Source organism: Castanea sativa, chromosome 10, assembly GCF_040712315.1.
Source record: "Castanea sativa cultivar Marrone di Chiusa Pesio chromosome 10, ASM4071231v1".
Taxonomy (NCBI): domain Eukaryota; kingdom Viridiplantae; phylum Streptophyta; class Magnoliopsida; order Fagales; family Fagaceae; genus Castanea; species Castanea sativa.
This window is the reverse complement of record NC_134022.1, coordinates 20,268,180-20,339,539: the sequence shown is the minus strand read 5'-3', so window position 1 is coordinate 20,339,539 and position 71,360 is coordinate 20,268,180. Positions and strand designations below refer to the sequence as shown.

Below are 71,360 nucleotides of genomic sequence, written 5' to 3'. Positions count from 1 at the left end.
TAGAGTGTTTTACACTGAAATAGAAGAACATATAGTAAAAGAAGTGCAAAAACTGTTATTGGCTGGCTTTATCAAACCCATCCAACACCCGTGATGGTTGTCCAACATTGTACAAGTGAAGAAGAAAAATGGGCAGGCCGCTCAACATAGTGTAGTGGTGGTGGCTGTGCAGCCGGCAGATTAGTGGGCAGTCTTGGAAGGACACCCATAACAAGCCAAAAGTGCTTAAGGGGTAAAAATGGTAAATTTTATCATGACAGACAGTATAAAAGGCCATATATGTGCACAGTGGAGGGGGAGAACGACAAACAGAAAAATAGAAAGATAGAAAGAAAGAAAAGAAAATAGAGCAAATAAAGAAGGAAAGAAAGAAAGAACACAGAAAATCAAAAGAAATGGAAAAACATGAGTGATAGGAGTAAAAAACATGCATCAATAGGCTACCCATTTCTCTCACTCTCAATAGTCCACTCCCTAATGAATTAGGAATTTGAGATTAAGCCATCTAGATCATTTTTTTCAAAGTGTGTAACTTCTACGGCAAGAGCCCCCTTTGAGGTTACCCATATTAGAGATTGGTTCTCTTTTTGGACTTGTATTTGCTAAAGAGCTAAGCCCATTCCTTTGGCAAACGAATCTTCTTTTCTCTTATTTTGGTTGATCAATGACTAACTTGTTATTTTATTGTTAATTTTTTCTTTGTCGTGACCTTGTCACTCGTAATCATATTGTTATATCTTTCTTCGTGGAGTTATTGTTATTAGTAGAAAATGTTTTAGTTATCCTGCTACATCGTGTTCCCTGCTATAACATCTGCAATAGCCTTTCTTTCCGTGAGCATGTGGTACATTCAAGGTTCCTGCCAGGACGCGTTTGCACAAGGATGGCCCAACTTGTGCACAAGCTGGCCTAAGGTGTGTTTCAATTAGGCAAGTCCTGACTTTTCTACCCTAGAATCACTGGCCGTGGTACAGCATAAGCAATCCAGCCCAAAACACAAAAAAGACCCACCACAAAGAGGTTGCATGCACGCACACGCACACACATCAACTTGTTGTAGTCTAAAGTTACAACTTTCTTTAAAAAAATTAACATTGCTACATATTTTGAAAATGCAACAATTGATTGCATGTTCTTTACGCTTTTAACACAGACATCAAATTTTGTAACACTCGAGTATTACTATTTGTATGATTTAAACTTATTTTTTATGTATAATTTAAGACAACAAAACCTTATAATTTAAACAATTGATTGATGATATAGCTATTGATCTTGATTCTTTTAGAAATTTTGCAAGCATGAGGGATATAAGAAAAAAATGTAATCCAATGATCGATTTGTCAAAATTCACATCTAATAAAAAAAGGATATTGAGTGAAGTTGTAGCCTTAAACTACTAAGTTTGTTTTTAAACTTATATATATATATATATATATATATATATATATATATATATATATATATATATATATATATATATTTAAGTGGTAATTTTCTGACATGTACAATTATTTTATTAATATTTATTGGAAGAGAGAGAAATTCTCATGCTATTTTTGTTTGGTCTTCTTCGGTTCTTCTTCTTTCTCTACTCTCTTCTTCCTCTCTAAAAGAAATTCATTCTTCCTCCTCTTTAAATAAAAAAAAAAGCCCACAATCGGTTGCTAAAAAAAAAACTTAGGAACCCGCTCTCCTAAAAAACTAACAAATCCTTTACCAAAAAAAAAAAAAAAAAAAAAAAAAAAGAAGAGGAAGAGAGAGAGAGAGAGAGAGAGAGAGAGAGATGAAGAAATCTTGGTTTGTATTTTTTCTATTGGTGATTTTGGATTTTCTTTGATCTACTTTGGTTTCTCTAGCTAATCATACTATGATTTGGAGAGAGAGAAAGTTGATTAATCATTTCATTTTTTCCTAACTTTATCACCAATGACTTGGGTGGTATGCTATATCTGGATTTATTGAATTTAGGATTTTTTTTACTACAGTATTAACATTAGTTTTAAACTTTAAGGGGTTGATTAAGTGGTTCTTAAGATTTCATGATATCTAGGAAATATTGGGTTTAAAATCTCATGTCAATATCTTTGAGTCACTTTCAAGGAATTTTTTTTCTTACAATAACCTAGTATGTGTTAGACGGACGAGATAATTATATACACTCAAGATAATAGTTAAATACCTGAGTAGGTTAAAATATGTTTGTAAAAAATAAACAATTAAGGTCAACTCTTGCACATGAAATAATGATTCTTAATGGTTAAAATATTGAGAGTTGAAAAAAATTACTTTGAATTTTAACCATTTGAATATAAAAAAGTTAAAAAAAATGATTAAAATATTTAGTGATTGGAGCACTGACCCAAATCTTTAAAGAAGACCCAAGACACAAAAGGCCAGGATCAAAACTAACAGTAGATGAATTGCACTAATTACGCTTAATGAAAAAGTGACTTCTCGCGAGAAATGCCTTAATTTGATGTGATTAGCTTTTTTAACCCCAGCAGAAACCAAACCAGTGCATGTATTACATGGGAAATGACATAAATTACCCTTGACTCACTCTACTTCCCATGAAAAACTCAACCATTTCCTCGTAATAAGCGCTACTACAGTTCTATACCATACCATAGTGGCAGCTCAAACTAGGGCTTTAATACAAGGTTGAAAAGCTCAGTCTCAGAGGAGGAAAAAAAATTCTCTAATTGTTACTCATAGACAATGGGTAGGAAGCCTAAGACTAAAAACAATGAAGAAAAAGCTCCCATGGTAATTTTATTTTATATGTGCGCACCCTTTGTATATATGTTTATGTGTTGCTTTAGAAAGCTAATCTGCACTGGTTTTATCTTTTGTTTGTTGGGTGTCATATGGGTTTGTATGTCTTTCTTTGATCGCTTTATTATTCAGCATTAAGAAAGTTGCTTTCTTTATATTTTTTATCATGCTGTAATGCAAATTGTTTAGTGGAAATTATCGGGTTCGATCATAATCATATTTTTTATATACGGGTTAGGCCTAGCTAATTCGGACTATGGTGCAGTACATATATGTTGGATCAACGGGGCCACGGTTTAGTTCTTTTTTCTATGTTATTTTTGTTTTTTTTTTTTAACTTTTTATGGTTCTTATTTTGCATTTTTGCTCTCTGTATATTTTGAGTGTTTTATATTTTTATGATCATGTTGTAATCCCAATGGTTTATGTATATGTTGGATTTTATTTTTGTTCTACTGTGATGAAATTAGAATTCTATGTTAGAGCTAGAGAAGGGGTTTTGACTTTTGAGAACTACAGAACAGAGGAGGGAAGATTTTCGAGTTGTCTCTGCGGTAGGATATTTTTTTTAGGGTGAACCATGTTTTTTCCCTTCTATTTTTTTGGATTTTTGTTTTAATTGGGAGTTCAGACTTTATTATTAATTATTGGAGGGAGCATTCTAAAATACTAAAATGTTTTTAAAAGTTTTGGTTTCGAGTCTTATCTGCTACACTTTCCTAGTGATCTTCCACCACCAATGTTGCTACCTCTCATGTAATTTGCTAGTGTTAATTTGAAGTTCAGGAACATGGATTATAGAATTTTACTTCATTTGCTAATTAGTTTTTATGTTACCAACTCAAAGCCTGAAAGCACTAATCAATCCATGGAGAGAGTGATATTGCAGCCTGGGAACACAAATCCTTCTCTAGGGGCAGTGGAATCACAGCCTGAAAGTTTGAATCCTTCCTTGGGCAATGTGGAATTGCAGCTTGAAAGTGGAAGTCCTGCTGAACAACAAGCAAATTCTGCGAAACCATCAAATCCAAAGAAGAGGATGACGCGCCACACCAGTATTGTTAGGCGATCTAAACGTGTTCAACATGCAATAACCTCTGCTCTAAACCCGGACATTGTGCCTGTAGTTGAAGAGATAAGTCTAACAGAAACTGACGAAGAACATGACCCACCTCCTCAGAAAGAGCAAAATATGCCTGAGTCGACTGAGCCAACATCATTGGGTGAAAAGAACTTTGAAAAACAAATTGACAACATTGTTCAACGATTAGAAATACAAGCAAAGACCATAGAAGAATTGAAATCTGAGGTTCTCTAATAATACAACTTTGAAGATTGTAAATTGTCATTATGCTTATCTTTGCGATTATATGACTTTGTAAATGAAATTATCAATTATTTTAAACCAGGTGTCCAAGAAGTCTGTCTCGAGTGGAAGCCCATCTGGGGCATATGTCAGATATAAAAGCTTGTATATAGATTCCCAAAAGAAGGTTTGTTTATTTGTGACTGTTGAAAGCATCTATTCTTTGTATTTATGCCCTTATATGTATTTGATTTCATGCCTTTCGTTTTTGTTTTTCCCGTATGCAGATTGAAGTACTGACAGGAGAAAATAAACAACTTTCTATGAAGCTAGAAACTGCACTTGGCAAGCTTGAAGCAGTATGTCTCAATGATCCTCTTAATATCATTTTTATTGTTTCATGACTTATACAACTTGTCTTGTGGCTTATTGTTTAAATATATATTTTTTGTACTTGAACTTTTTATTTATTGTTGTTCTGATGATGAGTACTAGTGGAGTGGTCCTGCATAATGAGCTGCTAATGCAGACTTGCTTGTAGACATCTGTGGAGATATAAGCGATAGTAGTTTTTTGTTCATGTCATTGTATTTTTGCTCATTCTATTATGGTCTATTAGCAATTGGATTTTAATGCCCAATGGCCTTGAAATATAATGACACAAAGAATAAAAGAAATAAGTTCCTTTTCTTTTGTTCCTACCTTAGACTTCTGCTTATCAATTCTTTTGTATTGAAGCTGAAGCAACTACTTTCAAAGTAACAGAAAGCGAAGAAACGAGTGGAGAGGTATGTGGATTTAGCACATAGAAAACAGAGGAACTATTGGCTTAGAATCTCCACCTGTATGTGCTTTCATTTCTTCTATTAGGTACCAATGAACAATAATCTAATTACTCTTTACTCTAGTGGTTGCACAGTTGTAGCTGTGTAATCATTGCGAATCAATAAGACTTCTATTCTATTGTCATATGTTGACAATACATATGACTTGAATGTTTGTATGCTTTCATTATCTTTCTTGTTTTTTAAATGTCTTTATTTAAAAGAGAACAATAGTTCATTGACATTGTGAATGGTATTTATAACAGGGATGATACGTTATGAATACTAATGCTATGACCCTTTTTTCCTGTAGTATGAGAATGGGAATCATGTTTTCTCTGAAATGTTGGGGAAATTGAAGGATGTGATCTTGATCTCAAATCTGACAAAAGCTACTGAAACAGCAGTTAACATGTCATCTCAAGCATTGCACATGTCTCCAGGTGATGATGGTCGTAGATCCAGAAGTCCTGCAGCTAACAGAAAGAGACTCACCACAAAAAGAAAGTGAAAAAGAAATGAAAACTAACACCAACATTCATGGTGCTCTGCTAATTTTATGAGATAAAAATACTTTGTTTGAATCTAGGGCTGTCCTGTTATGCTCTCTTTTGTTTTAAGTACATATTTAAATATTGTCTATCTTTAGGCTCAATGCTTTGAATCTATTAGTGCCGATGACGTTTAAGGGGCCGTTTGGATTTGCTATTTTCATTACTCATAACTCAAAAATGGTGGGACCCATAACTCAAAGGCTATTTGGATTTTGTTTCCAGTTTTTGTTTCCATCACTCAATTCTTTGATTTTTGATTGATGAATTATGAAAATTGAAAACACATTTGAGGTGTTTTTAGTTTCCATATCTCTGTTTTATAATGGCATTTTCGTAAATAAAACATACACCAAGGGACTCACTAGCCGTAACTTTTGACCAAGTCTCTTTTTTTTATTTTTTATTTTCCTTTTTTCTTTCTTCTTCACTTTTCTTTCGTTCTGTCTTTCTTTCTTTCTTTTTTCTTCCTTTTTGCCATTCTCATCTTAGTTTTTTTTTTTTTTTTTTTTTTTTTTGCCTTTCTCATCTCATACCCATAAAAAAAAAAAAAATAAAATAAAAATAAAAAAACAGGGCTGAAGGGATGGGTTGCTTGAATTGGTTTGAGTTTGGTGTTGAAGGACGGTTTGAATTTCGGTCTTGAATCGATGGGTTGCTTGCCGGTTTGGGTGTGGGTCTTTTCTGGGTTTCTTTTTTCTGGGTTGCTTGCTGGTTTCTTGAATCTGTGGGTTTCTTTTTTTTTTTTTTTTTTTTTTATTCAGTGTGGGTTGCTTGCTGGTTTAGGTGTGGGTTTTTTCTAGGTTGCTTGCAGGTTTCTTGAATCGGTCTGAGTTCTGGGTTTTTTTTTTTTGTGTTTGAATTTCGGTTTCTTGGGTTCTCCATTGCTGTGAATTGTAGGTGGGTTCTCCATCGCCACGATCGGGTTGTGGAATTTCTTTGTATTTTTGAGTTTGTATTCTGTAATTATTGAGATGTTGTGGATGAGTGAATATGAGAATGTATGCACTATGAGCTTTGTCACTGTGTTAACATGGATGAAGAAAAAAGTAGAGAAAAACAAAGGCAGGTGAAAAAGAAAAAGAAAAAAAAAAAAGGAGAGATAAAAAGGCCATTGAAATTGGGTCAGTCTGTGGGGCCCACAAATAGTTGAATAATATTGGGGTATTTTAAGTGATAAGTGATGAGTGATGAAAATTGAGTGAGGAGTGATGAGTGTTAAAAAAAAAAAAAAAAAAAAAATCCAAAAAGGCCCTAAATAATTTGAAATTTTGTTTTTGTTACTTCCAAGATTTTATAGAGATTAGTGAAGGTCCATATTAACATGGGATTTCAAGTGATAAGTTGGTAACGAGTAATGACATCCTTTGGTGTCATTTTTTGTTATCGAACCCTACAGCACCTAAACAGGTAACATTACAGATTCATTTCAAATTTGCAACCTTACTGGAATTGTTCAAATTGGAATTAAGGTTCTCTCTCAAGTGGGTCTGTGATGCTTCAGGTTTACAAGACTGAATTACGGATTTCAAAAGATAAAGACTGGATTTAATCAAAAAACTAAATATTTATTCTTTACTTTTAATACGATGTTGCCAGAAGCCTTAAGAAATTTGCAATTAAAGACACTCGTCATCTGCCTACTACTACTGCCTTTAGTGATCGCACTCGTCGAGAGTGGTGGAGAAGCTGAAAAAATCGGCTTGAGGTGTTTGAGGAACTTTGTCATCAGCATCTCTTTTGGGTGGCGGTGGAGATGAGAAGTCTAAGCACATTCCCTGTATGAATTGTTCATATGATGCAGAGAGATCTTGGGAGGTATGTTGATGGTACTCTACAAGTTGGTGAAGGCACTGGTTTTCCCTAACTAGATTTGCATTTTCATAAGCTAATCTGGATTTTTCCGCAAGCAATGCCTCCAATTGAAGCCTCACCTGCCAAGGCCACAATTTCACAAGATTAATGAGCTTATATGGCTTTAAAAGAAGTGTAAAACTTAGGTGTATTCCTCTAATTGTTATATCTTAGAATCTCCAACTAAATTCAATCATAGACTTATTCGCCAATGCCACATAACCCTGTGGCTTATTAGCTATTGGTCAATGCACTTTCTTGTATTTATTCAATTGTCAAGACTACAAGTAGTTCATTTAATTGGGGACTTAAGAAAGTTTTGTCCTTACAAAAGATGAGTAAGAGGAACCAAGTATACACCTACCAGATCGTCTTCCTCAGGTCTTATTCCTTTAGCAAATCCATCACGGAGCCTCCTATTCTCTTCCTCAAGCAATTCACATCTCTCTTGCATAAAACACAAATCCGACTTAATTGACTTCAATTCTCTTGCAAACGAAGCCGCTTTCGTTGCCATGGAAATTGCAATCTGTTAAAGACAAACAAATGAGCAATTCAAACAATATTAATATAAGCTTCCTACTACTTTCTAAAAAGTGTCATGAAAATGAAGAGGTATGTGAGCCCTACGTTTTTGGCTTTCTTCAGCTTCCCATCTTTGAGGCTTTCCTCATTTGCTTTCTGTGAATCATCTTCTTCTTTGTCCTCTGAGCAATGACTATGGTCATACTTTCTTTTCAATCCACTCTTCATCTCTGCTTCATTTTGATGCTTTTCTGAATCCTCCTCTTTACTATCTGAGTTCTTCAGATTGCTTTGGAATATTTCAGTCAATGTGGGTGGTTTAGCTAGATCTCTAGCTCCCTGCAAGCATAAAGGGTATTTTGTTTTAATTTTAATGTAGTTTAGACAAATCAAAACTCATTCCACTAAAAGCAAATTTGATAGTTAAGCCTACTACAACCAGTGAGCGTGTTTGGATGCACTTCACTAATGGCTCATTTCATGAATGTACGGTAAAATATGAGTTTTTTTTTTTTTTTTTTGACATGGGGTCCATCAAAATTCGAAAAAGTCAAACTTTTTTGTGCTTGACAAAAGCATTATTGTCTTTAGTTTGAATCTCATAATTGAATCTGTTTCTAAACTTTGTAGTTTGGTCATTGTTTTTTAAGTAATTCCATAGAATCCAATCAAAAATTTCGAAGTCCTAAGAAAATTGAAGAGCTTGATGTACCTGGAGAGCATTGTCCAGATTGTTGGAGAGCTGTGAAAGTGTGTGGGAAACTGAGTCAAAGCCTCTCATCAGAAGCAATGAGTCTTCCTTCAATCGCTTAGCTCGGTCCGATTTTCCACCATTCTATTCAAAATCCCACAAACCCATCAATCCAATTCTCACATAGCATAAAACTAGCTGCATAGAATTCAATCATATAGCTGAACATAAATAAAAGCACTCACCAATTGAGGATGACTCTCAAGAAGCGTGTCGATCCGGCTGCGTAATGTGCTCCACAAGCGCTTATCTGAGGAGGGACTGTACATAGGAGACGAACCCATGAAGCTTTTGCCCTCCTATAATCAAATTCAGCAAGTTTCATCAATTAGTACAACAGAGACAACAAAATAAAAAATTCACAAAAAATCCAAAATCCAAAATCCAAAAGAAAAATCCATCACAGAAAGATGAAGAAACATAGAGAAAAGAAGGAGAAGGAGAAGAAAGAGACCTGGTTGAGGTGGCCAGGTGATGGTGTGTCCACTGAGGCTGCCATGAGAGAGAGAGAGAGAGAGAGAGAGAGAGAGAGTTGTGTGTAACGGCTAGTTTTAAAGGAGCTTTGCTTTAGGGGATGAGGGAATTTAAATAGATGAGTGGGACTGGCTAACGTTATAAAAATCTAATCTTTGAAATATTGTCACTGTTAGAATCAATGAGAAACTGGGACTTGTGGCTGGGATCCACTACATTTATGATTATAAAAAAAAAAAAAGAAGGTGCTTTCAACGCGCCCAGTGGGTACAAAATTTAGATCCAATGGCTGTAATTTTTTATGAATTTATTAGCAGGTTAGTGATTACTGCTCAGATTTTTTTTTTTTTTGAGAAAGATGCTCAGGTTAAACTAGTTAAACTGGTTTAATTGTAGTCTAATCAGTAATGTATTTGTCACCCATATTTGATATTTGTGACACTTTGGGTAAAAGGGCTAATGGCTTTGTGAATTGTCTATTAATGAGTAATTATTCAGCATTGTTTTTCTTCTCTCATGTAGTAATGTATTAATGTGTTTTGCTAATTAAATTGATGATGAAACTAATTATTTATGTGAGTGAAATGAACATTAATTCATTTAAAAAAAGTAATGAGCATTAATTTGAAATGAACATTAATTTTTAGTAATGAATAATTTTCACTAATAATAGAGATCCAGATATAGCTTTTCTAGCTTTAATTTTGGGCAGACATGACTCACATAGTCACATGCCATGTTAAATAAGCTTTGGTTGTCTTTAATTTTCAACCTAGAAATTTGAATATTAATCTCCAATAAGAGCTCAAGATATAATATTTTTGACTTCGATTTTTTGGCAAACGTGCTTTATTGATGAAGGTTTGTTTGTCTCTGAATTTTTACCTAGCGATTTTCCATGATGAAAAATTATTGTGTACTTTCGGAGTACTATATATACATACTCTCTCGTCTCATATGAATAGTGAGTTCCACTAATTAAATTCATAGTCGAACCTACCATTCATGTGAGAGCAAGAAGTACGCATTTATAATACTCCGGGAGTACGCATTTATGGTACTCTGAAAGTACCTAATAATTTTTCATAATTAGAGGATATATATCATGCACCAGGTGCAAAAGTCTCCATCATAACATGAAATTAAATCCCATACTTGTGGGGTCCATGTATCTCATACATGACGTATTTTATTCGATGCTTCAGGGTGAAATATTATTAATACAATCCAACATAGTCTCAACTCTCAAACTTTTGTGAGGCTTGGGAATTCGGATAGTCCAAAGTTTACAACTTTCGATTTGAAACTGAGTTTAACCACTCAGTTTCTTTAATTCTGAAAACCATTAGTCCATGACCATTAGGAGCTAAGGTCAAAGGATTCTGCCATTATGGTACACTTTGTTGTAATATTCAAACACCTCGAGACATGAATGAACTTGAAATTTGAAAGTCACAATAGCCACATGGGTAAATTTTTATATATTTTGTCTAATTGAGGTTAAAATGGCCAAATACCACAATTTTGCAAAATTTGTAGCAATTTAGCACTGTTTCGGAACTAATTAACAATGTACCACTTTTTAGGTACTCGAGTTCACTAAACTTGAGTTCTAAATGGTACTCGAGTTTATTAAACTCAAGTTCCTAGTTTTTATTCCACCGTGGCACTGATTGAGCTGGCATTTGGCATTAAAAAAATGCCATGTGATACTTGAGTTTAATAAGCTCAAATATTGTGTTAGTCTGTACCCGAGTTTCTATAACTCGAGTATGGCACGGGTATAACAAATGAAATGAGTGAAATCATCCAGATTCATACTCGAGTTTCATGGACTCGAGTACTGTGTTAACAGTACCCGAGTCCACTAAACTCAAGTATGGCTTGTCTATATGTTGTTGAAAATGGAACCATCAAAATATATTGTAGGTTCCGGCTTGGAGAGCTTGCCAATGTTCTCAGAGTGAACACCTTGGGATCACTGTTGTGTTGAACCTCTTGGTATTCTAAGAGAAGGTTCAGAGCTGCTTCAACTACTTTCACAAGCAGTATTTCAATTAAGTTCTACCTCTCCTTTCTCAAAAAAAAAAAAAAAGTTGTAGCTTTTCCAGGTCTGGACCTTTTGATCAGACATAATGGACATTTTTAGCTCCAGGTTCCCCAATCACATAGATAGGAATACATTTGAAGGAAGAGGCTTTGTTAGAGCCATTACTGTTATCCACTTCAATTTCATTTTCCCTGGGGAGGAGAGCCATTATTGAACACAAATTTTTCAAAGAAAAGGAAAACAACTATGATTATGAAAATAATATCAATAAATTACGACATGGAAGAGCTTTGATTCATTGGCAACTGGGAAATTACACTACCTTTATCAAGAGGAATTGCAAGAGACAAAGAAGAATATTGCAGTGAAAGTAGCTCCTCTTTGTTATACTTCAACCTTTAATCTATTTCAAAAAAGTTGAAAATGAATCGTGATGGAGATGGACTGGTTGAGCCATTTAGGTTTGATGGCAAGATATGTACAAGTTCATGCCTTACTTCAATTTGAGTATACTTTTTACAAAATGAAAAAATAGCATCCTCAGTCAAGAGCCAACAACCGTATAGATCCATCTTTTTTTAGAGTTGCTAAGAGATTGAATAAACTGAGCCCACTGTTTGACAGCACAACATCATGAAAGCTAAGGTTTGTCAGCTTTGGGAAAGATGACAGGTAGTGCAGGGAGACATTTGTAAGGGAAGTACTTCTAAGAGACAAGTCTCTCAACTCTTGGAAGCTTGATAAAGGTTTAAGAGTTGCATCCCTGACATGAGTCTGCTCCAAATTCAACAAATGATTGAGACTTTCAAGTGCTTTCAGTGAGAGAAACAAGTCTGGCTTAGCACCTTCCTGGTGAATGAAACCTGAAAATCCATAAAGAAGTTTCACAGTATAACAAACAAAAACAAATATCAATTCAGGTATACAAAGTACAAGTGAAAGAACTTGATGTTACATCATCAGGAAAAGAGTAGAAAGTACAAATTTATTGTATGTTAAATTCCGCATAATCAACATATATTTAGAGTTTAATTGGTAACACCTATTAGTCAGACAAGCTATTGTTGTTCAGCCTCCTAGTCTCATAACAGGACAAAAATAAACAATATTAACTAAGATCATATAATTGATAACATAAAAAATCCCAAAACATAAACTATACACAGTATATATATGGTAGGGTACTGTTGATGACTCTTTTTTCGCCCCACGTGGCACTACTTCATTAGCAACCCATGCCATATCAAAATATTATTGATTTTTTGGGTAGATCTCTATAAAGCCCAAAATAAGCTTATATCTCATGGATTGGGCTCACATGGCCCACAAGATCCTTACTTCAAGAGGCGAATTCATGGTCCACATTTCCTTTTCATTAATTGGGATCATAACCCCACGACATCATCAACATCAACATATAGATCGGGTTTAAGCAATGAATCAAAGCTCACCATATTACCTCTCTTACACTCATGGCAAGCGGCTTCTTCAACAAGAGCCCATACTTACACAAAATGACAACAAAATCTAAGGTATGTCATCTCATCTTCGGCTTATGATCCAAGCTCATAAGTTTTTTTGGGGAAACTTTGGGAGTTGTGGTTTGGAGGGCCAAGAGGTATGTTCAGTAAAGCTCCAACAGTTTAAAGTTGATAAAAGAAGCATGTTGCTTGGCGTGTCTTCTCCAACTCTCTAAACTCTGACGATTCTGTGTGTAGCGGGTAACATATGGTAAGCATCCCTTATCACATAGCACTTTAGATGATAAATTCCCCATTGCTCTTTTCCTAAAACTCAATATTCATTATGTGACAGATATTCAATATCCCCAGCCATCTAACTGGTGGGAAAATAACTGTTCATTCAATCCCCAGCTGTTGCTATACAAATTTGGAACTTCATTTTATTATTCTACATAAACTACAGCTAAAATCTAACTCAAACACATGGCCTAATCTGATTGGCTATCTTTAATCTCTAACTATATGCAAAATTTTCATGATATATTTCATACCCAGCTGCTGTTTGCCACAATCAGACCATATATTTCTCTACCAGCTGCCAGAGCAGAACATCAAGTACTCTTCTTGCTCACTAAGATTATGTCACAGTACAATGAGACCTTGACTAAATCTCTAAAATTTCGTTAACTTTCAACCAATCCTTCTATTACTTACTAGAAATTTGTTGTAATGGAATCTTGCACCAAAAACATAAACATCCAAAAAATGAAACATTTCCAGCAGAACCCCAGCAGTGTATTCAGCACTTGACACCTAGTTAGAAGTGATATCATCAGCTATTTAATGCTGAAATCCCAGCTGCCAGCTACTATACCCAAAATAGCAAGATACCCTTAAAAGAGATTTTACCATTTTCAGCCAAATCCATATAATAAATGCTGAATGTCCTCTCCAGCAATCTGAAACCACCTAGCTGACCTTATTTGCTTTTGCCCAGAGTAACAGTTGTCTTATGACAGTTGTGATATCTGTCTCATGATATCTGTCACAGCTTTTCTTGACAGCTGGGACAACCTTTTCAGAACAGTTGTGACAGCTGACCCAGCAGCCTGAGCATTATTGATTTTTTCTCATTTGGCTAAAACCAAAACCAACCAAAACCAAAATATCTCCCTAAGCTCTTAATGAAGTTCTGAGATTTTAGTTTCCAAATCAAGAACAAAACTCTTCAGCCCTTAGCTCATAAATGCCTTCATAAGCCCTCATCCATCTTCCCAGCAATAAACCCAAGCAGCAAATCCCAGCAACTTTGCTAAACACACTACAACCCTATTACCTCTCTTATACTTATTCTCTCATTCTCCATATTCAGAAAATACGTTTATCTTACTGATCCTATCCCCAAATACTTAAACACATCTCCATACTCTTCTCTTACAAAATCTTTCCTCTTGAAAAGCAATCTCTACAACTTCAATGGTTATAATCTCATTTTTTTTTTATTATCTTTAACTACCATATCTTTCATACTTTTATATATCATACATATTACAAATACTACATCCCACAAAACATCTCTTTCTCCACTTCTCTTACACAATCTCATATACATTTGCTACACCATTGCATATGACTCACTACACTCTTCTAAACTCCATTCTCATACTCTCTCACTCTGAAGTTCTACTGTTTTGCTGCTCATAAACACATATCAATACTTTGCTCTACCTCTCATACTAAAAGCCTTCTCATGGAAGGCACAAATACTTCATACAAAAGCCCTTCTTGTAGAAGGCAACACTATTCATAACTTAACAACAACTAAAAGAGCATTGTCAAAGGGAAAACTCATTTAAATGCATAATAAGAGGGGCAAGCTTAACCAGCCCCTACACATAGCTGGGCATACTCTTTCTCCCTCTAGTTACACTCATTTTCCCCCTTTGATCTTGAAGTTATCATAGCAAATTGCCTCTCTACCACTGGGGCCACTCTGCTAGGATATCATCAACTCACAGAAGCTGTACAGCTGGGCTACAAACCATACAAAGATAAGTGACTTTGCTTCCTTATCTTTAAATTTACATTATTGAGTACATGATTACTTCACATTTAAATACATATTACTTTATTCCAACTACTATTACAACTATTAACCAAGGCTTAAACTCATTTAAATGCATGATAAGAGGGGCAAGCTTAACTAGCCTCTATCACTAGCATTCTGCTGGAATCCTATCCGCTCACTGATGCTACACAACTGGGCTACAAACCATACGAAGATAAGTGACTTTGCCTCCATATCTTTAAATTTACATCATTGAGTACATGATTACTTTACTTCTAAATAAATACTACTTTATTTCAACTACTGTTACAACTACTAATTAAACCTATTATATCAAACACATATTACATATTTATTTAACCATTATCGTGATTCTTAGACTTTGGCTTTGATGGTTTTGTAGGCTTAAAAGTATACTAGTAGCCGTTGGACCACGTGGCCCAATGTTGAGTTCCGAGACGTAACTCCCCAAAAAGAACCCGGGCCTAGCAAAGTCACCCCTCCAAAGGACCACACGTAGCCGAGCAACCGAAAAAGGCACCCGAACAGGTACTTGAAGATGATCATGTTAACGGAGGCCAAGTCAAAGTTGACACTCTTAATGGTAGGGTACTGGAAGATGATCATGCTAAGGAGAGTGCCTTCACAATTGTAAAATATGCAATTAGAGAAAACTTCTAAGATCCAATAGGTTAAAAGTGGAAAAGTGAAATCATGGCCAACCCACAAATGACCTAACACCCTTCAGAGAAAAGAAAAGAAAAAAACATTACATTACACATAGGGCAGTTACACATTACATTAACCAATTAGTATGCAATTTTTGTGACAAACCAAACTGCAATGCTAATGAATTTTTGTATGCATCCTGTAGGAAAAGTAGCTTATAGTATAAATGTCATATTTGTTCCTTAAAATTTTATCCAATTTTTCTTAAGTTATAAAAATAAATAATTGAATGGCATATAGCATGCATTTTGATCTAATGGAATATAGCATGCATTTGTTTCAAGTTGCATTTAGAAGGATGCCACGGTTCAAACTTAGCATACCTAGTCCGCGAGACCACCACTTGTTGGTACCTCGTTCTGCTTAGGGCATGTTCTTCGGTTATGCCCCTCTTGGTCACACAATCCACATTGCACCTTCCTTCCCCCCTCCTTCCATGGTGTGGTTCTCGGCCGTTTCTTGCCCTCATCCATCTCATTCCTGATTCATGTTGAGACAGGGCAACCTTTCTTTTGGATCAATTGGAGGTTAGGGATGAACCTTTGAGTTTCTTTAGGATTTGGCCATGATAATCTATCTTTCAACATAGGGAAAACGGGAGCATAGCTCCAGAACAATGCGTTCACGCTATAGTATGGGTCAATGTACTACTCTGCATCATGTCGATTCCTAATACAAACTGCAATGACATGTGAACATGGTATCTTGTATAGTTTCCATTTCTGACATGTGCAAGTTCTTTGCAATAGATTAACTCCATGTGTGTGATCCCCATGTCCAGCAGTCCTTGGATTATGCGGTGTATCTACTTGATATGATTGTTGTTGCGCGCTCAATCTCGTCACCTTGTGATGCTCAACCTTCGCCTTATTTCTCATGAAGATATCCAAAGCATATTTACATTGTTTTTTCCCTGAATTCAACTGCACTATGCTCTTATTGTGACAATCATCGAAGTAAGCATTCAGTTTGAACCATGTATATTTCACTATTGCCATAATGGGCAGGCTGCGAGCACCCTTTAGAATACCATTGAAGCACTCAGAGACGTTTGTAGTCATCGCCCCATAACGGTAAACCTTGCCAAAAGTTAGAGCCCATTCGTCTTTGGGCACATCCTTCAGATATTGGTGCACATCCCAGTTGACATTCTCAACTAATTCAAATGTGGCATTGAACTTTCGCTCCTGGGTAGCATTTCCTGCCCTCCATACTAGATTCTTTAAAGTTTCATTGTTCCATCTAGTGTTGATGTTACTGCATAGATAACAAAGGCAATAACGATGCTTTGTCATGGCAGGCTGCAAAAAGTCTCGATTAGTGTCTCTGAAGACAGCTTGTATCCCAGGGTGTCTGTCAAATATGGTGCACAATTTGCTCCGGTCAGTAACATACCTTCTTATACAAGCCAAGAATCAACCCCAAGTCTTTGTGCTCTCGCTCTCGACAACGGCGAAGGCTAGTGGATAAATCTTATTATTAGCATCTGTCACCATTGCAATCATCAATTTCCCTTTTTATTTTTCATAGAGGTGGGTTGCATCAATGCTGATCACAGGCCTACAATGCTTGAACCCAACAATACATGGACGAAAAGCCCAAAATACGGACTTGAATGTACGAGTTCCCTGTTCATAATTATTGTCCACTAGTAACTTATATTTTGTCCCCAGACTTGCATCCTTAAGTCCTGCCAAAAAACGCGGCAACTCTGCATAATAAGCCTCCTTAAAATCCCCGTATATAGTTGAAACAGCCTTTTGTTTGGCATCCCAGAACTTGTATGTGAACCATAATGATTACGTTAGAAATGAATACAAGTTAAATAATTATAGTTGAAGAAAAAAAATCAATACTTGTAAGGCTATAAGATGAAGATAATATTTCTTTTTCTTTTTTCTTTTTTTTTTTCAATTTCATTTTTCATAATATAAGTTATTCATGGGTTTTGGGAAAAAAGATCATGCTTATACTTCCATGAAGACTAATGTCTCTAAATTGTATTGAAAAAAGAATGCAAGTTAAAGAATACCTTGTAGTGAAATACTTCATGTTTTAAGTTTGTCAAAGCAACATGGCGTAAGTTCTTTATCTTATATGCGGGGTCTTCTCGTATATAGAGCTCAACTATGTATGCTAGGAACACCGAATCAATCATCCGACCATCATGAACATTCTGAATTTTGTCGCACATGTGGGGGTCCTTGCATTTTGCGATCTTCCAAACATTGTCTCCCTTGCAACAGATCGCATGGACTGGCCATGGACAGGAATAAACCGGAGCACCGGCACCAACATGCTTGGCGTAAGCCTTAAGAAACCTAGCGATCAATGTGCAATGTGATTGAAAGGGAGATTGAGAGCATGTGGGAGAGTGACAGCGAGATTGAAAGAGTGAGAGGGAGATTGAGAAAGTGAGAGTGATGAGAGAGTAAGACTTTTTTTTGATATAGATGAGAGAGTAAGACTGAGTGGGAGTAAGATTGAAAAAGTGTTTTAAGTAGCTCAAATATACCCGAGTTCAGTGAACTCGAGTATGAGTCTGCATCGTGGAAGTAATTAACCCAAGCCATACTCGAGTTATAGAAACTCAGGTACAGACTAACACAATACTCGAGCTTCTTAAACTCAAGTATCATGTGGCATTTTTTAATGCCAAATGCCAGCTCAGCCAGCGCCACGGTGGAATAGAAACTAGGAATTTGAGTTTAGTAAACTCGAGTACCATTTAGAACTCGAGTTTAGTGAACTCGAGTAAATAAAAAGTGGTACATTGCTAATTAGTTCCGAAACAGTGCTAAATTGCTACAAATTTTGCAAAATGGTGGTATTTGGCCATTTTCACCGTCTAATTGAACTTAACATAGTCCAAATATGGCATATCCTGCTTTGGTTTTGGGCAAAACATGTCATGTTAGCACATTGACCTGAGCATAGTCAATGTTATAAACCAAACTTTTTTCCAAGCATTAAAAATAAGCATTTCTGTTGAGAAATAATCAAAGTCTGCCAATTGGTTTGAAGTTATTGATGAATCTCAAGCAATAAATTAGTGAGGTGGAATTGGCATAGGTGCTAGTTTCAAATAGAGTTATTCTAGAACCATAAACTTAGCCACATTTTTTTTCCACAACTATCCTATATGGCAAATTGTGACTGACTGTTTGTCACTTTCATATAGATCCACTATTTTTTTTCCCATTTACAACCAGTCATGTGAGCCTATTGTGAAAACGTTTATGATCTTAGAACTTTTTTTTAGATATTGTCAAGAAAGAAAAATGAAATATTCGTTGGTAAACTAATAAAACCATGAAGATGTTTCATTTTATGTTTTTTTCCATGAATCATTAGACAACTTTGAGTTTTTTTTGGGTAGTAAAATTTTGCATCCTCCTTCTATCCAAAATTATAAGGTTCAATTCTTATGAGAATATTTCACCTACATGACTCGTTTTGTTTTTGTTGAGAGCCAATATTATTTACAAACCAAAGCAAATGAGCTTAGCAACTAGCAAGAGACACCTCAACACTTCTTAGGTCCAAATGTAATTAATAGCCCAATCTTCAACGTTAATGAGACTGGTTTTACTAGATGGCTGGCCCAGTCCTAAGCCATGGAACATAGCCCGATACACATATCAAGGGACAATGTTCCCTTGGATGCAAATATGCTTGAGCCCCGAGAGCATTTATAAGACACCCATGAAATTATCTGCATTGACTTAATTTTTACAAGGACAAAGTTTAGTTACTAAATTGATTGAAGTCTATATATTCTTTTTATATCTTTCATGCTTACAAAATTTCAAGAAAATTAAAGATCAATAGTCATGTCATTAATAAATTTTTTAAATTGTAAGTTTTTATTTTTGTTTTTGTTTTTTTATGAGAAATATGTAACTTTATAAATTATTGGAAAAACAAAGCATCCTAAAATACAAGAGAGTCAACAAAAGGGGGGTGTTTCTTCTATCCACGATACAAAGGTGTCAATTCTTTTGGCGTGTTAAGCTAGAGTATGGCTTGTTGCCTTGTCATCGGTTATGCATTACCTGGTATTTTCAAAAGGTCCACAGCTTAAGATGGATACCTACTATGATATTCTTGATGGTGATAAGTGCCTATGTCATGTTTGAGAGGGCCCTTGCAAGCACTATGCAGTCAATTTCAGATATAGCACCTGTAAGCTGGTGCCCGCAACAAATGAGGCAGCTTCGTCCATCGCTTTGGCTTCTGCTTCAAGCAGCCCCATAGTAGTTGTAAGTGTTTGCTTAAGGCAGCAAGCACGATACCCTCATGGTCGCGTACATTGATACCGTACCTACTGACTTGGTGTTCTTGAGGACAACCGCATCAACTTTGACTTTATACCATAGGAAAGTGGGTGGGATCCATCGAGAGTCTTCCACAATGATGGGGTGGCTGTGATGGAGATTTGGAAGTTGGAAATCTTTGAGCAAGGAGTGAGCTTTGTAGATTTGCTCCTGACTTGATTGCCATCAGGACCCAAGCTGAGTTTTGTTTCTATTGTACCACATGGACCAAGAGAAAGTGATGATCAATTCTAGCATATCTGTTCCCACATGTTGATCGAAGATGAGGTTGACGAACTCCTTGAAGTGTACGCCTCTAGTATCCAGGGGTAATCTAGTTGCTTCCCAAGTCTCAAGTGCTCTAGTACAATGCCAAAACAGATGGCCACTAGTTTCCTCGCCCAGTTGACAAGCTTAATAGGTGGTTTCCTCCAAAACCCCACGGTGGCAAAGATTCACTTTAGTGGGGAGTATATTGCAACACACCCTCTAAATGAAGATTTTGAGTTTGGGTGGGATGTGAAGACTCTAGATCGTGTGTTAGAAGAGACATTTAGCTTGGTCATTAGATGCTCAACCTGTGTGGGCCTGGGAAGAAAGGGAGAGTGCGATTTTGTAGGCGCTACATACTGTGAAAATGCCTCTTAGAGTCTAAGCCCAGATTTGACAATCTTAGGCATAACTACAACTGCGAAGGATACTGAGGATCACGTCGGCATCATTTGGGATAAAAATTTGTTGATCAAGTCACTTTTCCATTATCCTGTAGCGTCATCCAGCAGATTACATACCCGTGCATCCAGTGGCAAAGTGTTCGGCGATGTGATGGGTCGAAAAGATGTTGCCTGTGGAAGCCATTTATTATGCCAAATCCGTGTAGAGGTTCCATTGCCCACCTGCCATCTGTAACCGGCCCTAACTACATCTTAAGCAGTGACGATGCTTCGCCATGAAAAGGATGGTCTGGGGCCTAACTTTGCCTGAAGAAAGTCCATATAAGGAAAATATTTGGCTTTCAGGACTCGGTAGACCAATGATCGAGTATTTGTTTGCAACCGCTAGCCCTACTTAGCAAGGAGTGCCAAGTTAAAGGCTTTTAGATTACGAAACCCCACTCCATCTTCCTTCTTTGGCACACAAACTTTGTCCTAAGATAGCCAAGCCATTTTATTTTTTCCGTTAGATTGACCCCACCAAAAGGCACAAACCATGCTATTCATTTCATCATAAAGCGTATCTAGGAGCTTAAAGACACTCATGGTGTATGCTGGGATCGCTTGAGCCACTGCTTTGATGAGAATTTCTTTCCCTACTTATGAAAGCATTCTCTCTTTCCAGCCAGACAGCTTGTTGTCCAGTTTTTCCTTGAGAGCATGAAAAGTGTTCATCCTTGATCAACCCACCAAAGATGGTAGACCGAGGTATGTCTCATGTTGTTTTATGACTTCGGTTCCAAAGCGCTGCTTTATTTCCTCCAACAAATCCGGTGTGGTGTTGTGGCCGAAGAACAATGCAGTTTTTTCTATATTTATTTTTTGGCCTGATGCATGCTCATTGTTCTCCAAAATCTTGTCAAGATGGTTGCAGTCCTTCCTTGTTGCTTGACAAAAGATAATACTATCATCTGCAAAAAAGATAGTATTATCATCTGCTATTTAACTTGATTAAGTAAGTAATAGAAGTAACACATTGCATCATAAGGTTTACCCATTTATTAGCAAAACCCATCTTATGCATAATATCTCTAAGGTAGCCCCATTCTACTCTATCAAAAGCCTTGCTCATGTCAAGTTTTAGAGCTATCTCCCCATTCACTGGTAATACTTGGAAGAAAACGTTTGAACCTATTTGCAATGGCCTTTGAGGCCAATCTAGAGATGACATTACTCAAACTTATAGGTTTGTACTATGTTATAATTGTGGGGTTCTTGATTTTTAGAATCAAGATAACATGAGTTTCATTAAATTTTTTTTGGGGGGGGGGGGGGGAATGCCCAAGTTTAGAAAGTCAAGTGCAGCTTGAGTAACACACTCACCCAATAAAGACCAAAAGTGTTGATAGAAGAGTGGGAGCATACCGTCAGGGCCTGATGATTTTCTTGGGTGCATTTGTTTCAGAGCTCTGTGTAACTCATCTGCTCGGAAAGGTTAGCATAGGAAGTCGTTCATAGAGTTAGTCACTAAAGGCTGGATTGCGGCTACAATAGGTGATGTGTTTGTCGGCCCATTTGATTGGAAGATATGTGAGAAGTAATTGAGGACTATCTTCTCCACTATTGGGTCTTCTTCTAGCCATAGGCGATTATCATCCATGAGGCCTTTAATGATGTTTCTTTGCTTACGGTTTGAGGCTTTCTGATGGAAGAAAGATGTGTTACGGTCACCATCCGTGATCCATATGTGTTTTGCCCGTTGGTGCCATATAGTATTTTTCGTATCAAGCCAACAGTTAAGTGACTTATGAACCTCATGTATCTTTGCTGTTAGGACATATGTGATTTGATGTTAGGAACATATGTCAACATGTTATGTATTGGCTAATCCTTTGACAAAATGCACTTTACTTGTAATTGAGTAGATCTAAGATGTGTTTAATACTTCAAGGAACAAGGTTTCAAGTTCAAGTGTTAAAGCCATGCAAGTCTATCCAAGAATCAAGTAAGGAAGTGTTGGATTTTAAATCTCGACAACTATTATCTATCGAGGTTTAAAAGTTGCTGAAGCCTGTGGCTCGACAGCTATCTCGATAGATGGCTATTTATCGAGGATTATGAAACTCAGTTTTTCAAAGTTGTTTTTCATTCAATCCGTGAGCATGTGTTTAGGCTTTCTTATCTCACAACCCTAAACATATATAAGGATTATATTAAGGGTCGTCACAGGTAGCACAGTTACACAAGAGCACAATTCCACAAGTGTGAAGAAAAGTGTAAATGGAAACCTAGTTACCCAAGTTCATCTTGAAGAAGCTATTGTGTTTGTACACCATATGGTTTTGTGACCAAACAACTTCATGATCTTCATTGTGTGATGAATAGAAGAACTTTGCAGCCAACATCTTTCTCAAGTTGGTGATCAAGTTGTGTACTGGGATTTGGTTAGTCACGTACTGGGAGCCGTGCAATACAATGAGAGATTGTCACTACAGAACAAGTCCAATTTGGTATTGGGGTATGGGTTCAATTGTAGGTTGGTATAAGGTACTGGAATTTCTTCACTTGTAACCGCTTGTTTTGATGATAGTGGATTCTTGGGAGTGGTGACCTTAAAATTACCGGGTGGGGTTTTTTCTGTGTAGGTTTTCCCCATTCGTAAACAAATCACCGTGTCATTTAATTTTCGTTGTATATTTAGTTATTTGGTGATTTGTTTGTGCTGCCACGTACATTGCATGTTAATTTGATTAATTAATAAACTTGAGTAATTAATCAATTAATTCATCACAAATGGCTAATACATTTTTGGCTTGTCAAGTGGTATCAGAGCAGGCACACTCTGATTAGGGTTTAATCTTTGCTGTGAGATCCATTGACCCTTGTTTGTCATGGATAGAGGACAGTCACTCATTGTACCCCATTATTTGATGGTATTAATTATGCATACTGGAAAGTACGCATGAGAGCTTTCTTGCAGTCAATAGATGAGAAAGTGTGGCAAGCTATGGAGATAGGCTGGACCAAGCCGAAGGAAGCGCCGGCCGACTGGGATGATGAAAAGATCAAGACGGCAAACTTCAACAACAAGGCATTGAATGTTTTATTCTGTACAGTCATAAATGGGGAGTTCAAGAAGATATCCTCCACTAAAACTGTAAAGAAGGCGTGGACCATTCTCCAAACAACCTATGAAGGAACCAAGATTGTCAATGATTTGAAGCTTTAGAGGCTCACTACTAGCTTCGAAGAAATCAAGATGTAGGAGGATGAGTCATTTGATGAGTTCTATGCCAGGCTCAAGGACATAGTGAACTCAACTTTCAATCTTGGGGAAAATATTCCTGAACCCAAGATTGTGAGAAAGGTGCTCAGATCTCTGCCCTAGAGATTTCATGCTAAGATCACTGCTATTGAGGAATCAAAGGATATTGATAAAATTCCTTTGATAGAGCTAGCTAGAAATCTGCAAACCTATAAGTTGGGTTTGTCTAGGATTAGGAAGCCAAGCAAGAGCAAGAGCAAGAGCATGGCACTGAAAACCAAGAATAGTGTCATGGATGAGTGTTCCGATGATGAAGATTCTAAAATGAAGTCCTATATCACCAAGCAATTCAAAAAGTTCATGAAGAATACCAATGCAAAGGGTTTCGACAAGGACTGTAGATAGTCGGTTCTTCTCAGTCTAAGAGCCAAGACAAAGGAAAGAAGGATGTTAGGGGATGGTGGTTAGTACACTGTTCCCTCAGGACCTAAGTGTTTTGGGTGTCAAGGTTTTAGTCACATGAAACAAGAGTGCCCTACCTATCTCAAGTCCATTGGGAAAAGTAAGGCACTTGCTACTACCTTGAGCGACATCGGACCTGAGGATGATTCCGATAATGAAGATGACAGAATCCTAAATGCCTTCACCGCCACTGCTAATTTTATTGAAGGGATTGTAGAAGATGTGGATGAAGAAGAAAACTTGGTGGAATCAAAATTTGAGAAGATGGATGAACAAGATGACATCCACACTGCCTATGCAAAGTTATACAAAGTCTTGAAAAAACATGAGAAACTGTATAGGTTGGCCACCAAGAAGCTCAATGATGTGGAGCTCAAACGAGAACAACTCTCCACAAAGTTTGATGAAGCAAATCAGACTATTGGAGCACTGAGGTTTGAAAACAATTTCTTGACTGAGAGAACCAAGAAGCTCGAGGTGGAAATGTTTTAAGTGAGAGCTCAGTTGGAGAGGGCCTTGAGTGCAAAGCTTGATGAGATACTTAGCATGCAGAAATCTGCCTTTGATCGAACCGGTTTAGGGCATGATTTTTCTTCTCATAATATTGCTTCTTTTAGTACTACTGTATTTGTTTCTCTTGCTAATATTATTGATTATGAAAATAATGATGCTAAAAATGTGATGGCTAGTGAGAGCATAGCTAAGGATAAATCTATCTTAGGAGCACCCCTTAAACTTGCTAAGAAAGAAACCAAAAATCCTAGGGTTAAGAAGAGTAATTCTCAAAAGTCCAAAGAGAAGAAGCAGCATCTCTGTCATCATTGTGGAGCAGCTAGACACATTGGACCAAATTGCTACAAGTGGCAAGCCACTTAGCAGAGCAACAACATGGTCTCGGCAGGAAACCTGAGTCAGTTTCCATCCTTTCTTGCTCCTCTTGGAGATCTCCTCAAAGCCCTCATGTTCCTTATGAACTTGAATGGGTGCAATTCTTCCCCCTCTCCGCCAGTTCAAGGGTTCGCCAAAAGGAAAGGTTCTTCCAAGGTGTGGAAGGAAAAGGGTTCCAAGTGATTTAGTCACTTTTTCTCTCTCCCTCTTTTTGTTGTGTTTACATCACTTGTGTGTTTTGCTTTATTTTTTTGAGACATTCTAGTTTTTATGCATTGCTTTATTTGACATGTTTTTGTTTGGTTGTTTTTCTGTTTTGTTTTGTTTTGTTTTTCATTCATAAAAATTAAAAAAAAAATCAGAAAAATACAAAAATAGTATGTGTTTGTGTACATTGGTACTTGTGTACCTTGAATGGCCAATGCAACAAAGTTTTCTAAACCTTGTATCATTTGTAGATTAGATGAGCATCTCTATGCACAACTAAGCAAGTGAGATTTGTGGCTCGTGTTTGTGATGAGTAAGGTTAAGTGGTCTCTTGTACTTAGCACTCGTATCACTCTTTTTGACGGGAAGGACTAGAAAATCCTAAGAGAAAGGCATAAATAACCATCTCATCACTGTTGCCCGCCAATCATGAAATGACATATGTATGCTTCGGCATAGCAAAAGTGCAATGTCAAAAAGCTTAACATAATTGGGTATTTCTTTTCTCTCTCTAATATGCCCATGCATGGTATGCTTAATGAAAGAAAAATATGCAAAGAAAAATTAAAGAAAAAAGATCAAAATGCTTTAAAACATGATTGCAAGCGTGTATTCTAGGAGATGTGGAAGTAATAGGATGTACCTCAAAGGTGATAGTTCCCATCAAGTAGTTATGATCATGTGTGAGTTCAATTAATTTCTCATATCTCAAATCGTCATAACATGTAGGCACTTATGCAATCTTGCGATGTTTTCACAGACAATACGCAATATTCTTTGCTACTTTTGATACATGTGCAGGTACAATATGATTTGGCCATCACAAGGTTTACATGCACTAATGTAAGCTCACTAAACTATCTTAACTTGTTTTTGAAAAATAAAATTGGTTAGACTTGTTTAGTGTGTGCGTGTGTGTGTTTTGGATCTAAATGCATGAAATTTTTCTTGGTTGAGAGATGATTTTGAGAGCTTAAAATGTTGTTGGATCTTTGGTTAAGTAGCATGCTTGATTGCATTTATATCTGTATTTTTCTCTACTTTGAAAAACTATTTTTAAGCAATCTCGATAACTTCTCGATAGCTCTTGATAGATAAGCTATCTATTGAGACACTTCAGCTGCTTTTTATCGCATTCTCGATAGCTCTCGATAGCTAGTTCAATCCATTGAGAAACTTTTTGTCTCCTCGATAGCTATCTCGATCCATCGAGCTTCTTTGATTTGGAAACGTCTCATTAGATCCTCGATAGCTGACTCGATAGCTAAAACACACTTTTTGAAGCTCGATAGCTCTCGATCGATTGAGGTTTATGAAGTTTCTATATATACACGCCTTGCGATCTCAGATCCATTCTCCTCAATTTCTCTCGACCGCTTTAAGTCTTTTCACCTCCCAAACACCTCTCACTCACTTCAAACTTCATTCCCAAGCGTTTCATATGTTTGACCAAACTTTTGGGATTTTTGGAAAGTTTTGAGATTTTTCAAAATCAATGAAGTTTTTGCTTAATTTTTGGGATGAGTTTCGTCAAAATGATGTTTAAACTTCATGCATTGTATCAAATGTGCATTATAACAATGTTTCATACATTTTAGATGTGACCTTGTTAATATGATGTGTGCTGGTAGGTTTGGATTGAGTTAAGCTCATGATGAATTTATATTTGCATGTCACATGTTCATGCATTCTCATGCATACGTACCTTCAATTCTATATATTTTGATATATTTTTTGTTTCGTACTTTTCTGATTGTCCCCCTCTCATTCTCTCTTTCTCTCCCTCTTACGTTAGTTGCGTCATGACACTTAAACGTAAATTCACTCCGTCCCGGAACCCTCTTCGTTCCGGGGCATCTTCTTCTTCTTCTTCTTCTAACCCCATTCCTTTTTACATACGGTTCCGTGATAAGAAGACCAAATAGGACTTCTTGGAGAACTTTTCACAACGAGGCATTCATTCGGAATGCCAAGTCATTCTGTCAAATTTTTTTGATACTGACCTACCTACTGTCATCTACAGGAGGGGTTGGGAGTCACTATGTGGCTTCCTAGTCACGTGCCCTTCCGTGATCATATAGGAGTTCTACTCCAATATGCATGGATTCGATTATTCTATACCCTAGTTTGTCACTCGCATTTGGGGTATACGCATGGTAGTTACTCTATGGTATCTGAGGTACTACACGTTCCTAGGGTAGCGCATCCTGAATACCCTAGTTGTGAGCATCTGAGGACAGTGTCCAAAGACGAACTCTCGTCTCTATTCTGTGAGACACCTTTTTCTTAGGGTGATTGTCAGTACACCCTTTGCTCGGCCTTTGCTAAAGGTCCGAGGTTCATTAACATGGTGATGACCTTTGTTCTACATCCTTTGTCTCACTATAACACCATCATAGAGCCTCGTGCTCACTTTTGTTACTCCTCATTGAGGATCTTTTGATTGATTTCCCTTCTCACTTTATACTCTCCCTTATAGATGTCTATAAGGATACGATAACCCGTGATAAGCTCATTTTTCCTTCGGCTATCACGTGGCTCTTGCGCCATTTTTCTATCTCCTATCCTGAGCCTCCCCACTTCATGTTCATGTGTACCATTGATGTCGCCATTTTTTATGTATCTATTTCTTTTCTTTCTATTTTAGATACATTGTTTATGTACCTTAGATCTTGTGATCATATTGTGATAGCAAACCTTGTACTTGTTGATATATATACATTTTGAGGTTGTTATTACAGTTCTTTCATCTATCTTTCCATGTGTTGTTTCTTTTATCTCTTTATACACATGTTTCTTATTTCTTGTATGCAATTTTTTATTTCTGTCTCACACTAAGATGCCTTGATGAGTTTTGTTTAAAGTGTTTCAGTAATACAGGCTGTCAAAGTCTACTTGCCATGAAATCTTTTCTTGCAAAGTTTTTCAAGAGTTTATGTTAGGATAGATTTTATTGTACTTAACAAGTGAATATAAGTTGAGTGATTTATGACTTCTCTCATATGTTCATTTGTTTGTTGTGGTTTTGTCTCGGATAGGGGGAGATTGTTAGGACATATGTGATTTGATGTTAGGAACATCTGTCAACATGTTATGTATTGGCTAATCCTTTGACAAAACGTACTTTACTTGTAATTGGGTAGATCTAAGATGTGTTTAATACTTCAAGGAACAAGGTTTTAAGTTCAAGTGTTAAAGTCATAATTTTGTCCAAGAATCAAGTAAGGAAGTGCTAGATTTTAAATCTTGACAGCTAGTATCTATCAAGGTTTAAAAGTTGCTGAAGCCCATGGCTCGACAGCTATCTCGATAGATGGCTATCTATCGAGGTTTACGAAACTCAGTTTTTTAGAGTTGTTTTTCATCTAATCCGTGAGTATGTGTTTAAGCTTTCTTTTCTCATAACCCTAAACATATATAAGGATTATTTTAAGGGTCGTCACAGGTAGCACAGGTAGCACAGTTACACAAGAGCACAATTCCACAAGTGTGAAGAAAAGTGTAACCGAAAACCTAGTTGCCCAAGTTCATTTTGAAGAAGCTATTGTGTTTGTACACCATAGGGTTTTGTGACCAAGCAACTTCATGATCTTCATTGTGTGATAAACAGAAGAACTTGGCAGCCAACATCCTTCTCAAGTTGGTGATGAAGTCGCGTACTGGGATCCGAGTATCTTTTGGTTAGTCACTTATTGGGAGCCGTGCAATACAAGGAGAGATTGTCACTACAAGGCAAGTCCAATTGAGTATTGGGGTAAGGGTTCAACTATAGGTTGATATAAGGTACTGAGATTCATTTACTTGTAACCGCTTGTTTTGATAATAGTGGATTCTTGGGAGTGGTGACCTTAAAATCACCTGGTGGGAGTTTTTGCCTTATAGGTTTTCCCCATTCGTAAACAAATTACTGTGTCATTTAATTTTAGCTACATATTTAGTTATTTGGTGATTTGCTTGTGCTGCCATGTACATTGCATGTTAATTTGATTAATTAATAAACTTGGGTAATTAATCAATTAATTCATCACAAGGGGTCAATACATTTTTGGCCTGTCATTTTCAAAATCCTGTACTAAGTTCTGCTCTAGGGTCTGCAACTCTCTTTCCAATCAAGTTATTTGTCTTCCCACATGGCCAAACTTGGTTTTGTTCCATATTGTTAGCCATGACCTGCAACTGTCAAGGCAGTTATCAATTAAGGCACCCCCTGTTCTACACAAGCCTTCCATCCATGTGTCTTGGACAACTTCAGCACAACAAGGGTCTTGGAGACATATTTCTTCGAAGCAAAAAGGACGTTGGGTTCAAGTTTGTTGTCGGTGGTCATGAGAGTGTAAGGTTACTGCAAGCATTGAGTGATCACTAGTGGACATGAAGATGTGATGTGTAATGGTTTGCTAGAAAAGAGACTTCCATGAAGGTGTGGCTAAGGCATGGTCAAGGCATATGGATACTCGGCCTTCAATTTGATGTTTCGAGACCTTGTGTAAGGAGACTCGAGAAAGCCTAAGTCTAGGAAGTAGCAGTGATGGATGATCGAGCGAAAATGGTCCATCTGATGGGTTGGCCGCAGAGCACCACCACTTTTCTTTGTTCTTCTAACAATTTTGTTGAAGTCTCCAATGCAAGGCCATGGGAGGTCAATTGAGTGCTTTAAAGATTTAAGTAAGGTCTAAGTTTCCTCCTGCTTGCTTGTCTCGAGGTGTCTGTAAAAACCGGGAAGCCTCCACTTCAAACCTCTGTTACAAACTATATGGGCGTCAATAAGAAGACAGAAATCGGATCTTTCTTCTTCATTGCTCTTTTAAGATTATTCACTGTTCAGGGGTTTCCAAGCCCCCGACAATTCCAGCTTGGGATAGTCATTACTACCGGCGGTGCTACATAGCAACCACCACCAATCCTAAGTTATCAGCCATGAGTTTTCCCAAAACTTTTGCGTCATCATCTAGTGTCCGTTGCTTCTTATCAATGAAAATGGAAGTCTGTGTTTCTAAACTTAACTTTTACTTTTTAAGCCTAGTAGTGGTGTATTTGGTTTAATGGTATCCATTGCATGGGCTGCAGGCCCAAGTCGACGCCAAGTTGCTAGTTTGGGGCCCACGGTTTGTTTAGTGTTGGGATGCAAGTTATTGGTTGGTTGCTGTGTGTTTGTGGATTTTTCCGTTGAGGAGTAGTGTTGGCTGTGTAGATGGATTTTTGTATTAAAGTTTGGGCTTTCCTTTTGTGGGGCAGAAGGTTAAGAAGTTTCAGAGAGGAATGTATTTTTGGGATTGGGTGGGCATGCCAGTTGCTTTGTTTGGGGTGTGGAGTTTGAGACAATTGACTTAGGAGTGTTAGAAAGGAAAGTGGTCTCAGGATTGGAGGAGTGTGACAGCTGCAATGCATGGAATGTGGGGTTTGAATTTTGTAAATGACGTAAATCTTGGTTGATGTCCGTGCTATGCGCATGAAATAGATCAGGGTCAAATAATATTTCTATACTCGTCGGCGTTGGTTTTGCATGGGTTACGGTCAGTATTGAAAGTGATACCGTCGATGGGTGATCAACCGGTTTGGGCAATGATAGAGAGGGTTTTGTAGTTGGCGAGGGTGTGGGACAGTGTTTAGGAGGTGGTGGGGAGGGTTCTGTGGTCTTTGTGTTCACTATTTAGGGTTGTTGGATGTTGGTGGTGTTTGCACCTAACTAAGGGCCATATTGTTGTTCGTCTTTGTCAAGAGTTCCACCACTATCAGTCCAGGTCTTGCAGTCCTTTTCATCGTGGCTTATGAGGCCACACCAATAATAGAATATGGGCATCCGTTCATATTAGAGCAAAATCCATAGCAGGTCTGAGTCACCCATGTCATGTACTTGGTCGCCCTGTAAAGCACCTTTGACATGGTCTTTGAGTCGTTCTTATATAGAGAAAATAGGAACTTACCCTTCCGTAACCCATTGGTGAATGCCTCCACGCATATCTTGTCATCTATTTCGTCGATCGAGAGGGCCTCCCTTGTTAAAGTGAGTTATGTAAGACCTCAGCGTCTCGTCTTCCCTCTACTTAATGTTCATCAAGCATGCGGTGGATTTCTTATACCTGTGCCCCCTGATGAAGTGCGAGGCAAATTGGGTGTTTAACTCCTTGAAAGTACCAATGGACTTGGGTATTAGCCTACTGAACCAAACCTTACGAGTCCCTTCAACGTGGTGGGGAAGGCTCTGCACATGATTGCGTCCGGCACCCCTTAAAGGTGCATTAGGGTCTTGAAAGAATCCAAGTGATCTAAGGGATCCTTGGACCTGTTGTAGCTTTCTACTTGCGGCATACGAAACTTTGGTGGAAGGGGGAATGAACTAACGGACGCTGTGAATGGCGAGTCAATTTGCTGGACCAGGTCATTAAGATCGCTGAACACCCATCCTCTGAGGGCGTTCATCATGCAGTCCATATACTCCTTTATCATCTGCATTTTAGCGACTATGTGAGGTGGGACGGTATCGGTGATAGATGGCCAGCTCGTGTCTTGTCGTTCCAGCCTGCTTGGGGTGTTGCTACCTTCCGGCCCTCCCTAGTTTCTTCTCTCCGCGCTAGTTCCTTCTTGGTCTTCCTCATGGGTGTTAGCACCTACGTTCCTTTGGCTCAAATGTTCTTTCAAATCATGATCTGTTTGGTGAGGCATTCCACAGCGGCAGCCAGAGTTTGGACTTGTCTCTCAAGTGCCATTGTGCGTGGTTCATCTCCTTGAACGTTGTTGGTGGTGGTCATCGAGCGAGTGAGTACCATGTAACTATTTGTCCGGGAAGCGATAGCATGGCTTTACAAGTCGCTAAAGTTCCCACAGACGGTGCCAACTGATGATGCCGAAAATCGTCAGTAAGCCACACGGTCCTCACATGCTCCCGGAAAGAACCTGCACAACATAAAAGCTGAAGACCTTAAGAGGAGTACCGGTGTGGTACCAGCCAAGTTAGAGAAATCTCTTATTCGCAACTCTAGAGTGCCAGAGCTGGGTGAATTATGCGTACCTTGATTTATGAAGGTTTTGGGGTATTTATAGTCGTGTGGGGTTGACATTTGTGGCTTGGCCAAGAAGTTTTTTCCTTCTAAGAGAGAACCTCTTGGATTCTGCGTATCTCCTAGAATTCCTTTCCTTGTAAGAGTCTTCTTGATTAGGCCACGTCAGACCCGTCAGAGGTTCGCGTGGAGATCAACCTCCGACATTCCTTTCCTTGGAGATCAAGTAAGGCCATGTCAGACCCGTTGGAGGTTTGCTTACCCTCTTCAGCTTGTTCTCGTCAGCTTATGGTGTCGTCACTTTGTTAAGGTTGTCAGCTTCGTTATGAAGCTGTAGACTTTATGATGTAGTCATTTGTGACAAGCGATGCCGACGGGATTATTGGGTCCGTCGCCTTTTTTCTTGTCATGGTTTAACTACAAAATTATCCTTATCAGCTTCCCCTACTCCATAGCCTCGTCAGCTTTGGCTGACGGGTTATGGAGTTAACATCGTCAGTCCTAGCCATTTTCGCCCCCTGTTCGACTGTGCGTCTTCCTGTCTTTCCCTTTTCTTGGGCCTCTCTTCTCGGGCCAATAGCGCATCTTCCGCGTTCATGTACTTGGTTGCCCTGTAAAGAACCTCTGACATGGTCTTTGGGTCGTTCTTATATAGAGAAAATAGGAACTTACCCTTCTGTAACTTATTGGTGAATGCCGCCACGAGTATCTTGTCGTCTGCTTCGTCGATTGAGAGGGCCTCCTTGTTAAAGCGAGTTATGTAAGACCTCAGCGTCTCGTCTTCCCTCTGTTTAATGTTCATCAAGCATGCAGTGGATTTCTTATACCTGTGCCCCCCGATGAAGTGCGAGGCGAATTGGGTGTTTAACTCCTTGAAGTACCAATGGAGTTAGGCATCAGCCTAATAAACCAGATCCATGCGGGTCCCTTCAAAGTGGTGGGGAAGGCTCTGCACATGATTTCGTCTAGCACCCTTTGAAGGTGTATCAGGGTCTTGAAAGACTCCAAGTGATCTAAGGGATCCTTGAACCCGTCGTAGCTTTCTACCTGCGACATACAAAACTTTGGTGGAAGGGGGAATGAACTGACGGACGCTATGAATGGAGAGTCAGTTCCCTGGACCAGGTCATCAAGATCGCTGGACACCTGTCCTTTGAGGGCGTTCATCATGCAGTCCATCCGCTCCTTTATCATCTGCATTTCAGCGACTATGTGAGGTGGGACAGTATCGGTGACAGATGGCCGGCTCGTGTCCTGTCATTCCGACCTGCTTGGGGCGTTGCTACCTTCCGACCCTTCCTAGTTTCTTTTCTCCATGCTAGTTCCTTCTTGGTCTTCCTCCTAGGTGTTAGCACCCGCGTTCCTTTGGCACAGTTGTTCTTCTAAATCTTGGTTTCGTTTGGTGAGGCATTCCACAGCGGTGGCTAGAGTTTGGACTTGTCTCTCGAGTGCTGCCATGCGTGGTTCGCCTTTTTTGAACGTTGTTGGTGGTCATCATCAAGCGAGTGAGTACCATGCAACTCTTTTTTTGGGAAGCGATAGCACGGCTTTACAAGTCGCTAAAGTTCCCACAACGGCTCCAACTAATGATGCAAAAAATCGTCAGTAAGCCACACGGTCCTCACGTGCTTTCGGAAAGAACTTGCATAACACAAAAGATGAAGACCTTAAGAGGAGTACCAGTGTGGTACCAGCCAAATACCCTCCAACGGTCAAGTTAGAGAAATCTCTTATTCGCAACTCTAGAGTACCAGAGTTAGGGTGAATTATGCATACCTTGATTTATGAGGGTTTTTGGGTATTTATAGTAGTGTGGGGTTGACATCCGTGCCTTGGCCAAGAATTTCTTTCCTTCTAGGAAAGAACCTCTTGGATTCTACGTATCACCTAGAATTCCTTTCCTTGTAGAAGCCTTCTTGATTTGGGTTAAGCATGTAGCGCAAGAAGTCTCCTTATACACGTATGCGTGGAGATCAAATAAGGCCATGTCAGACCTGTCGGAGGTTCGCTTACCCTTTTCAGCTTGTTCTCGTCAGCTTATGGTGTCATCACTTTGTTAAGGTCATCAGCTTCTTTATGAAGCTGTAGACTTTGTGATGTAGTCGTTTGTGACAAGCGATGCCAACGGGATTATTGGGTCCGTCGCCTTTTTTCTCGTCATGGTTTAACTACAAAATTATCCTTATCACACGTAACCAAGGGCCATATTGCTGTTCGTCTTTGTCAAGAGTTCCACCATTATCAGTCTAAGTCTTGAAGTCCTTTTCATCATGGTTTATGAGGCCACACCAATAACAGAATATGGGCATCCGTTTGTATTGGAGTGAAATCCATAGCAGGTCTGAGTCACCCATGTCAACGAATTAGCCTCAAGAAAGTGGTTGGGTAATATCCAAGTTAACCCAAACCCTAACATATCGACCATGACATTCACCACTCGAGAAGGCGTCAACCTGTTCAACTTGTCCCATAGACTATCCAATGGCTTCAATGTTGGCTTTGTTCATGCGGCTGATGGGAAGGTTATGTATTTGAATCCAAAAAGATGCAGTATCAAAGGTGGCCTCGTCAACATATTCATCTTTAGTAGGTTTGTCAAGACCGATGAAGTACTTGTCAAAGAACCATGGCTGCTGTGATAGAATTTTCATAGCGTTGGCTTTAGTTAAGAAGATGAGTAAGACTGTGTTGGAGCCAAGGTCTTGGATTTCGAACTCATGGATGGAGCGCCACATGCTCTTAAGAACCCGAGATAGTGCTTCGATGTTAACCCGTCTTTTGGTGAAGAGTTTAGCAACAAGAACCTTAGTATTGTCTTCAATGGTTGGTGCTAACAGTATTGTCTGATTCTCTTGTGTGTTGAGTGATAATCGGGTCCATTTGACAGTGAGGTTGTCCGTGGTGAGGGAGCACAGTGTGGGGGGATGAGGACAAGAGGAGAGGATGGGCAGAAGGATGAAACAGGTTCCATCGTTGAGTAGAAAAGATGGCCTATGCGAAGATAGGCATTAGGTTTTCATCATTGTGGGCTTTCTTATAGATTATATAGTAAATAATATTCAATTGACACAAAACTTGATGTGTATTAAAGCGTTAAGAATATGCAATTCAACAGTTAGATTTTTAAAATATGAAATAGTGTTTACTTTATTGAGTAAAGTTATAGTCTTAGGCTGCAACTAATTTTATAACTAAATTTGTCCTCTGGGTAAAATAAATCAACCCATTTTCCCACAAATCCCACTGTTCAAATATCCAGCTCTACCGATATCCATTAACGAAACTCATTTACCTAGATGAAGGAGCCCTGCTAGAAATTCTCAAAGGCCTAGCCAACCCTAGGCCTTAATAGGGTTTGGAAATAGATCAGCAATAGACTAGCATTAGTTAGAAACTTAAAACCTTACTAGTTACAAGCCTCTGAGCACGCGCTCACACGCGTGCTCAGAAGGTCTTCTATTTTTTTTTTTTGTAAAAGTTAATAATTTGAATTTATTACAATTTTTTTTGTAGGTAACATTTTAGTGGGAGTTAAAAATTTACCTACTTATATATATATATATATAAGGTGTATATATCTATTTACTTTAGTTTAGTTTAGTTTTTTTTATTTTTATATTTAGTATTTTTTTTGGATAAACATGAGTTTTTTTTTAAGGAAAAAAAGTGTGGGTTGTTTAACTTATTTTTCTATTTAAAAATAATAATAATAAATGTATAGTTACTTTAACGAAGTGGGTTAGTAGTGTTCCTATTTTGTAGGCAATGTTTTAGTGCAAGTTAACTATGTATTTTTACGAAACTATCAGGGTGTAGGGGTATTTTGGAATAAAAAAAAAATCTGGTCCCCACAAGGGAAGACCCTTAAATAATAGTATAGATTACTAGCCTCTGAGCACGCGCTCACGCACTTGCTCAGAGGGTCTTCTATTTTTTTGTAAAAGTTAATAATTTGAATTTATTATAATTTTTTTTGTAGGTAACATTTTAGTGGAAGTTAAAAATTTATCTACTTATGTATATATAAAGGTGTATATATCTATTTAGTTTAGTTTTTTTTTTTTAAAGAAAAAAAGTGTGGGTTGTTTAACTTATTTTTCTATTTAAAAATAATAATAATAAATGTATAGTTACTTTTAAAAAGTGGGTTAGTAGAATAATGTTCCTATTTTATAGGCAATGTTTTAATGCAAGTTAGACATGTATTTTTACCAAACTATTAGGGTGTACGGATATTTTGGAACAAAAAAAAAAAACAAATCCAATCCAAATAAGGGAAGCCCCTTAAATAGTATTATAGATATATATATATATATATATATATATATATATATATATATATATTTTTTTTTTGAGAATCTAATTTATAAGTGGATAAAACAATTTGAAAATTAACAAATGAATGGTTCTATTTTTTAGGCAATATTTTAGTGGGAGTTAGAGTTGTATTTTTATCGAATTGTTCTTTAGTTTTATCTCTACTTAAACATAGGGGTGTAAGGGCATTTTTGAACTAAAGAATGAGGAATCCAAACAGGGAAAGCCCCTTAAATAATAGTACTAGCCTCTAAGCACGCGCTCATGCGCGTGCTCAGAGGGTCTTCTATTTTTTTGTAAAAGTTAATAATTTGAATTTTTTATAATTTTTTTTGTAGGTAACATTTTAGTGGGAGTTAAAAATTTATGTACTTTTATATATATATATATATATATATATATATATATATATATATATATATATATATATATATATATATAAAGGTGTATATATCTATTTAGTTTAGTTTAATTTTTTTTTTTATATTTAGTTTTGTTTTTGGATAAACATAGGTTTTTTTAAGGATAAAAAGTGTGGGTAGTTTAACTTATTTTTCTATTTAAAAATAAATAATAATAATAATAATAATAATAATAAATATATAGTTACTTTAAAGAAGTGGGTTAGTAGAATAGTGTTCTTATTTTATAGGCAATATTTTAGTGCAAGTTAGACATGTATTTTTACCAAACGATCAGGGTGTAGGGGTATTTTGGAACAAAAAAAAAATTCAGTCCAAACGAGAGAAGCCCCTTAAATAGTAGTATAGATAGATATATATATATATATATATATATATATATATATATATATATATATATATATATATAATTTTTATTTTGAGAATCTAATTTATAAGTGGATATAGCAATTTGAAAATTAACGGATGAGTGATCCTATTTTTTAGGCAATATTTTAGTGGGAGTTAGAGTTACATTTTTACCGAATAATCCTTTAGTTTTGTCTCTTCTTAAATATAGGGTTGTAAGGGCATTTTTGAACTAAAGAATGAGGAATCCAAACAAGGAAATCCCCTTAAATAATATTACTAGCCTCTGAGCACGTGCTTACGCGCGTGTTCAGAGGGTCTTCTATTTTTTTTGTAAAAGTTAATAATTTGAATTTTTTTATAATTTTTTTTGTAAGTAACATTTTGTGGGAGTTAAAAATTTAGCTACTTATATATAAAAAAGGTGTATATATCTATTTAGTTTAGTTTAGTGTTTTTTTTTATTTTTTATATATATTTAGTTTTGTTTTTGGATAAACATGGGTTTTTTTTTAAGGAAAAAAAGTGTGGGTTGTTTAACTTATTTTTCTATTTAAAAATAATAATAATAAACGTATAGTTACTTTAAAGAAGTGGGTTAGTAGAATAGTGTTCCTATTTTGTACGCAATATTTTAATACAAGTTAGACATATATTTTTACCAAGCTATCAGGGTGTAGGGGTATTTTGGAACCAAAAAAATCTAGTCTAAATAAGGGAAGCCCCTTAAATAGTAGTGTGTGTATATATATATATATATATATATATATAATTTTTATTTTGAGAATCTAATTTATAAGTAGATAAAGCAATTTGAAAATTAACAAATGAGTGGTTCTATTTTTTAGGTAATATTTTAGCGAGAGTTAAAGTTGCATTTTTATCGAATTGTCCTTTAGTTTTGTCTCTACTTAAATATAAGGGTATAATGACATTTTTGAACTAAAAAATGAGGAATCCAAACAGGGAAAGCCCCTTAAATAATAGTACTAGCCTCTGAGCACGTGCTCAGAGGGTCTTCTAATTTTTTGTAAAAGTTAATAATTTGAATTTATTATAATTTTTTTTGTAGGCAACATTTTAGTGAGAGTTAAAAATTTATCTACTTATATATATATATATATATAAATGTGTATATATCTATTTTGTTTAATTTAGTTTTTTTTTAATATTTAGTTTTGTTTTTGGATAAACATGGGTTTTTTTTAAGGAAAAAAAGTGTGGGTTGTTTAACTTATTTTTCTATTTAAAAATAATAATAATAAATGTATAGTTACTTTAAAGAAGTGGGTTAGTAGAATAGTGTTCCTATTTTGTAGACAATGTTTTAGTGTAAGTTAAACATGTATTTTTACCAAATTGTAAGGGCGTAGGGATATTTTGGAACAAAAAAAAAATCCGGTCCAAACAAGGGAAGCCCTTTAAATAGTAGTATAGATATATATATAATTTTTATTTTGAGAATCTAATTTATAAGTGGATAAAGCAATTTGAAAATTAACAGATGAGTGGTCTTATTTTTTTGGCAATATTTTAATAAGAGTTAGAATTGCATTTTTACCAAATTGTCCTTTAATTTTGTCTCTACTTAAATATAAAGTTGTAAGGGTATTTTTAAACTAAAAAATAAGGAATCTAAACAGGAGAAACCCCTTAAATAATAGTACTAGCCTCTGGGCACACGTGTGAGAGCATGCTCAGAGGGTGTTCTATTTTTTTTTGTAAAAGTTAATAATTTGAATTTATTATAATTTTTTTTGTAGGTAACATTTTAGTGGGAGTTAAAAATTTATTTACTTATATATAAAAAAAAGTTATATATATATATTTAGTTTAGTTTAGTTTTTTTTATTTTTAGTTTTGTTTTTGGATAAACTTGGGTTTTTTTAAGGAAAAAAAGTGTGGGTTGTTTAACTTATTTTTTATTTAAAAATAATAATAAAATTTTCTATTTTAGTGGGAGTTAAAAATTTATCTACTTATATATAAATTTATCTATTTTGTAGGCAATGTTTAACTTATTTTTCTATTTAAAAATAATAATAATAAACTTATAGTTACTTTAATAGTATAGATAATAATAATTAAATTAGAAAACAACATTAAAAAAAGAAAAGAAAAAGAGTCCTTGACTCGGAAATTAAATTAACTGTCATGTAAGGAAGTCATTGAAGAGGCCGGTTGACGGTTGTTGTTTCCTTTATCTAGTTAAAAAAACCGCTGGTTCTCATACAACCGAAGTACACACAAAAAATGGCCACTCTTGCTTTCTCATCCTCTCTCCTCCTCTCCTCTCCACCTTCTAAATTTTCATCACCTTCACTTTCTCCTCTTCCTCCACGCTTCTCTTTTTCTCTCTCCTCTGCTCACTCTTCCTCCCTCTCCATTACTCCATCTTCTCTCACATATCCCACACCTTCCAAACGCTTTGCTCTCTCTGCCTTGAGTGTCAGAGCTAGTGCTGAGGTGAAAAAGAAGGTCCTGATAGTTAATACCAATAGTGGTGGACATGCGGTTATTGGCTTTTATTTTGCAAAACAGCTTCTCGGTTCTGGCCATGAGGTCACAATACTGACTGTTGGTGAAGAGAGCTCTGACAAGATGAAGAAGCCTCCATTTAACAGATTCTCAGTTAAGATTTACACTTTGCATTACATCACTAATATGTCTTTGTACTGGCCAAAATTCAGGTACAACTAGGTTCCATGACTAAGGCACAAAGATTCACACTTTGCATTAATCACACTTTAGGTAAAGTGTTGTACATTAGGTTCCATGACTACATTGATCAATTGATTCAATTCCACATAAAAATGTGTTATATTCATTTAAGACAGTTAAAATCAATGAAGTCATATGTTTGAGTTTAATTAGGGAAACTGAGGTACGAAACTTAAGGAACTTTACTTAATTTTTGTTGGTTGACTAATATGGCTTTTAGTGATTTGTAATGGGTATAGGTATATATGGTGAATTTATTTATTTTACAATTGGAACGTTTTGTGTTATCTGAAAAATTTCAGGAAATTGTGAGTGCTGGAGGCAAGACAGTGTGGGGAGACCCAGCAGAAGTTGGGAAGGTTGTGGGAGGAGCAGCATTTGATGTGGTGTTGGACAACAATGGCAAGGACTTGGATGCTGTGAGGTTTGTTGCTTTAGTTCTTGAAACTCAAATCTTGAATTATGTAGGTTGGTATGCTATATTGATTGTAAAGTTGTTAGGTATCCTACTTGATGGAACTGGAAGATTTTTATTGGCATTATTCTTTCTGGAAGTTAATGGACCTTAATAAGGCAATAGTGATTATGGTTCTGTTTGGGGCCTCAAAGTTAGTAGGTAGTATTTTTACTTTTTAGACTCTACACATTTTGAGTTCCTGTTTTTGAAATGAGGGTATGCCCATGATAGAGGATGATGTGAAGTTAAAACAAATTATTTTTGCAATGTTTTACTATGTTGGTAATAGGACTTTGATCCTTGAATTAGGTGGTGGAAGATGACATTTTCCCTAGCTAGATTATTGACAAAGCCATAAAATGTTATACCAAACATATATAGTTTCAAAGGGCAGGGAATCAGAAGCTTTAAATGGACATATAATTGGACGAACTCAAGCATAAGCCTTTTTTTTTTTTTTTTCCATTAAAAAATTACTGCATATTGTTTAATCAATCACACTTGCAGCATATATGCTCTACATCACTGTAGTGCATGCTAAGCTCCAATGTCCTTTTGTTATGCCTTTTTCAATCCCCCTACGCTGAAGGGAAAATTTGTATGTGGCAGTTTAGTATAATTGGTTCTAACTAATATCTGGGAGTGTGCAAGTAATTGAAACCAAATGTACTATTTAAATATAGAGCAAAAGATAATTTAAAAAATTAATTTATATGTAGTTTGTGATCCATTTATGCTAACATCAATCTTCACGCATAGGCCTGTGATAGATTGGGCCAAGAGTTCTGGTGTAAAGCAATTTCTGTTCATCAGCAGTGCCGGAATCTATAAGCTAACTGATGAGCTTCCTCATGTCGAAGGGGTATGTTGTATATCTATTATCCCAATGGCCTTTAAAATATCCTGGATTTCCTCCACCAAATAAAAACATTCACTATAACAGGATGTAGTTAAAGCTGATGCTGGTCATGTTGGAGTGGAGAAATACATTGCAGAGGTTTTCGGTATTTGGGCAATATTCCGTCCACAATACATGATTGGATCTGGAAACAATAAAGATTGTGAGGAATGGTTCTTTGATAGTAAGTGTATAATCCCAAGCACTTTTTTAGTTATTAATGTTTCATGATGTCCTGTAAGATATCAGATATATGAATATTAGTCCTTCCTTATTTTATGGGGCCCGATTGTTTCTTACCTAGACGATATATGCAGTTTTGATCTGATTTGGATGATTCTTAGAATGGTTTTTTACTTAATATTCAGTACCTATATATCCTCCACTTATTGTTGTTCCATAATCTTGATATTATTTCTACAGAAAGTGCAGTAACTCAATATGCTCACTTACTTAACACAGGAATTGTCCGGGACAGGCCAGTTCCAATCCCTGGCTCTGGAATGCAACTCACAAACATCTCTCATGTTAGGGACTTGTCCTGTATGCTTGCTCTTGCTGTTGAGAAACCGGATGCTGCAAATAGTAGGATTTTCAACTGCGTAAGTGACTGTGCAGTGACTCTGGATGGAATGGCCAAACTATGTGCTCAAGCTGCTGGTCGTCCTGTTAACATTGTTCATTATGATCCCAAAGCTGTTGGAATTGATGCAAAAAAAGCTTTCCCTTTCCGGAACATGGTAATGACTTTTCTTCTACCTGCCATTAAATTATTTTGGAGAAAGAATGTAATGATTCCACCCATTAATTACCATATTTAGGGTCAAGATAACCATAATGATAAAGAAAATTTGAAAAATAGAGAGAAAGATCAAACATATAAAATGTTTAGCGGAGGGTCCCCTGAATGGACCCACTGAATGCTGGGTCCTGACTTTTGCTTCTCAAACTGTTTCAACTGTTAGATAATTTACATAATTCATGTACTGTGCAGCACTTTTATGCAGAACCAAGAGCTGCTAAGGACATTTTGGGTTGGCAGGGCACCACAAATCTTCCCGAAGATTTGAAGGAGAGGTTTGATGAGTATGTAAAGATTGGAAGAGACAAGAAGCCCATAACGTTTGAGATAGATGATAAGATATTAGAATTGCTCAAAGTACCGGTGGCTGTATGATCAATCAAATTGCATCTATATCTACCCAGTTACAAGGCTATATGGGATGCCCTTTTTTTCTCTCTCTGTGTATTTCTATAGTTTGTCAAGAATCAATGTATTCAATTATCATATAAAAGTAGATAAAATGATATGACTATTGTTACTTTTGTTGCATAAAAAGATTGATTCTGTAAGAAAAGGAAATGGAGCTTGAAATTTTGAATCGGATTATAACACCAGACCGAGCATAAATTTTTAATTGTGAAGATTCTTAAAAACAATCAGACGTCATATGTTACATTGATTGAGTTAGTACTTTATTTAGGAAAAGGCCAAAAAAACCTAATCACTATGAGCACCCCGTTTGGCAAAATATCCCATTATGCAAGGCAACAAGCTAATAAACTGTATACAACAATAGGACTACAAGCATAACCAATGCACAAGAGCAAAACAACAATGTAATATTCACAAGCACAGCTGGATAAGAGGTCTCTTAAATCTGAAGTTAGTCTGCTAGTTGAGTTAACAATAGGACTGATATTACCCGACCAATGCATTCACATACTGAAGTTTCAGTCCCATTATATATACCAGCCTTTTCTTGATAATCACTACACAGTAATATCCATGCAAAGAACATATTTAGTCTTGAACAGATTTGTAAAGACAAATTGCATTAACACTGAACATAAACATCCCGAAAAGAAAATTACTGTATACCTCCTACTAAACATAACATACTGCCCACGAAGATCCAATTCCAATCAGCAATATTGAAAACTAACTCTAAGCTAGGGGGTTTTCTTAAAGTATGGAGGTCTCCAACCTAACCTAAACAGATAGACCTATTACACTCGGCTAGATGCAGCTGGACTAGCTAATACAGAAACATATAACTGAAAATCAGGTTTGGATAAGCAAATCCACCCAAGGCTACTGTGATAGAGCAAGAAACTCTATTCATTTTGCTTGATTTCAAGGTTCTTGAGTTTTGATTCCAATTCATCCTCATTATCAGCACCATCCTCTTCAGCCTCCTCATCAAGATCTTCTCCTTCAGGGTCATTCTCATCCAAAGGCCCAAGCATATTAGGGGAATTCTTAAATATATCCTTAACATCATCAATCCCTTCATCAGATATGAAATTAGAGTTGATATTTAGTAAATTAAATCCAGGCTTGTGCACAACAGCCTGTGCCAAGAGCCTTGCCCCAGCCCTTCTAATTGAATTTGCACTGAGATCAACTTCATTTAGTTGGACGTGGCCCACTTCCAATGCCTGGCTGATCAGAATTGCACCCTCATCCTTCAGTTCATTCTCAGATAAGTTCAACTTGGCGAGAAATTGTTTTGCTGCTATACAGGCTGCTAAAGAAGCAGCAGCTTTGGCAGTAATGTCATTTCCAGCCATATCCAGAACTTCAAGTGATGGCGCAGAATCCTTCAGAGAATTGGCAAGGGATTCTGCCCCGTCATCCTCCAAGTTGAGATAACTTAAATAAACCTCAGTAAGATCTGCAAAGACAGATATAGCTTTACTTAAAGCAAGTCCAGCTTCTACACCAAACATGTTGTCACGCAAATCAAGCTTCTTTAGATGAGTACAAGTCCCTAGTGCTTCAGATAAGGCAACTCCCCCTTCAGAGCCTACCCTTGTAGAAGAACACCGGAAATCCTCCAATGCTGGAGAACTTCTCACCATCTCAGATATAGCAAGCGCCCCTTCATCTCCAGTCATGTTGTTGTGAAAATGAAGAACCCTCAGCTTCTCAGTGGAGGGAATTAGTTCACAAACTGCTCTTGCAGCTTCCTCTGAGATACCATCATTCATCAAATAAAGCTCTTCCAAATCTCTCTGAGACCTTAGAAGTGACTCAAATGCCCGAACACCCTTTTCGCCCATGGCATTGTTTGAAAGGTTCAAATATCTCAAAACAGAACCTTCCAATGCTGAAGAAAATATATTCATGACCTCGAGAGCTTCTGCCTCAGGTCTTCCAGCAATAAAATCTGATAGGTCTACTTCGGTCAATTGATCCTTAATGGATAACAAAATGGGCTCAGCAACATAAGCAGCATCCGAGCCAAAACTTCTATTGCTGAAACAAATCTTAGTACATGAGTTTGGTCCCCTCAATGGCTGTAGAAGCTCCTCAGCCTCGTCTGCTTCAATAAAAGCCCTGCGACCTCCAGATATATCAAAGATTGTTTCATTAGCTATCATATCCTCTCTATCCTCCTTTATTCTAGGGCACCTTTTAAGAACTTCCAACATAAGTTTACTTGATTCCTTGGCGTAAATTTGCACTGCAGAACTCCCATCACTCTCTGGCTCCTTCTCAAAGTTTTGGCTTGCAGTTGCAAAAGCAATATCTTCTATGTGTTTGGCATCCTCCTCTGCCTCGTCTTTACTCAACAGGCCATACTTTCTTGAGAAAATGGATGGAGTTGTAAGATTCTTGGTCATTCGTTCTACAAGCATCAACCTTGAACTCTGGCTAGGGGGCCATAATTTGATTGGCAATGAGCGATGTTGGAAAGTTTGTGTTGCCGAATCCATGCCAAAGTAGCCTAGAACCATGTATTATAATTATTTCATTAAAGTGAGACAAAAATAAGATATAGTAACACACCTAGGGAGGGGAGAACATTTATTCAAGCATGTTAATTTATAAGCAAAACAGATTGCTTAATATAATCTAAAATAATAGTTTTTTTTTTTTGAATCAGTGACAAAATTACTCTACAAGTTTTTTGTTTTGGTTTTGTTTTTATAGATAACAGATTTACTCTACTACTTTCAGCAATCAAAATAAAGCTTTGACAGAATTAACCTACTAGTTTTTTTTGTTTGTTTGTTTTTATAGATAAAAAAAATTACTCTGCTAGTTTCAGCAATCAAGTTTAAGCTTTGATAGAATTCTCATTTCTCAATAAATTTAGTATGTGAACTTCACATGAAGGTACTGTTAGTTTCGTGACAATAGTGATGGTTAAAGTGGTGTTTTGGTTAGCTGCAGTGATGGCAGTTATGGTGGATTGCCTGTCATGAATTGGCCATGGTGCCTGTCATGAATTGGCCATGGTGTTCACAATAACAGCAACACTGATGATGGTAGATGTGATGCAAATAAGACGGTTTGTATCGGTGTAGAAAATGACATGCATAGTTCTTCTAATTTATACCAAATGTGCAGTGGTGGTGAGAACTTTTTTTTGCTTGCCGATTAACAAAATCATTTCCCATATTAAATACTAAAACACATGAATTTCATTTATCAATTTTTTTTTTTTTTTTGGGTATAAAAGGAGGAAAACTACACTAAATGTGCTAATACTTCCCTGCCCAAACATTTATATATAAAACTATAAAGGTTCATAATGGCCATACAGAAGATTACTCCCAATGTAAATTTTGGACATGGAAGGCCACATATTACAGATTGTTAGTGCTATTGAATCTATCTACTAGGACAGTTAACAATAGGCCCGTGAAAGAGAGAGAGATTCAAATTATCAAGTCCTACTTTATATACACATTAGAAGGTTATCAAATCAGTTCTATCCCCCACAAACCAATCTAGATATACCCAAAAAGAAGATGCTCCCAATTTTTTTTTTTTTTTTTTTTGTTGATAATTCAATAGCTGCGAGTGCTGGATTTGAAAGCACATTCAAACCATATGGAGAGGGAAAAAAAAAAACAGATAATTCAAATGAAAGCAGTTTCCTTAAAGGACTCGGGTAGCCCAAAACCTTATAATTCACATACAAGAGTCTTTGAAAGTGTATATAATTTTGCATAAAACAAAGAAAATTGACACAAGAAACAAAAAAACAAAAAAAACAATTTAGCCCTAAAAAAAAGATCATACAAAGCAGAGAGTGAATCTGTAACTACAACCTTCTTTGGCTGCATCAGAATTCAGAACAATTGTAAAAAATTGTACTTTTACAGTTTTGATTTCCAACAAAATTAACAATTTAAGTTCGCTTTCTATATATTCAATTAACAGATCTAGCTAATGAGAAAGAAACCCTCGCTAATCGTAGAGGAAACCACGTAGATCTAAAACAAAATTAACCAAAAAAAAAACGAAAATTGAAATCTCGATTCCAATTTCAATTAGTTAAACTTTCTCTACAATCAACCAACAAGAAATCTGAAATATGCAAGTAACAGTAAGAATCACATTAATAATATCCAGAAAATTAAAACAGAGAGAAGCAGATTCGATACCTGAAACGAGAAACTTGAAACTTTCTGGGGAAACAAACAGAGGCTATGAAGAACCCTAGAAACGAGAGAGTAATAGATTTATAAATATCTTGTTTGCTTCTAAGGAAAATTTCTTATTTCTATGATTTTTTTTTTTTTAACAATGATTATCGAATTAAGGATAAGGGAAAAAATAAAATGAAAACTCAAAAGTGCAAGTGGGAACTGGAATTGGAGGGAAATGATGAAAATCTAAATCTGACTTTTAAAATATTATTGGGAGAGCGAATGTGAAAGCGTAGGTTTTCCGCTTTCAAAAATGACGGAAATTTCCCTTACTTTTGGTTTTATTTACGTTCTTGGATCTTGGTCATGTTGATATTAATGAGCTTGTTTATTTTAGGTTGGGCCTTGGTTAATTTGGCCTGGTCAATTTCCTTAGTCTGAAATGTTATGGTTAAGGTTAAAATAACGTGGATTTCACTTTATAAAAATTGTATAAATGAAAGAAATTGTATAAAGCGAACCCCTTATAAAGCTGACAAAATACTTATATAAAGTTGAGTAGTTGGGCCAAAATTGGCAATTAACCTTGTTTGCCAAATTATATAGTTAGTAGGCAACGTTTCAAAAGTATATACCAAACTAACATCTCGAGTTTCAAAAACTCAATTTAGGGCTTATAAATTGAGTCTAAGAAATTCAGTTTTCCTATTCTAATCATGTTCTAATTTGGCGTTTTTCCACGTGATGTCCACTTGAAAATCAAGTCTTTAAGACTCGAGTTATATCTCGACACTTAGAGCCTTGATTTATGTCCACGTGGATTCCACTTGGATATCGACCCTTAGAGACTCATTTTTTTAAAAGCGAAATCGAGTCTTAGGGTCCGTTTGGTTGGAGGAATGGAAAAGTGGGAAAATAGAAAATGGTGGGAGGGTGAAAAAGTGAGAGGATAGACAAGATTTTAATTTCCCTCTTTTTTGTTTGGTTGGGAGTGGAAAAGTGAAAGAATAGAAAAAATGTGTTTGTATAAATTTACTCATGTACCATTATTAAAAAATGATGCCCTACTAAAAAAAACAAAAAAAGCAATCACCCAAATTTATTAGGAAATAAAAAAATCATATCTAGGGAAAAAATCACATCTAAAAAAACAAAACAAAAAAAATCACAAAAGAAAGCAAAAGAGAAAAAAAAAAAAGAAGAGCAACTGGACGAAGCCTGCTCAGGGGGAAAAAAAAAGTAAGAGGCAACGTCTAAACCAAAAAAAAAAGAAAAAAAAAAGAAAAAAGAGAGAGCAACTAATTGGAGTCATTGGACAAGCCAATGTGCAAGTGCACATAGGCATTTTTGTCATTTACTTGTTAAATTCCTCCCACTCAGTTTTCTCTCCATTCTGGAGAGAGAACATTTTGGTGGGTCAAGGGAGAAAATACCTAGGCCCCACTAATTTTTTTCCCTCCCCTACCTCCAACCAAACATCCACAAAAAAAGTATTCCTTCCCATTTTCTCTCTAAAGTTTTCCATCCACCCTATTTCACCTTCAAACAAACACACCCTTAGAGACTCGATTTGTAAGTTGTGGTGCACAAACATCCACGTGGTTAGGACAACTGCTTGTCCTTAGTTGTACATAATTATGGGTCTCTCTCTCCGTTTCCTCCTCCAAAAAACCCAGCAGCACAATCTCTCTTCCTCTCTCACTCTCATACAAAACTCACCCCATTACAAAACTTCAAATCAAACTCACCCCCCATTTACACATCCTCATGTCAGGTAAGGTGTATATATATGTATTGTTAGCTTTTTATGGGTATACATGACTATTTTTTTTTTTTTTTTTGGTTTGATATTTTTCTTTATATTTTTGATAGACTGATTTGAAGGGTTGTAATGGGGTGAGTTGTATGTTTAGTTTTTTTGGTTTGAGTATGAAATGATTATGATTGAATGTGTTTATGTGTGATAGGGTGAGTATATGCAAATGTGGGATTTGTATATGCATATGATGTAACAAGTAAGTGTATATATTAGCTAGGCTTTTATAAAAAGTAAAAAATATTTAAGATATATTTGTATTGTTAGGCTTTTATCATGACTATTTTTGTTGTTGTTTGGTTTAATATTTTTCTTTATTTTTTTGTTAGAATGATTTGAAATTTTGTAATGGGGTGAGTTTTGTCTTTAGTTTTTTTATTTGTTTGAGTATGAAATGATAATGATTGAGTATGTTTGTATGTGATTTGGGGTGATTATATGCAAATGTGGGGTGTGTATGTATATGCATATGATGCAAGAAGTTGTAATTTTTGTACTTTGAGTAGATAAAAAGGTTTTGTAATTAATGTTAAATGAAAGAGATAAAATATGTCACCAACATATTACACTTGACTCTAATAGGTTCATAATCTCTGAAAAATATTGATATAAACATATATTATGGTAGACCCCTTGTCAATCTTGAAGAGATTGATGGATTCCCATTTAAAGGGCCGGGTATCTAGTGTTATTATATCATGATAAGTCGTAGCTTGAAGACGTTGAATGATTTGAAGATGAAAATAATGGAAAAATTGAATTTGAACCCTGTTTGTTATGACATAAAGATTATTTACCGTTACCCACTTGAAGTCCTTCATGGACGGATAAATCACAGGTATATGGTGATCAAAGAAGACAAACATATAAAAATCATGTATAATAGGTCCATAAAATGCCCCAAGTAAATGTTGCTGAGTTATCCGTAAGTTCGAAGTCGCTTGCAGAAGTTGATGCTGAGGAGGTGCAACAAACAACTCATCTTTACAATTTATAGCCCTAGATCATAGATGCACTACAATGGGAGGCTATACAATGAGAGGTTATACACTCCCATCTCAAGATCATGCTGCCAATATTGGTGAAACACTCTAACCTCAAGAGACACATTTAGGGGAGGAAGATGAAGACGAAGACGAAGATTATGCTGCGAATAATGGTGAAAATCTTGATGATATGAATGAGTACAAAGAAAGGATTGAGCGAGGTGACTTTGAGAGAGATGTGGATGACCATAAACTTGCTCCTAATTTTGAAGAGGAAAATATGGAGTACCATGATGAAGGTGATGCGGACGATGATATTGGCATCAACATGTTACAAATACGACTACTGCCTACACACCTCCTGCCAAGTCATTCTATGCAAATACTTAGAAAAATATGGTTGATCTTTCATATCTTCAGATACCATTTGTTTCTACTTAAGGAAGATGAGATGCATTTTAGTAAATGGTTGACTTTTGCAAATAAAGAGGCGATGAAGCGTGCATTGATAATATACACAGCAAAGGATAATAGACAATCCGGAGGTTGACCAAAACTAAGTTGTGCGTTGCATGCATTGACACCAACTGCAAGTGGTATGTTGGGGCATTCATGAAGGCTAAACTTAATGGTCCATGGATGGTCATGTCTTATGTAGGTCCACATAGTTGTATACCCTTTGGCCTGCGAAGAGACGATAAAATGATGGATTTTAATTTTGTTGCATCAAAAATTATGGGAAAATTGCAACAGAATCACACTGCTCAAATTGATCAGCTCTGGGACATCATACATACTAAGTATGATCATGAGCTTTCTTACTATAAGGTATGAGATACGAAACAAAATGCAATTGCTAAGATATTCGACGATTGGGAATAATCTTACCAAAGGTTGCGAAAGTTGTTATTGACATACTTGGACCAGGATCTGGGTACCTAGTACAACTATCACACCATACCTAGGGACATACTTGGTACTACAATACTGCACTATGTATTTTGGACATTCGCTCCATGCATTGCTACATTCAGATATTGCAGGCCAGTGATCATATTGATGGGACTCATGTATGGTAAATATCGAGGGGTGTTGATGATTGCAATGGCAACCGATGCTAACAACAAGGTTTTGTCTCTCGCCTTTGTTGTTGTGGACAAGGAGTTAGGGCCTACTTGGGGGTCGTTTTTAGAGTGTCTTAGGATTTTGATAGGGCATGTGATACCTGACGAGGGCATATGCATTATTTCTAACCAACATAAATGTATCAAATGCGCCATTGCAGAGTGGTCTAGAGGTGATGACAGAAGCTTACGAGTATTTCATCAATATTGCCTTCAACATGTTGCTAGCAACTTCAACACACACTTTAATGACCCGACTCTAAAGGCATTGGCCTTGAAAGTTGGATATGCGACATAGGAAGCTAAATATGAGTCCATAATACAAACCATTAAGGATGTCAAGATTAATGCATTTAAGAGGATAGACCTAGATGATGATGAACCTGAACGCTACGTGCCATACACATATCTAATGAGTGAGGATCTGGACAAATGGACCAATCACATGATGGTGGAAGACGTTACAGGGCAATGACAACCAATATCTCTGAGTGCTTTAATGGGGGTACTTAAAGGTGCTCACGGTTTGCCCATTGCTACAATGGTTAAGTTCACTTGGTGCAAACTTGTTGCATATTTCCATGATCAACATAAAGAAATTACTTCTAATCTCTCTCAAGGTAAGGTGTGGAATGCTTATGCCATGGAGATCTATACCAAAAATGTGCATAAAGCTTCAAAACACACTATGAGGGCATTTAATCATCAAACTGATATATATCAAGTGCTTACCCCATACAACGACCATAGAGGTGGAAGGGGAAACCACAGTCATGAAATAAACATATTCGCTAGAACATATGGTTGTGGAAAGTGGCAAAACATTAAGATCCCTTGTTCACATGCAATCAAAGTTTGTCTGAGTCTGCGACTTGATGCGATCAGCTATATTGACCCATGTTACCATTTGAACAACGCCATTCACACATATTCACATCAATTTATGGTGCCAAAATCAGAGTCATTGTGGAGGGACGTTAGTGGGCCACGGTGGGTGCCTGACCCAAAACTGTTGCGGGCCAAAGGTCATCCTGTGAAGTCAAGAATAAGGAATGAAATGGAGGTAGCAATGCAGAGTGTGTCATGAAGAGGGGCATAACTATAGAAGATGTCCCAATTCCCATGGGGCTTCGACAAGCGGTAGTGTTACAAACTAGGCACTTGGCTAGATATCACCAGGGTGGCTGATCTGAATTTTCTTATCCTTCATGGTCTATTTTGTGTGCCTCATTTAGTGGTTAAATCTGTCTAGTCTATAGCTAAGAGGGCAACTATAATGCCCATGAACAGTAATTGGTTTAATCCAATTTTTTTGCATCTGATGTACTCTCCCTTTGATTGGTATCCAAAAAAAAAATATATATATATATATATATATATATATATATATATATTATGCTCGTATCTAGTTGTTTACTACTGCCAATGTGATGTGTTCTAAATTTGGTTTATTGTTGCAGGTGGGGGAAGGAAAAAAAATTCCCAGTGGAAATTGAGTCTTTTAAACTCGATTTCCATTTAGGTGGCATGTTTGTAAATAACTGCGAGTAGAAATCAAGTTTCAAAGGCTCAATTTATACTGTATTTATTTACTAAAAATCCACTAAAATGTAAATTGAGTTTCAAAGATTCGATTTCCACTGAGAATTTTTTTTCATTGGTTAAATCTTTAGTGTTGTGTTTTACCTACCCATTCCAAATATCTTCTGATCGATGGTCGGCCTACAAAGTCAACACCGGCTCGTTAATGGGGCCAGGTTGCACATGATCAACCTGTCCAGCATTTGTAGCAGCCATATTGCACAAGAATGATAAGCAATTAGTTTGAGAAATGAACCCTAATATCAGGCAACATATTCAGATAACACAGTCTTTACCCCATCAGCACAGTCATCACTCATCATTAGTGATATACATAACATAAAGAACAACAAACCCTAACATCATCAATGTAGACCAATGGGTTTAGCCCTTTCCTAGAACAATGTTCAAGACAAAAATTTGAAATTTACCTGATATCAACAGTTCAACCCATGAACAGAAAAAAGCACAAAACAAAAAAAAAAAAGAAAAAAATCAAACCATGTGTTTTTTTTGCATTCTTTCAACCCACCATATATATATATATAAACTAACAACTTTATGCCAGAAACTTATAGATGAACAATAGTGTATACCTCAACCCTTCTGTATAAAGATCAAGACTTCTTACAATACTAAATTTTGTTTGACATATCAACTAAAACCAATGAACAATAAATTAACAAGCAGATGCTTTACTACTGAGCTACTGAGGAACAATGACAGATTAGATATCATAGATTTCAATTCCTATTCTCAACCCATTAACAATATGAGCTTGAAGTTTCTCAGAGTTACAAGTATTGTCTTGGATAACAGATTGACTCTAAACATTCAACAATCTTTTATTTCTCAATTTGATAATAGGTATTATGATTGATAACAGGCATTATGATGTATTTCATAGTAATAAAGATTCAAGTGTAACATAACCCTACATGATGTACTTTTACAAACATAAATTTCAAATATGGCATGACTGTCAGAACCTGGTAAAAATATTTCTTCGTCAGGTACAAAATGAATGCAGCCCACAAATTCCCTATAGTTTATGTTGTATTAGAAAATTCCAAATCACTAAATTCTGGCAGAACTATTGTTCCTTAGGTTTCAAATAAAAAACAAATCAATAAGGCCCAGAAATCTAAGAAATTCAAAAAACAATTGGTGATCAACAAGTCGGTCACCTAACTTTATCTCTCATTTACAACAATTAATTAGAATACTAACTTTTTCCGCATGTTGATTTTTGTAAAAGCAAGGAACAAAATAAGAAAACGCAGTGTAAAACTAGACCCAATCCTCTTGCGCAAAAAAAAAAAAAAAAAAAAAAAGAAGAAGAAGAAGAAGAAGAAAATTCAAATCCCCAACACAAAACAAACATTTAAGAAATGGATTACTTGTGGAAAAGGAATTTGGTGGAGGACGAAGATTGGACAGAATGAGAGTGGAGGTTCGTGAGAGTGGAGACTGAGTTAGAGTGGAGAGGGTGCATGAGAGTGGAGACTGAGTGAAAGTGGAGACTGAGCTGTGGAGAGGGTGAGTGAGAGTGGAGCCTGAGCTGTGGAGAGGGTGAGTGAGAGTGGAGAGTGTGTTTGTGACTTTTGAATTTTGAATAAACCCTTTTATGAAATCGAGTCTTAGAGACTCAGTTTCCATGTGGCTTCCACGTGGATAAACCATGTCATTCTCAGAAAGCAAAAATCGACGATCAAAGGGTCGAGATATAACTCGAATCTTAGGGACTCGATTTCCAAGTGGACGCCATGTGGAAAAACACCAAATCAGACATGATCAGAACATGGAAACCGAGTTTTTGAGGCTCGATTTATAAGCCCTAAATCGGGAATTTTAAACTCGAGATGTTAGTTAAAAATATAGTTTTGAAACGTTGCCTACTAACTATATAGTTTGGCAACCATGATTAATTCCCAATTTTGGCTTGAATAGTTGACAAAATTTTTGACATCAAGTGGTGTGTTAACAGTCACCTTACTGTACCCGTTAACACTACTCTACACTACGCTTTATTTATTAGGTACTTTTGACAATTTACAATTCAAAATTTTCATTTTGGTCATATATATATATATATATATATATTCATATTGACCTTATTGTTCATTTATGTTAGCAATCTTATGACACTTGACATTATATGAGGATAACGTGGTTTAATGGCGTCACTTCTCTAGTATTTCATGGTTATGTAACTAATGAAATGGATGTTAATGCTAATGTGAGAATAGATAGAATCAAATATGAAAGGCTAAACTAAAAGTGAAAACAAATTCAAATTTTAAAGGCAAAAGTGTACTTTAATACATAAAAAATTATAACTTATTTTCTATCCAATTTAAACAAAAATACGGAATATGCCAATAAATAAAAAAGCTTTTCTTATTTTATTAGTTTTAGCTTCCTTGATGTTTACAACAAGCCATCTAAATTATACTTTGAGTGGATAGAACTAATGGAAATTTTTAGAGGAGAATTTGTAACAAATAATATCAATGACCCCATCTTCATCACCAAGCATGTGAACCAATCTGTTCTCAGCAACAATTTCTATCTTGCTGTCACACGCCAAGGCGGTACTTTTATTGGTAAGAGTTCGATATCCTTGATCTCTTATGAAATGTATCACGAAGTCATTAATATAACTATTCCATCTAGTATTGTAGGCTATGCACCATTTAGAATTGTAGGTTCATGCAATGGTGTCTTGTGTCTAAATGCTTCTGAAGTTAAGAGACAAAATTTTTATTTAATTCTACTACTAGTGAATTCAAGGAGCTCTCAAAACTTGATTATCCGGTACCCAAACTTAATGAAGGTAGAGATTTTTCTTTCATTGGTCTTGGATTTGGTTATGATTTGGAAAGTGATGACTACAAGTTGGTTAGCATTTCTTGTTGTAAAAAATTGGGAGATCAATATTACTCTAGTATTGTTGTGTACTCATTGAATACTTTTTTTTTTTTTTTTGATAGGAAGACAAATACTTTATTCAGTCATGAGAAAAAGATACAATATCATGAGCACATGCATGCTCAATAATGCTAGGACACTCCTCTAACCATGCAACGTAGCTCTCTACACTTCTAGCGTGGTGGGCCAATAGGTGTGCAGGGATATTTCCCTGCCTCTTGGTATGGGAAAAAGCATACTTTCTAAAGGCTTTAACATGTTGAGACATACCAGCCACAACATTTTGCACAGATGTTGACACTTCACCTACTCCTCTAAGTGCATTGCATATACTCAGAGCATCACCCTCAAAGACTACATCACGTACCCCTACATCCAATGCAAACTGTATCCCCATCTCCATTGCCTTTGCTTCAGTCTCCAACACACCTAAGGGCCGAGAAATCTTGTGGCTTAGAGCAGCGATCACATCCCCTGCTGAATCCCGTATTACCACCCCAATACCAACTTGCTTCTGTTTGGTGAAAACTACGCCATCTACATTGACTTTGTAGCTGCCCCGCTGTGGAGGGCACCACTTAATCTCCTCTGTAATTGACTCTGTCATGGGCTGTGGTTTCTTATTTGCTGCATGAAACTCTTCCAAAATCCTGAGAGAGCTTCTCACAATAGCCACTCCGTTTCGACGCTCCCCACCATGCCTGACATCATTTCTTTGCTTCCATATTCCCCAGCACACCATAATAGTTCGCTCAACTAAGCCAGGGCACTTGTCCTCCCACTTCTGTAATTTCCATAGCACATCTATAAATTTCCAAGATGGGCTGATTTCGAACGGTAGTATCAATTTACTGGATGCCCATACCTCCTGTGCTCTGTCACAAAACCACAAGATATGGCAAACGGTTTCTGGAGCTTTCCCGCATGACTCACAAAGATTATCCTTCGTGATGTTTCTCTTCCATAGGTTCTCCCTCATGGCTAAAATGTCTCAACAAGCCTTCCATGCAAAGTGCTTAACCTTATTCGGCACTTGCATATTCCAGAGGTCCTTCCACACCTTTTTCACAACAGTAGGGTCTGAGCTCTCCGGTGAATTCCAACCAGTGGGCATCTTTTGGGCCAACTGGTATGCACTCCGCACCGTAAACTTCCCGTTTTTACTCGGTGCCCATACCAGACAATCTCTAGCACCCTGTGTACTTAGAGGAATGCTTAAGATTGCCTCCACATCCTGGGGGAGGAACCATTGGCGTATCAGCTGCTCCTTCCATTCCATTTGGTCACCATCAAGTAGGTCACAAACCTGTGCCTCTTGCAGACCAGGCCTCTCAGGTGTGACAACTTTATATGTGCTCGGGTTTTGCAACCACTTGTCCCTCCATACCTGAATCTGTTCCCCATCACCTACTTGCCATCTTACACCTCGTTTAACCATTGCCTGAGTTGATAATATGCTCCTCCAAGCAAAGGATGGCTGTCCACCCAATGTGGCCTCTAGAAAGTCTCATCTAGGAAAGTACTTGGCTTTATAAACTCTATAGAACAATGAGGAAGATTTCGTCTACAAGCGCCACCCCTGCATCGCCAATAGAGCCATGTTGAAAAGCTTCAAGTCCCTAAAACCCATCCCCCCTTTTTCTTTTGGCAAGCACAGTTTCTCCCAGCTCATCCATGCGAGCTTCTTCTCCTCATGCACTTGCCCCCACCAGAATTGTCTTACCATCTCGGTCAACTCGTCACATAGGGTATTTGGGAGCTTAAAACAGCTCATTGTATATGATGGTACTGCTTGGGCTACCGCCTTTATCAGAATCTCCTTACTGGCGCTCGAAAGTAATTTTTCCTTCCATCTTGCTAATTTATTTGCCACTCGCTGCTTCATCTGAGCAAAAGTATTCCTCTTCGATCGGCCAACTAAGGAGGGGAGCCCTAGATAGGATTTGTGTGGTTTTATGATCTGCGCTCCGAACATCATCTTAATCGTCTCTCTGACTCCGTCGGCTGTATTATGGCTAAAAAATAATGATGTCTTATTCCTATTTAATTGCTGCCCTGAGGATGCTTCATACACCTGCAGTACTCACTGGATTTCCTCACATTCCTTTATTGTGGCCCTCCCAAATATCAGACTGTCATCGGCAAAAAATAGGTGCGATATTCTAGGCCCCCTCGTCGACTCCGCTACACCTCTCAACTCATTTCTCTAGATAGCCTTATGTAGTAGTGCAGATAAGCCCTCAGCACAGATAAGGAATAGATAAGGCGACAAAGGATCCCCTTGACGCAAACCTCATGTTGGAATGATCTGACCATACGGCTTCCTATTGATGTGTACTGCATAAGTTACCGATGAAACACACCTCATTACCAGCCGAATCCAATTCTCATGGAATCCCAATTTGGCCATTATTTGTTGTAAACAGCCCTATTCCACCCGATCATAAGCCTTGCTCATATCTTTCTTCAACGCCATTTCCCCATATTTACCCTTCTTCTTCCTGTTGATATGATGCATTAGCTCATGAGCGACCAGCACGTTATCAGTGATGAGCCTATCTGATACAAAGGCACTTTGATTCTCACACACTATGTCCTATAGAACCATCTTTAACCTGTTCGCCACAGCTTTAGAGGTTAGTTTGTAGGCCACATTGCACAGACTTATTGGTCGGTAGTCCGTCACTCTTTCAGGGTTCTTTATTTTGGGAATAAGAACTATGTGAGTTTCATGAAACTTGGGGGGAGCTGTACCATGGTTAAGAAAATCCAAAACAGTTTGTATAACAATAGAACTTACAGTAGGCCAAAATTTCTAGTAAAACAAGGGGGGCATACCATCGGGTCCTGGTGCCTTCATAGGATGCATTTGCTTCAAAGCTTGCTCTACTTTTGAAGCTTGGAATTCTTGTAAGAGACTGGAGTTCATTCTGTCAGTCACTTTGGAGTGAATGGCATCAATCAGTTCTGCGCTAACATTCGGTTGAGAGGATGTAAAGAGTTGCTCAAAATACTCCACAAAGGTCCTACCAATCTCCTCTTCATCCTCCTGCCAAGTTTCTTCAGCATCCCTAATCTGGAGAATGGTGTTTCGTTGGTGTCTGTTGGAAGCTTTGGAATGAAAGAAAGAAGTATTACGATCCCCCGACCTCAACTAGCAATTCCTTGATCTCTGATGCCACATGTCTTCCTCCACCACCATCAGTTGGTTTAACTCCATCTTTATGGCATGAATCTCCTCCATCTGTGCTATGCCATCTTGTCTCCCTTCCAGTCCTTAAAGTTTTTTCTGTAGTGCTGCAATCTTCTGCCCTACATGGCCAAAAGTAGTTTTGTTCCAGGCAGAGAGTGACCTCCTGCATTCCTCCAAGCATTGTGTGAACTGGTGTTGAGTGCCCATGAATTTCCCTCTCTCCCAAGCTTCCTTAACCACATCCATGCATCGTTCGTCTCGTAGCCACGTGAAATAATCGAACACTTGGGAACATAGCTAACCAGTCCGAGCATACAAAAGCCCTATCCAAGCATTCCCTAGCCCAACCCTGTGCCCCCATTCTCCTACTCCAAGTATAATCCGCTCCAATATAACCCAGGTCTCGAAGTTTGCATCGGTTTATCGTTGCCCTGAAATTGTTCATCTGCCAGTCCGGTCTTAACTTACCACCCACCTTCTCCCCTAGGTGCATTATTTCATTGAAGTCCCCCATGCAAATCCATGGCAGAGTATACCTTTTCTCCAATTCCTCCAGCAGTTGCCATGACTCCTCCCTTTTATTTGTTTCTGGGTGTCCATAGAAACCGGTAAACCTCCATTTCTTGTTACCATGCTCGTCAGTAACTATAGCGTCGATATGGTGGGGAGAAAAAGTTTGAACATCCACCTTCGTTGATCTTCGCCAAAGTAGCGCCAGACCCCCTCCCCGCCTCACACTAGGCACAACTAGACCCTGTTGTTGATCCGGTTTGCTCTTTATTCCATCCATTTCCGATACTATGAACTTGGTCTCAATAAGAAAGACCAAAATGGGATCTTCCTCCAAAACCACTTTCTGGAGAGCTTTAACTGTGCAAGGGTTCCCAAGCCCCTGACAGTTCCAGCATACAACACTCATTGCTCTCGACGAGGCTGACCCGCAGCCACCGCCGATCCCAGTTGTTGCGCCATGAGTTTACTGAGTACCATAACCTCACCTTCTATCTTTTGTTTCTTTCCCACGTCCTCTTCCATGTCTATTTCCTCCAATGGTGAACGGAGTTTCCTTTTCGGCCCTACATCATTGCCATTCGTCGTTTGCACCTTATCATGCACATCGTCCACTGCATGGTCATAGTGACGTCCTTCTTGCATGAAATTTTCCTTCTCCACCCTTTTACGTCCTTGCTTTTTCTTTTTTTGAATAATGCCTAACACCTCACTTGTCTTGGTCCCACCAGATGGCTTTGCGGTATAGGAACCTATGGAGAATAAACTATGGGCTTGATTTAATTCTTGGCCCACGATTTTTATTTTTGGGAGGGATGGTTCTAATGCCAAGCCCATCTTATTTAAGCCCACTTCGGATGTGAGCCCAGCAGCTGGGCCCATTTCTTCATTCACCTCTGTACCATTTATTTTAGAGCATAAATGTTCCACCTTCTTCGTCGTATTATCCGCAACATTCGAAATGGAATCTGTTAAAGGATGATTTGCCCGATTTGGAGAGGCAATTGATATTGCGGCGTCAATCTCTCCTAATTTCTCCTCGAAACTCACGGCAGTCAGATTGCGAGAGATTTTCGCTCCCCCACGTGGACGTGTCTACTTTGGGCTTGCGGTGTCAGACCTGGTGGGGTCCACGTCAGCAGGCACGTGCGCATGTTCCTGGTCCGCCTCCATTCTCTCCTATCTGAACCTCGTCGGAACCAAATCCTCGCCATCTTCACCCACTCAGTTCAGTCCAGTGGTGCTTTTATTCGACGCAACGACCCATTGCGGCTTTTGAAGGCGATTCGGAATTGCACGTAGCCATGGACCGAATTTTTTTTCCTCCATTCTAGGTGTTTCTTTGCTGCGGATCCATTGGAGGCAGTCTCGTTCATCGTGGTCCAGTTTCCCACACCAGTAGCAAAATATGGGTAGCCTCTCATATTTGAAATCAGCCCACGTCGCCACTGATTCCCCGATGCGTACACGTCGTCCTCTGCATAGCGGTTGAATAATGTCCAACGACACTCGTAGTCTAAGATAACTTCCCAGGCAGAAACCATTCTCGTCCACATCAACCTTTTCTACATCTCCCAGTATGCCTCCGATCCGTAAACCCGCTTCCCTTGTTTGGTTCATAGTAGGCAGTTTGTGTATTTGTACCCAAAACGATGATCTGTTGAACTTCAACTTGTTCACTGTGTCACCCGCACCCAGTTTATGGAGAACCACCAGGTACTTGTCGAACGACCAGGGGCTGAGCAGAAGGACTCTATCGAGATCTTTCGCATCCTCAAACCGGATAAAAACCTTGTTATCGCCCATGTCGCTGACCTTAAAGTTTTTATCGATTCGCCATGCAGCCTTCATCACCCTCGCAACCGACTCTTGACTCACCCTTCTCTTCGTGTAAAATTTTCCAACCAAAACGTGCCCAGTTTCAGGCGTTGGTGGTGTCAGATCCACTTCGTTTTCTTCTATGTTAGACAAAAGCAAACCAGCACACTTATTAGCAATATCGTCCATGGAAACCACCGCTGCGAATAGGCTAGAAGACACTTATGTTCTACCGTCAAAGCGGAGAAATATGTTTGCCTTGCGGCAAGCCTTGCTTTTCACCCCTAGGGATCCGTAGACGTCCTAAGGAGAAAACTTTGTTTTGAAAAAATATTTGTTTTTTTTTTTTTTCATTTCATTGAATACTAATTCTTGGAGAAGGGTAAAGGATAGTCTTTTACTAGTAACTGTTGCGCTGCATTCTATTTCCAAGGCGTTCGTTATGGTGCTTTACATTGGAGCGGTGTAACAATGAGAAGTGGGGTCATTCATTATTTTGTCATATCTTTTGATATAAGAAATGAAGTGACTATAGCCTATAGGTATATAGAGTCACCTGAACTGAAATTGACTTGGATGAAAAAGAATGGTGTCCTTTTGATCGGAATGAATCACTTGCTATGGTTTTTACTTCAAGAAATTATCAAGGTGATCAAGGCGAGGGTGGTGCATATATCATATGGGTAATGAATGAATATGGGGTTAAAGAGTCTTGGACCAGACAATTAACGGTAACTTTTGAACGTTTACATGCCAATAGATTTGTGGGATGTGGTAATTAAGAATGAAAAACTATTCTTTGCATATAACTCAACAATGCACCTTTATAATCTACAACAGGTTAAACCTCTTCATGATGGTATTTTGGAGGCTGATGATATTGGTCATAATTGTGTACATTGTGTAGAGGTGGATATTGGTCATAATTTTGTACACTGTCTAGAGGAGGTGGTTAATCACATTAAGAGCCTAGCTAGTTACAATTGAACGAACAAAAGTCCGACTCAAAAGAGAGTAAAAACTCTTCGTCTGGGAGAAGTTTAATTATTTTCTTTGTTTTCTTTTACCTTCTCACTAGGTACATTATTCTCTTGATAATCCTAACATCTAAGTTAATTCATGGTTAGAGAATAAAGAAGCTGCTTAATATCAAGCTCACTTCTCTTTTTCTCCTTGACAATTATGTATTGACATGAATGCTTGTCATTCAAAAGACATAAAAGTATCTCAATAGATAATTCCTGTATGACTATATATTTGTCACACAATTCTATCCCATGTAATTCGTTCACAAAGCGCGCTAGTATTACCATATTAGTGTAAGATATGGTAAAAGAATAATATTATAGTTACAAACTTTTTTACAATAATTTTTCAAATTATTGAAGTCATGAATTTTTTTTTTTTTTTTTTAAGACAAAGCAAACATTCATTCATTAATGTTTAAATAGTCTTGGTACAAGGCTTCTAGGACAGGGGGTGGAGAATCCTCCATCCAATACAACTCATCACTAATATTTCTAGCATATTGAGCCAAAATATGTGCTACCTTATTTTCCCCTCTTCTAACACAGCTTATAGAAACTGATTGCAATCCACGAAGGTAGCAATGGATGTCTTCATAAACATGTCCTAGCAAAGAGTGACTACCTAATGAATTCAACACTGCTTTCATGTCAGTAGTGTTGTCGCCTTCAATTATCAACTCTGAGAAACCTGCTTCCATAGAGAACTCAATGGCCTTTCAACAAGCCAACACCTCGGCTTCTTCACTGCTACTAACCGAAGGCCCTTTGACAGTCATTGTAGCCTTACTTCTCCATATGAGTTTCAGATTATTGCTCCAAAACCCGAGCAATGAAGCCCAGAAAAAACAGCCGCATCGAAGTTGAGCTTATACACCAATGAAGGAGGAGGTTTCTAGCTATTTTTGGGTTGCGACGTCGTGCTTGGGAGAATTAATTGGTTTTCTATGAAGCACGGGTGCGTTTCCAGATTCGGGTGTGGGTGTGGAACTCGACAATTTTTGAAAAAGTAGAATGTGAGTGCGGTGATTAAAAAATTATTAAAAATATTTTTATTTTTATTTTTACTATTAAAATATTTTTAAAAATTACTATAGCTTGTTAGTAGTATTTTTACTATTAAAATATTTTTACTTTAGCACGTTAAAAGCAAAATGTACAACCAAAACCCATGAACAATCAACAAAGGCAACAAAGCCCATGAACAATCACACTGTTGATATCCTTTGCCTTCACGTGATTATGATTTTTGCAGAGTCCGACAACAGCGATTCTGAACCAAACTTTTCTTCATCTCCTTCTCACTTATCTTCACCTTAGTAATTTCTTCTTCTTATTCACAACAAAACAATGTGCGCCGCTTATATTTTTTATTCACAACCAAACGATTTCGGCTGTTTCAGTCAGTTTCAGCTGCCGACTGATACGATACGGCATAAACAACTCGATTCTGGCCGAATCGGCCGAGTTTGGCGCGAATCGAAGTCAAGTCAGCGCGAATCTGTAAAAAATAAATAAATAAATAAATAAAAATAAAAATAAAATTCAGACGCGGCACTTACGCGTGGGCAGCGGCGTCGCTCGCGCGTCACTGTGTACGCCCATTTTGGGCAGCGGCGTCGCTCGCGCGTCACTGTGTACGCCCATTTTGCCACGTCTGTGCATCATAGCTGGTCTTGTGCCTTCCTATATTCCTCTTGCTCTCTGGTTCAACCACTTCGGATCCAATATCTGTCCTTCATGTACAATCGCATTTCTCTGATTCCAAATAAGCCAAGCTTGAACAAGGAACACTTCAAACTCAGTTGCTGATAACCTGTCCAATAAAGACTCAAACAACAAAACAATATCATGGAAAACAGTAGTACATTTCTGCAAGCTGATGGAACATCTAGCCCACACGTCCTGTGCAACCCCACACTCCCAAATTGCATGTAATGCAGATTCGAGTAGACCTGTACAGCATTGACAGCCACTCTTTGCAATTATTTCTCATGAATTTTAAGTATGCTTTTCTACAATTAAAAATTATCAGCATTAACATTATCCAGTAGATAAATTGATAAACAAGTTAAGATATTCATTATCCTCTCTCTGATTTTTTTTTGATAATCCTTTCTTTGAAATCATTACCCTATAAATAAGCAACCTAGTTCTGTTGGCTCAATCTGGGCCGAAAATTTAGTTAGTCAAACAAATTCACGCATTCAGATTTTAGAATATATATATATATACATCACTTGTACTAGGGTCTTGCTAGGGCACTCAATAAAAAATATATTACATAAATTGTTGATTTATTGACAAAAATGTCAAGTGCATTTGCAAATCATGGTGTAATCTTATCAAAGATCCCATCTTCATCACCAAGCACGATAACCAATCTGATCTCAGCAACAATGGTTATCTTGTTGTCACACGCCAAGGCAGTAATTTTACTGGTACGTGTTCTATATCCTTGATCTCTAATGAAACATATCGTGAAGTCATTAATATAACTATTCTGTCTAAGGAACATGGTTGTGCAGTTGTGCTCCATTTAGAATCGTAGGTTCTTGTAATGGTGTTTTGTGTCTAAATGCTTCTAAAGTTGGAGGCACGGAATTTTAATTTAATCTTACCACTAGTGAATTTATGTAAGGAGCTCCCAAAACTTAATTATTTGGTTATTATAACGAAGGTAGAAAATTTTCATTATTCAATGGTTTTGGATTTGGTTATGATTCAGAAAGTAATGACTACAAGCTAGTCAGAATTTCTTGTTGTAAAAAGCTGGGAGATCAATATTACTCTAGTATTGATGTGTACTCATTAAGCACTAATTCTTGTAGAACAAAGGATAGGCTTGTGCTTGTAACTGTTTCTCTTAATTCTTTTTCCAAGGCTTTTCTAAACGGTGCTCAACTTTGGTGGGGTGTAAACAATGAAAAAGGGGGTCCTTCATTATCTTATCATATCAAGTTACATGAGATTGACTTGGCTATAAAAGAAGCGTGTCCTTTTGATAGCTTGAAATGGATCACTTGCTATTCTTGTTAGTTCAAGAAATTATCAAGGCATGGGTAGTACATTTAATATGTGAGTATGGATGGAGCCGTTCTTTGGCTTGGCGGGGGTAGAGCCCCCCTTAAAATTTGGAGAAAAATTATTAGTATATACATATAGGTACTAATTTAGCAATTTGTTTCAATAAAATTACCCTTAACCCCATTAAAAATAGCATACTCCATAAAATAAGCCCAATAACAAAATCACCAATAAGAAAATTACAAAAATTAGCCCAATTTACTAAAATGAAAAAGCCCAGCCCTTAAATTCCCAAAGAAAAAAACTGCAACTGAAGCTCTGTCTGTTTCAATGGAAAACATTATGTAAAGATAGTTTTCCGTATTTTTTCAATGTTTGGTAGCATTAGATTAAATGACTCAAAGGAAAACTATTTTTAGTAAATATAAAAAAATATGGCTTATTTTAATAGATTTTTTTTCACTAATTTTTTTTTTGGAAAACAACCCTATCTCATCTCAAACTAAATAAGGAAGGTTATGAAATTTTTTTTCAACTCATTTAAGGTTGCTACCAAACATAGGAAAACGAAATAGTTTTATGGAAAAAAATTTTCTGAAAAATGACTCATTTTTTAGAAAACATTATTGTTGAAACAAACAAAGTGTGAGAGAGAGTGAGAGATGCTGAACTAAAAATAGAGGCGGAGAGGTAGTGTCAATGCAGCACAACACGATACTAGATTGAGTATACAAATACATGCAAAATTGATGTTTTGAAGGATACGAGAGAGAGAGAGAGAGAGAGAGAGAGAGAGAGAGAGAGAGAGAGAGAGAGAGAGTTTACAGTGGACGAAATAAAGAAAAAAGAAGAAGATGAAGCGAAGCAAGAGAAACAAGTGAAGAAAGAGAGGAGAGAAATAAAAATGATTAATTGTTTGGATGTAAAAAAGGTGGTAGAAAAAAAATAGAAAAAGAAAGGTCTAGAAGATAAGGAATGGGTGGAGGGGAATAAAATGGAAGAAAACAAAAATAAAAAATGTGGCATGAAGGTGGGTGGGAAAACTAAAACCATGGGCCTAGTTGGGATTATATTTATGGTAGAGATATAAGTGAAAAAAAAAATGTAAATTGGTCTATATGTAAAAAAAATATATAAAATATAAATATAAAGTAACGGTAATTCTAAAACGGTACATCGATATTAATTGGTATTGAAATATTTAGTTTTCTTGGCCAAATTGAAACAATCTCAGGCACTATTTTGACTCCCTTGATTTGTTAATACTAATTGGAGTTTCATAATAATTTTTTTTGTATACTATAGCTCCCTTAACTCAAAGTCCCGGCTCCGTCCCTATATATGAGTGATGAATAACAGTTAAAGGAGCATTGGACCAAAAAAATTAACAGTTGGACGTCATCTGCCAATAGATTTGTGGGATATGGAAAAAATGAAAAAATCCTCTATTAAGTTATGGTTTTTCACATAACATTTGTGTTGGCTTTATTCCATGACAAAAAGTGTTGTAATTGTAATAAATTATTTCCCTGTATTTTGTAGGATTTTTTTTGTATAGGTTGAGTATTAAGTTGGTGAAGAATCAAGCTTGCAATGAAGATCAGTGCAGTTTTGCTACTAGCTCGCGAGTAAAGAAATCCGCAAAAAGGTCATGTGTGAAGCACATAACTAGAAGTTGAAGAGTCATGCCAGCCTGTCATTTCACGAGTACTTTGTGAAAAAAGGCCATCTCACAAGGTACCAGTGAAGCTCTCTGTTTGGCAAAAGATAAAGTGTGACTTTCCTACCACTACAAAAAAAATTTCCTATCCCAACTACGGATGTGCAAAAAACGGATGAACCGAAAAAACCGGTCGAAACTGACCAAACCGAGTTCAATTTTTCAGTTCGGTTTCGATTTGAATTTTAGAAAACTGAAATATTTTGGTTCGATTTCGGTGCTAGATTTTTTCACTCCGAAACCAACCGAACCGAACCGAATATATATATATATATGTATATATTTATGTAGCTTTAAGACATAATACAATAGTGGCTTAGTGGTATAGTCCCTGCGTGTTGGCTAACTAATCCCTAGGTCAAGCCTTCACGTGGGTGCTTTTTAGCTATTTTATTTTTTAAAACCCTAATAGTTTATATAAATACCCCTATTCTTTTCTCTTCCTTACTTCAGCCGCCCCTTTCCCCAATGTTCTCTGTCTCTCTCTACCCTTCTCGCTTCAGCAGTTCATCGCCTCCTCATTTTTTTTCTCTTTCTCTGAGTCCCATGGACCTTCAAGCCGCCCCCTTCCCCAATTTTCTCTGTCTCTCTCTAGTCTCTACCTTTCTCGCTTCAGCAGTTTAGCACCTCCTCATTCTTTTTTTTCCCTTTCTCTGAGTCCCATGGCCGTGCCTCTCTCTTCTCTCTGAGTCACATATCTCTGTTTTTTCTTCAATTCAGATTGAAAAATCACTAGAGACATGGTGGTAGGCTCTAGCTATGGTGCAGCGACGGTAAATTTCTGTCTGGACCTTTTTGCTAATTCAAAATATTTTTAATTTTATATTGGAATCTGTGTGTAAATTGTTGAACAAATATTGTTGGAATTTTTTCTCTCTCTGTCATTCTGATTTATCAACAACTCTCTCTCTCTGCTGTTGTATTGATTTGTTTTTTTATATGTGATTAAAGTTAGGGACTTAGGTTTTGAAAATCTTAATAACCCTCTATTTGGAAACCAAAAGCCAACCAAAACCGACTGAAACCGAAATACACCGAAACTGATTGATTTCCAGCCATTTCGGTCGGTTTCAGTTGAGAATTTTACAAATCGAAATATTCGGTTTCGGTTGGCCATACCCATTAAAACCGACTGAAACCGAACCGACACACCCCTAATCCCAACGTTTATTTCTCGGCGTTTTTAAAAACCGCCACAATAGAGAAGCCTATACCAATGCTTTTTGAAACCGCTAGCATAGGAAGCCCTATTATGGCAGCTTAAAACCAGCGCTTTATAAATCACTGCAATAGGAGACCTATAGTGGTGGTTTCCAAAAACGTAGGTATAGGATGCCCTATTGCAGCGTTTTATAACCGCTGCTATAGGTTAGGGTAATATTTTTTTTTTAATTAATTTAATTTTTGAAATCTTCCTATCCCAGCGCTTTGAAAGCGTTGGAATAGGGTCACCCTATCCCAACGCTTCAAAAAGCACTGGGATAGGATCACTCCATAAGGGAATGGAAAGAGGCCTATCCCAGCACTTTTTGAAGTGCTGGAATAGGTGGACCCTAGTTAATTAGGTGATAGAAAATAGTTCCTAGAGTATTCTTTTCGTATTGCTATCAGAGTGTCATCATGTCTACCTCTTTTTGTTTTTGATCGGATGTTGTTATCCTGATTCCTAAGTATTAACCTCTTCTTAGTTTGCAAACAAGTAAGGTTAGGACTTAGTATAACAACAATCGATGATTCTCAAGCCCAAGCCCAAGCCCATTTTTAATCCCGCCAAACTCTAATAAGTAATAATTAATAGCTATAATTAACCCCATGCACAGAGAACAACGTAGTGCCTTTGAAGTTCTCTCTCATAACACAACTCTCTCTTCATGTCTCTTACTCTTACAAAATCCAAACGTCTCCTCAATTATACAACAAACTCATAGCTTTCTACCTCTTGCTATTTTGAGTTTTGGCCTTTCACTTTTCCGTTTCAATCTCAATCTTAAAAACACGACCAATATGTTATCCATGCTTGGCATCAATACTTTTTCAGATGCATATTATCAATTTGGTTGTTAATACTTAGTCTCTAAAAAGATTCTATAAACCTGAAAATTTTTAATATTGGTTCTTATCCTTCCAATCTTTCAACTTTTTTTTTTAACCTTGGTTGGATTGTTATCCCCAAAGATTCAACAAATTTCAAATAATTGTATTGTTTGCAATTGTACCTATAGCAATTGTGGATCAACTATTGCTCAAAATGGAATCTCATGGTATGAATTGATCCTCAAATCAGAGTGTGTAACATATTTGGAATATAATATATAGTCTCAGTCACATGCTATATCTTATGTTAGAAGATTAATCATGTATATCACATAATCTCAGGTGGATACGACACAATGGAAGAGTTGCTGGAAGTCATTACGTGGGCTCAACTTGGAATTCACCACAAACTCGTAAGAAAAATTTCCTTCCGTCCTCGCATTATGAAAGGTCAAAATTATATTTACCATTCAAAAATTGGATAGCTGAAACTATTACATGTTTACAAATATTTCAGTTAGGTGGTCCTTTACTATGAGTGTCAACTCAAAAATCAAGTGCCATGTTTACTTTTAAAAAGTCAATATTTTGTGGAGATAATAGGAACGCTTTAACACTTACTGTTCAGGTTTGATTTTTCCATTGCTACCCATCCAGTTTAGCATTTAAACATAGAAAATCGTTCCTAAAGTCTTCAAAACATGATTGCAAGAGATTTAGGAGTTCTTATCCATACATCATTTTTTCATAAATTGACAGACATTATGGGAATACTACAATGGAAGGTGGACAATCTCTATGGGACAAGGGTGTAAACTGTAAAATGCTTGGTTGTCTAGCTCCATGGCAAGGTGTTTTATTTGCCTCGTTTGGATGTCAGTATTAACTTATAGGCTTGCAATATGCATGAGTGCCTTTTATATGTTATTTTTTATTGTATTGATTTTCCTACTTATTGGGTGTGAGAAGTTTAGTTTTGTATTAGAACAATAGTTGTAAATTTTATTTATTTAACAAGCTTTTAGCAGTATTGATTGTCAATTTATTTCAGTTTCCACTACAAAATATTCTGTTTGTTTGTTTTCTACCTTTAGCATGACCAATAACTCAAATGACACATCTTCGGGGAGCTTGTGAGTTAAAGGCCCGTTGAGGTGTAACTTACCTATAAAGAAATATAGCTTTAACATGAAATTCTTATTCCAAGCTATTTGGTCAAATTTCACTACAAATTTCCAATTAATGCAACTTTATTTATTTATTTTAAAAACAAATTGAACTAACTTACATTCAATTTGAAGTTAATCACTTTTTGCTTTTAAACATATATATGTGTATCAACCGGATTTGAACTCTAAATCTCTAATCCCATGTAATAGGGCCAAATGCTATTATATCACATTACCATTAACTCGTCTACATTGTTTTAATGGGAGAGATAGGAGTAATATATTTTTATTGTATGCTTTACATGCAAATATTCAAAACTATCCTTTTCAAGTGAGTGCACTGCTTCTTCTTTTCTCTCTTATGTTAAATCATTATCCTTTTGTGTTGCAAATTTGACCTAACAGTAACCAATGTATGTGCTGTGAATATTGTAAAGTGGGTATGCCATCGTTCTACTTTGTCCTAATTTAATCTAGTAGCGGTTTTCTTTAATAAATTACGTGACCTTAAGATTATCCTAGTTAGACATTTCACATTAAAATATAGATACAATGCTGGTCTAGTTGTAAACTTAGCCCCCAAACAAAAAGGCCTCCATATTTACTGTCTTTGCCTAATCAACTTAATCCCTTCTACTCTCTTTCAATGGGAAAATTAACTTTTAACACATAGTTATTAAGTACTTTATTTTCTAATTGCACATGCAAATGGCAATCACAAGTAGGCTTAAAATAAATAGAAGAGGGGAAAATTTGCAAACCAAATCTTAGAAGAAACTGTCAAATGATTTTAATGTCATTATTTTATTAAGACACGTTTACTATTTGCAAGTGATTATAAAATGGGATACAGATGAATCTCCCAAAGTTGATAGTTGATAGTTAATAGTTTCATTCTCAAATGTACTTAGAGAAAGGCATCAACTACTTACCTGATCTGAGTTGCTCACATCTTTCTTTCATTTTTCTTATTTGTCATTTGATTTTCTTGTTATTTTCTCTTTTGGGCTATTCTGAATTCTGATTGAAAGTGGGATTTTTCTGCATGAAAATCCCTATAGATTCTCTTGGCAAGATTTATAAGGGAACTCAGTTAAAAAAAAAAAAAAAGGATCTTATTCACTACCCTTTCCTTCTTTCGGAAAGTTAGGCTTACCAAGGGACCATAATAAGTGAAATACTTATACATGACGGCCTATCAACTTGGGAGATCTCTAAAAAGACAAAAGGTCAACCTATCTTATTCTTTGCCTCTCAAGGCTTTGTATACTACTCGTGTGTCCTGTGGGGGTATTCTGGTTCTCCATAAAATCTAATATTATTGAGACCATTTCAAACATATTGAGGTAAGTCACTAAGAATTTGCATATAGAATAAACAACCAAGAAAAAGAAAAATAGAGAGAACTAGGAATAATAAATACACCCACTTAAAATTGTTGTCCTTGAACTTACTTTCCTTTCCCGTGTTGCAGGTATCCTTGTAGAATCTGCGCTACTGTCAAAAGATCGATGACATATTTTTGATCCACCTCACTGTTCCGCTGTCGACGAAACCCAGGCCTCCTAACAGTATGTTTTTAAAAAAAATTTGTTTTGATTTTTGTTTTAGGGTTTTGATTTTGGGTTTAATTGGATTTTTTTTTTTAGGGATTTGCTTCATGGGGTTTTTATATTTTGTTTTTTTCTTTCAGGAACAAAAGGGCCTTTTGAA

The 71,360-nt window shown here is 36.9% G+C and overlaps 6 protein-coding genes across 9 annotated transcripts; 2 read left to right on the top strand and 4 right to left on the bottom strand.

Moving 5' to 3' along the window:
* Positions 1-2,601: 2,601 nt before the first annotated feature.
* On the top strand, positions 2,602-5,681 carry LOC142613932 (uncharacterized). 4 transcript variants are annotated; one of them, XR_012840327.1, is made up of 6 exons: positions 2,602-2,769; positions 3,626-4,087; positions 4,188-4,271; positions 4,372-4,443; positions 5,222-5,485; positions 5,558-5,681. XR_012840327.1 is itself a non-coding variant. In XM_075786455.1 (6 exons), the coding sequence occupies exons 1-5, from the start codon at positions 2,722-2,724 to the stop codon at positions 4,844-4,846; spliced, it is 690 nt and encodes a 229-aa protein (XP_075642570.1). In that variant the 5' UTR covers positions 2,602-2,721; the 3' UTR covers positions 4,847-4,872; positions 5,222-5,415. The 4 variants fall into 4 exon arrangements, 3 of the variants coding, with proteins under 3 accessions (XP_075642570.1, XP_075642569.1, XP_075642568.1); XM_075786455.1 differs by lacking the exon at positions 5,558-5,681 and adding an exon at positions 4,823-4,872 and having other exon boundaries at positions 5,222-5,415; XM_075786454.1 differs by having other exon boundaries at positions 3,668-4,087; positions 5,222-5,681.
* A 1,324-nt stretch (positions 5,682-7,005) lies between these two features.
* Positions 7,006-9,155, bottom strand: LOC142612986 (uncharacterized). Its single transcript, XM_075785161.1, has 6 exons — positions 9,044-9,155; positions 8,775-8,888; positions 8,551-8,673; positions 7,944-8,177; positions 7,678-7,842; positions 7,006-7,393 (listed from the first exon to the last, which is right to left on the bottom strand). Exons 1-6 carry the CDS (start codon positions 9,086-9,088, stop codon positions 7,115-7,117), a joined length of 960 nt encoding a protein of 319 aa, XP_075641276.1. The 5' UTR covers positions 9,089-9,155; the 3' UTR covers positions 7,006-7,114.
* A 30,264-nt stretch (positions 9,156-39,419) lies between these two features.
* LOC142611818 (chloroplast stem-loop binding protein of 41 kDa a, chloroplastic) lies at positions 39,420-42,683 on the top strand. Its single transcript, XM_075783962.1, has 6 exons — positions 39,420-39,880; positions 40,273-40,394; positions 41,187-41,289; positions 41,371-41,509; positions 41,788-42,065; positions 42,320-42,683. Exons 1-6 carry the CDS (start codon positions 39,503-39,505, stop codon positions 42,500-42,502), a joined length of 1,203 nt encoding a protein of 400 aa, XP_075640077.1. The 5' UTR covers positions 39,420-39,502; the 3' UTR covers positions 42,503-42,683.
* A 459-nt stretch (positions 42,684-43,142) lies between these two features.
* Positions 43,143-47,026, bottom strand: LOC142613803 (RAN GTPase-activating protein 1). The gene is made up of 2 exons (XM_075786309.1): positions 46,729-47,026; positions 43,143-45,059 (listed from the first exon to the last, which is right to left on the bottom strand). The coding sequence occupies exon 2, from the start codon at positions 45,046-45,048 to the stop codon at positions 43,444-43,446; it is 1,605 nt and encodes a 534-aa protein (XP_075642424.1). The 5' UTR covers positions 45,049-45,059; positions 46,729-47,026; the 3' UTR covers positions 43,143-43,443.
* An 8,204-nt stretch (positions 47,027-55,230) lies between these two features.
* On the bottom strand, positions 55,231-56,130 carry LOC142612191 (uncharacterized). Its single transcript, XM_075784307.1, has one exon. The coding sequence runs from the start codon at positions 56,128-56,130 to the stop codon at positions 55,231-55,233; it is 900 nt and encodes a 299-aa protein (XP_075640422.1).
* Positions 56,131-60,078: 3,948 nt separating this feature from the next.
* LOC142612190 (uncharacterized) lies at positions 60,079-60,861 on the bottom strand. Its single transcript, XM_075784306.1, has one exon. The coding sequence runs from the start codon at positions 60,859-60,861 to the stop codon at positions 60,079-60,081; it is 783 nt and encodes a 260-aa protein (XP_075640421.1).
* Between the last annotated feature and the right edge of the window lie 10,499 nt (positions 60,862-71,360).

What these genes read in the sequence shown, in the direction of transcription:
- LOC142612191 (XM_075784307.1), bottom strand. Translation starts at nt 56,130, where the DNA reads ATGAGGGAGAACCTATGGAAGAGAAACATCACGAAGGATAATCTTTGT.
- LOC142612986 (XM_075785161.1), bottom strand. Translation starts at nt 9,088, where the DNA reads ATGGCAGCCTCAGTGGACACACCATCACCTGGCCACCTCAACCAG. An exon ending in TTGAGAGTCATCCTCAATTG is followed by an intron (nt 8,674 to 8,774) that starts GTGAGTGCTTTT and finishes GATTTTGAATAG; the next exon opens with AATGGTGGAAAATCGGACCG. An exon ending in AGCTGAAGAAAGCCAAAAAC is followed by an intron (nt 7,843 to 7,943) that starts GTAGGGCTCACA and finishes TGTCTTTAACAG; the next exon opens with ATTGCAATTTCCATGGCAAC.
- LOC142611818 (XM_075783962.1), top strand. Translation starts at nt 39,503, where the DNA reads ATGGCCACTCTTGCTTTCTCATCCTCTCTCCTCCTCTCCTCTCCACCT. An exon ending in AAGGACTTGGATGCTGTGAG is followed by an intron (nt 40,395 to 41,186) that starts GTTTGTTGCTTT and finishes CTTCACGCATAG; the next exon opens with GCCTGTGATAGATTGGGCCA. An exon ending in AGCTTCCTCATGTCGAAGGG is followed by an intron (nt 41,290 to 41,370) that starts GTATGTTGTATA and finishes TCACTATAACAG; the next exon opens with GATGTAGTTAAAGCTGATGC.
- LOC142613803 (XM_075786309.1), bottom strand. Translation starts at nt 45,048, where the DNA reads ATGGATTCGGCAACACAAACTTTCCAACATCGCTCATTGCCAATCAAA.
- LOC142613932 (XM_075786453.1), top strand. Translation starts at nt 2,722, where the DNA reads ATGGGTAGGAAGCCTAAGACTAAAAACAATGAAGAAAAAGCTCCCATG. An exon ending in ATATAGATTCCCAAAAGAAG is followed by an intron (nt 4,272 to 4,371) that starts GTTTGTTTATTT and finishes TCCCGTATGCAG; the next exon opens with ATTGAAGTACTGACAGGAGA. An exon ending in CACTTGGCAAGCTTGAAGCA is followed by an intron (nt 4,444 to 5,221) that starts GTATGTCTCAAT and finishes TTTTTCCTGTAG; the next exon opens with TATGAGAATGGGAATCATGT.
- LOC142612190 (XM_075784306.1), bottom strand. Translation starts at nt 60,861, where the DNA reads ATGGACGATATTGCTAATAAGTGTGCTGGTTTGCTTTTGTCTAACATA.